We start from the raw sequence: 67496 nt of genomic DNA, 5'->3' as shown, positions 1-67496 counted from the left end.
GAAATTGCTAAGACTCTTGCTGAAAGTTTGGAAAAAAGAGATGTTAAAAAGGGGAAAGTCTGTTCTGGCACTGTCTAGTCATCTTGTTAAAGGCAAAGAAAAGGCTAAGTAATGCAGGACTGGACTTTTTCATCAGTAAATCAGTAAATATGAATTATTTCAAGATTAATATTAACCATTGCAGAGAGGAAGAGGCTGTCTTAAAGCTGTTCGCGGTATTGAGGCTGGTTTTCAGATTTTTTTTTTTTTTTTAACTTTTTTGTTATTCTAAAATATGACATGGTGCATATGTCCAGTCTACCTATAAATCTTCAACCAGCGACATTAAATTTGGAAGCAAAATCATCTTACACATAAGTAGTGTGAGCTGGAAGTCTTAAGTGCAAAGCAGCTGGGCTTTTATTATGCTCATCTTCATCAAATATACTCAGTCAAATTTATACAGTCAATGTTTTGTTTTCAATTGTCTGAAACATTTTTGCTGAGCTTATTTCTACCATGTTTCAAGCCAGACTGGTGTTTGCAGCAGCTCTGCACTCCTTTGTTCAGCATCTATGTCCTATATATGCAGTACTACATCCATTACACAGCTATTTATGATGCAATGTGATAATTTTGTGTCTATGGGGCACGTTTCACCCAAGGACCTCTGAGTATTAAGTCTCCCAATGGTTGAGAATTAGGTACAGAAAGGTATATCTTGTTTATTTACATCTAATTGCTTGTTGTGGTGGTCAGGACACTGAAACTTTGATAACTGCTAGCTTTGTCAGTGCTGGATTTAAACCAGCTCAGAATAATTAGATGATAAAATGAGAAAGCGTGAATGTCCTCTATCCATACTTGAGATTCAAATATAACTTGTAATTGTTGTTTTGTTATGAGGAGAAGGAAGCTTTCCAGAAGCGCCACAGCCTAAGAAATTGGATTAAAAAAATGTCAAATGTCAAAATCACCTAAGGTAATGCAAGGGATTGCATTAGTAATGCTTGCAGATGTGACGTTTAAATTAGCAAATGGAGAATCTTATGTCTTAGAATTCTGATTTTCAGGATTTTCGGACTGGGGTTGTGCTAGAATGTCAGGCCACCTCAGGCTCTGTTTTCATGAACATGTGTTCCAAGGTGTGCATGTATTTACGAAGTTGCCATTTCACATTTACAAAAAGTGAAATTAAGGACAGTATTACCAACCCTAGGAACTCACAAAAAACAAAATACTAGTTTTAAAAAAAAAAAATATTTTTAAGAAGTTAGCAGAAGGTAAGTTTATCTGCTTGAGTTTTCTAGGATCACATTCTTAGCTCTCTTTCACAGATTTTAAAATTAAAACTGAGTATTAAAACTATTCACAGGATTCCAGAATATGAAGATTTAGGGAAGGGGAAAAAAAAAACCAAACAAACCAAAAAAAACCCCAACCACAAACTGTGAAAATCCTTCACAATTGGCAATACTGTCAATACACAAATACGACAGTTACTACTAAATACAACATGAAAAGTCTTCACAGTCAGTGCAGACGAAAGCGTCCATCAGAGTTAATGTCCATCAATGGACTGAGTTTAAATGGGACCACAGCGCATGAATGGCAGAGAGAGCTGAGCTGATCCACTGGAGATCACCTATTTAATGGGATGTTTAAAGAGAGACAGATGATAATAACAAAGATGCTGGGTTTTTTTCTACAAATGTTAAAATTTCCTAGATATATTAATTTCCTCCACTTGTTACCCACACACACATGAGTCAGAGGTAGATCTGAGATATTTTCATTGACACTAATGGTAATTTTCACTTTTTTTGTTTGTTGGCTAACATGAATTTTAATTCAGTGTCAACCTGTTTCCTCTGTTGTCATTAAGGATTTAGGTTAGCAACTCTTAATTTTTAAGTTTCTTGGACCCATATTCCAGCTCTATTCAAATCAGAGGTGGGATCCCTCAACATGATCATACCTGTGCAATTTGGAAAGATGATGTCTACCGGTGTTTTTCAGATGAATGACAGCATTCTTTAGAAATAAACTATTACCTGACTTCCTTCTTTTTCCATATTCATTTCCTGGCCAGACTTGCACAGGTCACAGGAAAACACATTTGTATTATACATGCTGTCGTGATTTGAAACGTGGACCAAACAAATAATACCATGTATACTCCAGCTTTGCTATTAGCTCCAAATGTGAGTTGCCTAACAACTTTCTGTTGCCTCACCATTTGTAAAGTGGTTCTGCTATTTAATTTTCCCTCAGGAGTGCTGTGAAAATTTACACAAGCAGGCAACATTTATAATGAACTTTAAACTTGTGAAGTGCTGCTAAACTTCTAAGTACTATTTACTGTTTACTTGAGCTACAACTTTCTTTGTTCAGAGGTAGTTTTGAGGTAATATAACTTAACAAACATAACAATGACATGAAAAACATAGAAATATGTATTAAACCAATTTTTTAACCATCAGCTGCCAAATTAAAGTCTTCTCTGTTGGTGGACAGTAAAGAACTGATTGTACTTTTTTTTTTTTTTTTTAAAATAAGGGAGTATTCAGAGTGCTGATGCTTTGAATGAATTCCAGCATGAATAATTACACCCTACCATATCTAAATATCAATTAGATGTGGTCTTTTTTTATTCATTTCCTGTTCCACATTGCTGGGTTGTGTTGCTGTGTCCTGTTGAACAGTAGCCACATTCACCCTAAAGTTGGCAACATTTCTGCGGCAGACAAAGTGATATCTTTATGTCTCAAGGATGATTCTCTGAATGCTTCCACAGACACTGGATTTGCTCTGGGGCAGCTTGAGGAGTGTTGCTTTGGCTTACAGCAGCATAAGTGTGTGTAGGGATTATGGTACAATAATAACTATATAAATATCAAATGATTAATAATATTTGATACTGTGGACAGTCAATGGATATAAAGCTGAATCCTGTGAGGCAGAGGTTTAACTACTGGAAAAATATAAAGTTCACTACTTAACACTAAAAAACCCCTGTCGTAGAATTAGTATTTACCCTCTTGGGTTTTTTCCTCAAGTCCCTCAGGATGAATTGTGAATATGGACTTTCCACTTCAATTAATTTACAGAACATTAGGCCCCTGGTATTTATACTGTGTGCAGTGGTGTGGTATCTGAGTTATAGTCAATAGTTATACCAAGTGCTATTCAATTATTCTTTTCATTGGATATTATGCCAAATTTCTTTGAGGGCAAAATATAAGATTCAGTGATCAAAAAAAATCGTTTATTTATGAGAGACATGGTTGAGAGCCCACGAGTAGCGAGGAAATCAAATTCTTTTCATTTGCTTGCAAGCTCACTTCAGCAACTCAGCAGAATACAGTGCAGAAAGAAAAGAGGACGGGAAGAGGACTATTTCAGTTTGACTTTGATGGCATTGTGCGATATCGAGCCCTTTAAACTCCAGGCCAAATAAAAATTCAAGGTGCCTAGCGCCTTGCAATATCATGCCCTTTATTTGCCAGGATGTAGGGCCTGAATCCGTAGTGCTGAAGAAAATAAGGAGGTTTTCAGATGGCTCTAAAGGAAGCTGGATGTGATACTTAAGAGTCTCACTGTCTTGCTTTATCTGGACTTTGGTCCTTAAGAGTCATTTTCGTATATTAATTGCAGATTTGGTTTCCACTGATGGATATCTGCTCAGCATCTTTCACATGGTGTATCTATAGATGGGGCTGATCTTAAGACCTACAGCATCAACAGAAAATTCCTTAGTTATAGTGAGACTGGCCTCGGCTTTCAAAATTAAATTGGGCAATATTTGTGTAAACATTTGGTCCCTCCTTATTGCAGCAACTAACCAAGGTGATCTGCAGTGGAAGATCAGGGCCTTGTTTTATAAAATTGCAACTTGGAAGTAACGCTTTATGTTTCTAAAATCAGATAAAGGGTCCCTGGCCTACCTGCTTGTAGAAATGGAAGGTTTCTTAGCTTAGACATCACCAAACATTCCCGAAAGACGGAATCAGATCCAAGAAGTAATTGAGGTTACAGCTGAAAGCTGAGCTGTTTGCCAGGGAGTAAGACAAGCCTTGATCTTTTTGCTCAGTACTCTTTTAATGGACAAAAGAAACATTGTTTCTTCTGCTGTCAGGTAATTTACAGCCAGGATCCAAAAGAAGGAGTAGTGACTGGGTGACCTTGTCTTGCATAAAACAGAGCTTCAAACAGAGCTAAACTGTTTCTAGTGAGCCTGGCTGGTCTGTTGACAATACTCCTGTAGTGCTTTGGGATACCCAGAGTCCCCAGGCACAGATTTATTCTGCACTCTAATTGGAAATGCCTAGGAAAGGTGACAATACGAGAGATTTATAACTAATTGCAATGATTAAAGTGTTAATTCTGTAGTATCTCGCTAACATATACCATTTCCATGGTTCTATCCAGCCAGCAAGATAAATCTGTGAACAAGGACTTCAGTGCACATCAGTCTTGTTGGCTAAACATCACACATTGAGAGTTTGCCATCACGTGAAGAAAATTACTTATTAGAATAATGGTTTTGAAAGTTGCATACAGGGCTGGCATCCTTCAGATTAATATATTTGTTTCAGATAAATTAAAATAGGGCTTCATATTATGAAATCAGGGCTAGGTGCACTAATGGTGACAATCTGTATATGCAATCCATAGAGGCCCTTAATTTTGGACACCAACAAGAGATGTACGTAGCAGTTGTGGACTAATGTTTGTACACAGCCTGTACATATATAATATTTCTGCTCACCTAATTCACACATGTGCATGTTTGAAAATAAACCCATATATCATTTTCCTTCTTTTAGCAGAATTATAGTGACTTTCATACATATTTTTCAAATGCCACCATAGCCCAATTGCACTGGAAGACAGATCAGTATTCAAACTGTCAACAAAGAAGACTGATGTTGGTCATAAGTCCCTATTATCTGAAAGATTTGATGGGGACTTGAGTTGGGATACAGCTTTGATCAATGGTACTTAACTCTACCATTACCTGATGGCTCATCTATACAGGATAGAATGGAGATCAAATTATGCTGAAAAGCACTTATAAATGTGGGTGCTAATTGTGATGCCACACTGATAAACAAAGCATCAGCTCTGGATGACATGTTATTAGATGTAATTAAGTACAGCACTGAGTCCAGCTGTAACAGTGCAGCTATGATTGTCAGAGCTTTGAACCGTACATATTGTACAGTGCTCGGAAAGAGGTTAGCTGTGTAATACACCTCCTAAGGTTACCTCCCACCCCAGCAAATCCACTTGATTAATGAGCTACTGACATTTTGTTAGATTATAGTGCATCATCACTCTAAAATCTCTAGATTACAGTGCAAGCACCCTCTAAAATTTCACATCCTGATTTCTAGGCTTATCATTTTCTTACAAGTCCTTACTTTTGAGAGCAGGTTGTGCTGTATTACAGCTGGCTGACTCATAAAATCCCATGGCATATGAAGATCTGAGCTTATACTTCTTGAATATTTTTCATACTGTAATGAAATAAAAGTCTTTGAAATAGGCAAGAGGCACATGTGCACGCTCTAGGATGGCCAGAAGTGGGTTATCCCCATGGAGTTGCGGGAGAGCCCAGTCCTTGTACCTGCTCTGCCTTACAGGGAGGAGAATCCCATACTCCAGGTGAGCATCCTAATTCCGACAATGTATCCCCGAGTACCTTAGCTCAGATTATAATGCAGGTTTCATTTCTTCCTGTCTTCTTCTCCAGACTGGACAGCAGTGCCCCTCAAGCGGCTATTACATATTGCTGTCTACAGTACAAGTAGCCAGTATAGCAGAAGGATGTTCACACTCCTTCCTCTACTGTTTAAATAAGCAAAAAAAGTCTGTGAATGTCCAAGTCTTAAACCCGCTTTATTTTGTTTTTAGTTTGAAACCAAGTATCAAATATAACCCTTACGACATGAATGAATGAATGTGAATTCTTTGTCTAACTCTCTACTCAGCAACTCCATTAACTGCTGTCTTTTTTTTTTTTAATCAGATTGTGCTTCTAAGGCTAAAGCATGTCAGATGCCTGGAAGCATTTCTGTTTTCAGTGAGAACTTCTGTTAACATGACACAATCCCTTTAAAATGCAGACATGCACTCAGCAAATTTGATAAGCCCTGAGATGAATTTAGATGCACAAAGATGGTGAAGCAGTCTAATCCTTCCTACAGAAGATAATGTTTAAACAAATTTATTTCATTCAATGAAACACCTGGGCAAGCTTATTTAATATAGTCTTTGCATTTAATTATCTCTGCTGAAGGGGTATTTGCCATATTTCAAAATATGATTCTTTTCTTTCACACTAATTATTTTAAGATCCTCAAAGGAAACCTGGAGAGTAATAAAAAAAAAATGGGCTCTTAATTAACCTGAGCCACCAGAAGTCATCTTTTTGGAATAGGGAAGCTGGGATATCGGACTGAAAATAAATAGTACTTTAAAAATCAGACACTCTACATGAATAATGAAAAATAGCTGTCAAAACCTGAGAAGAATTCTGTATGAATGAATTGTTGCTAGGCATTAATATCAGAAAGGCACACTTACACATTAAACTGTCTTTTGGAGAAAAGACAAAAATAGAAAAAAATAATTCTATGAAGAACTCATATGGTCAAAATTATTGGCAGAAGTCAAGGAAGTGTAATATGATGATTACCCAGAGAACAATACAGCCCAGAGTCAGCATCTCAGTTCTTTTCTTCCCTCCTTTTGCTCTTGTGGGGTTGGCATAAACAAAGCTATTCCTTTTGGGAAGAATTTATTCCCCAATATATTTCTGGCAAGCAATTTTACCAAGAGTGCTCTCACTGCATAAGCCAATTACCCTCGTACTTGTAAGAGGGAATACTGTATACGAAAATAGGAGACCCTGTTCTCCCCACCACCACTGGAACTGCAATACAAACAGGGTTTGGATGTTTTTATTCTAGATAACAAATTTACAGACTATGACAACTTATGCATGAGTAATTAGATCACTGCTTTTTTTTTTGCAGTGTCAGTACTACATGAAAGGATATTTGCAACACGGCTTTACAGAGGATGAATGTAATTGCATGTATGTAACATCTAAAAGTTGCTTTGGTTGCCTAGGCACAAGCAAGAGTGGAATTGTGCCCGTTTTAGGCAATTATTTAGTATTGCACTTCTAGGCTTCTCTCGTTTAATCATTTAACATGTTTCTTTGCTCCTTGAAAGGCTAAATACAGTCTTGCAAAGACCACATTACGTGTGCCTTAATCTTTGCAAGAAACCAGACAGCAACTCTTACTATGAGTAACAGATTTGCCTTGTATTTTACTCCCTCTAGAAACTGTATGTTCCACACTCTGTAGGTGTGAAAAGGGATCAAAGCCAGTTTTCCAACAGAAGTACTTTTGCCTTTTATTCCATCAAGCAATTACACAAATTTTAATTTCCAGTCAAAGTGAATTCAGTTACCAGATCATACTACTGCTTCATCTAGACAACAAATTAAACTGTTTTATGCCACTCACAAAAGTAATTCAAAGTCAAATCTCACTGTTGAAGACAGACTTGCTTTTTCCTTAGTTTTTCAAAAGGCATGAGGTTTATTTCACTTTTCTTTAGATGCTTTTTATAGCTGCTTATACTACCTTTTTATTGCTATTGGTCAATCAAACTCATCTGAAAAAATTCCCTTGGGCTCAGTCTTGGCATTGAAAGTGTGTGCTTTCTCTGGGAAACATCTAAAATGATAGGAAATGCTTGTGAAAGATGGGAAATAATGAGGGAAAAATGTTTTCTGATCATCTGTGTTTGTGTTTCCACAACTGAACTGAAATATATCGCTGTTTATTTGTCATAGAATTGTATTCGAGCTGTAAGTTCCCAGAGACTGCACACTGGATGAGGCAGCAACATGAAACTCGTATTCCTCCAGTTTTCCCATCTGCAAGGTGGCAGTGAGTTCAGTCCTCTCTCAGTTCACCCTTAAATATTGTGTCACAATATTCACATCGTATGATGACTTTAAAGATGAAAGTGAATGGAGACTAGAGATTCTGGAAGGTGGGGAACAGGGCGGGAGGTCAGAGCAGTGCCAACCTGCAAACGGGTGGAAGGGCCAGCAGACGGCCGGCCGGGCCCAGTGCTGGGCTTCTCGCTAAGGCGGGCTCCGTGACCTGCGTGCCGTTTAGCCCCGACGAATGGCTACCTAGAGGCTCGTCCTCTGCCTGCGGCGGGCTCTGGGCCGGGTTGCGGCCTGCAGACCGCCCGGGCCCCGTCTATTTCATCCACTGCGGCCGAGGCCCGCGGGAGCCCCTGGCCGCCTGAGAGGAGGCCGGTGCCGGGCGCCCTGGCCCTGCCCGCACACGGGTAACCCGCTGGCTGTCAGGGACACCCGGGTGGGGCTTCCACCCGCCCTGACACGCCGCGGGGGGCGGCGAGGCGAGGCGAGGCGAGGCGGGGGGAGGCCGGCGCTGCAGTGGGGGTGAGGAGGAGGAGTGGAAGCGAATTGAGAGGGGAAAAGCCAGGGGGGCGTGAAGGAGCGGGGGATGAAAGGGGAGTGAGCGGAGAGGAGGCGGCCGCGGGGAGCGGAGCGGGACGGCGGCGAGCTGCCCGAGCCAGCGGCTGCCAGCGGGCGAGGCGCCCGGGCCATGGCGCGGCGGGACGGCGGCGGGGGGGTGCCCCGCCTGCTGCTCTGGCTGGCGCTGTGGGGGCTGTGGCGCAGCGGCGAGGCGGGGGCCCTGTCCGCCCGCGGGGCGGCCCTGCCCTTCGGCGCGGGCCCGCCGGCGGCCTGCAGCCCGCGCTGCCAGCACGGCGGGCTCTGCCTCGGCAACGGCACCTGCCTCTGCTCCAAGGGCTACGAGGGCGAGCTCTGCCAGCACGGTAACGGCCCGGCCTCGCCCCGCGGGGGCTGCCGGTGGGCGGGAAGGCGGTGGCGGGTTGCGCTGGGGTCCCTCGGCGGGGAGCCACCGTGGGGTGGGCGCCGCCGTGGGGCGGCCGCGGGGCGATGGCGGGCGGGGAGAGGCCGCTCCGCGCCTCGCGTCGCCGTCGGGGAAAGGTGAGAAGCGCCGCGGGCAGGGCCGCGCAGGGCGGCCGGCCCCGGGGCGCCCGGAGAGCCCGGCGGCGGGGCGCCCCGCCGTGCGTCGGTTGCCCGCGGCTCTGGGGACCTCTTCGTAGGTGGTGGTCCCTGGGGAGGCGTCTTGGCCTGAACAGGGCTGGGCACAAGTACCTGTGTGTGAGCTCTGGGAGGCCTTCTGCAAGCAGAAGAGCTCGGGTTTGGATCTGGAGTGAGGCTGGCGGTTAGATGCCGGGGAGGACGTAAGTAAGGTGCGGTGGAAGAAGAGGGATAAAGACACCCAGTTTCTGGTGAGGCGAGGCAATGGTAGCAAATTGGTAGAGCACAACCAAGAGCCAACTCCTTTATGAAGACACACACGTAGGTGAGTAGACCCAGCCGTCAGAAAAGGCCGTATTGTCAGGAGATGGCGTTTTACCACTTGAACATTGGGTAGACATCCACTTACTGGACGGGCTTCTGCATCGGCTTCCTTTTATAATTTTCACTGTGCATGTTTAAATACTTGCCTGGATAAGGAATAATGCTTTTAGAGGCTTGATGGCTTTCTGAGCCTCAGCAATGTTAAACTGGTATTTCTAGGTGTGATTAGTGAGAATAGTACTAACGAAAAGATCAAAAAAGTGTGTAGAAAGCAGTTTATTTTCTGCATCTCTTGTTTACTTAGAATATGTTGTGCTTGTAAAAATACTGGAATTTACTACTTAGGTGTTACCTGACCCACAGAGTCATTTGTACATCCCATTTCCATGGTAGGAGGCGTAAAGCTAGGGTGGACTGAAGTCTGTTCCTGTTCGTTTCCAAGGGGAGACAAAGTATTTTTGAAAATGTCACCCAATATGCAAAAGTAAATGCTGGGGAGAAGAGTTTTCGTTTAAACCCTGTTTAATGTAACATGCCCGATTTCTAATTCCTTTCTTCAAAAGTTTAACTGCAGAGTATTGTGGCAATTACTTGCTAAAAATCACTGAATATCAGGAGTTCTTTTGCTTCACATGTTGTCCTGTGTGAAGAGGTGGTATAATTTGTACAATATTTGTTCTAGTTCTCAATGCCCTTCATTTAAAATGTGATTATTTTTTTTTTTTAAGCTCTGAAATGGGATGCTGAAAATTTCATTCAGCACTGTAATCATTCATGGAGCGTTGTTTTATTTAGAAGCTAAGGCTAGCAGGTGGTGACAAATGATGTATAGCTAATGTGCTGCGTAGTGAGGATGAATAACTATGCTGTATGCACTGTTCCAAACAACTGTTGGATCCTAGACATTTTCGGGCTTAGGGCTTTCACATCTTCTTAGATGTGAAAGATTGTTGGAGATGCAAATCCATTTTTGAACTAGAGAGGGGAACTCTCTGGAATTGTTAAAGGAACCACTGAATGCTTGCTCTGATAAAGCCATCAATGTAGAAAAAAATTTGGATAAATGAAGCTTCATCCCTTGTTCTGTCAAGAAAACGGAACTGAAAACTATGTGAAGTAACACAGAAATAAAATTTTTCTTAAATTGAGAGCTCTTGTGTGGCATTTCCAATGAACTGAAAGCATCTGGTAAAACAGTTATGTAGAGCTGAGTGCTGAATGGCTCTTTCATACATGTCTGTGTCCTTTATTTGCATGCACATACTCATTCTGCAGATACTAGTGTGAAAAATCCTCTATTCTTCAGTTGGGTTGCTTGAGAGTGCTATAAGCAAAATAAATGTGGCATTACTCACTGCTCGCCTTTTCCCTTTTCTTCTGTCTGTTTCAGACTTCTCACCCATCCAGTCAAAGGATAAAGCAATGGGGTGTAGAGAACTCATCTCACACCTGGAGTTAATTCAGATGAGATTCTCTGAAGCACGTGGGTTTCTAAAATCTGTGTGTGAATAAACAAATGTTTTCTCAGACACCAGGGCTGATTCAGGAATGATTTATGAGTAGCAAGGAGGTCTATGCGAATTTATTTTCAATCTGACTGAACTTACCCAGAATTTTGCAAAATGAAGATTTTTATTTGTGCCTTATCCAACCTGTCCAAGCTGTCAGCAATGAAAAAGTTGCAGAATCTGTGATGATCATAGATGCTTTTCTCCCAACAGATAATTACAGTTATGACAAAAGTTACATTTGTTTCAGATGATTTCTGAACAAACACTGTACATTTCAGAAGGATCTCTGAGAGGCCATCTGAGGCAAAAAAACAGGGTGCAGGAAGTGCTGACTTACTTCTGGAGACATTTTAGAGAAGAGGTATAGGAAATGAGCATGTAGTTTATCTGGAGAGGTATGTAGGAATCCAGTAAACAGCAAAGTCTGATATTTCATCTTAAGAATCAGAAGATGCCCCTGAAGTTGCATTTTTTGTTAAATCATTTCTTCTTATCACCTCTTTTCTCACCTGTCATTCCTTGACTTCAATTATCAAAAGCTTCTTTGGCAGTGCAGCTGTGTTCATTTGTTCCTTTTTAATATGGCTCTTTCTTCTGCCTCTTCTGTCTAAGGTTCAAAAGCTTCCTTAGTTTGAGTGTTTAAAAGCTTAAAATGGTGGAGTGCTCTCTGTGCAGGGAACCTATTTCACCTGATCAGCAACGTAGGATGGCAGGGCAAATATATCTTAGGAAATGTGAAGACAAACTAAGTACTCAGAGACTGGGAATTTCTTATGTACTTTAGTAATAATATTGGTAAGCTTCATCACTATTTATCCAAGCTTTGTTTGTTGTCTGTCTTACAGCAACATGTTATCCAAAATGCAAAAATGGTGGGGAGTGCCTCAGACCTGGAAAATGCAGATGTCCACCTGGCTATGGCGGTAGATACTGTCATAAAGGTGAGTAAGACCCAAACAAGTGATAGCGTGGAAAGACAAGGAGTTTGAAAACAGACGAAATTAATTTGGGACTCCTCAAGCCCAGGATCTAATGCACTTTGAAATAATGACCTTAATTCCTTAGACCTCTGACCTTACTGTCAAAAAATGCATGGCCTAGAGGATCTGCATTACAGGAGAATGGGGTGGAGCATATGTACTGAAATGTGCTGTGAGAATTTTGTCCCTTGGAAAATACTTTGTTTATGTATTATGTAAATATGCTGTTTAGCTCTATAACAGACTCTTTCTAAATAATTTAATGAAATGATTTGTATAGATACATATTTCTGCATTAGGTGGTTGAAACTTTCGTGTAGTATCTGCAAGATGGTAATATTGATGGCAAGTCGCTAAAGATATGCGTGGCAATGTATTGTTGATAGGTAATGGGAGATGACAGAGATGAGGAGTAGCAAAGACCAATTTTTATCATTTTGTGAAGCCTATTGAATATATGCATGGATTGGAAAAGGCAATCCAAGAAAACATTGTTATGTTGTTATGAACTGATCAGACTGCTGATGATAACTTGAGTTCTGGGATAAAAGGGGAAGCAAACTTGAAATAGTTTGAGGGGAAAATGATGTAGTAGGCAAGAGATCCCCAGAGAGTGAAGGAAAAGAAAGCATTGTTTTCCTTTCAGAAGAAAAGCCTCAACCTGGCACTTAACAAATTTCTAGAAGTTCTTTTTGAACAGATGCTGGTAAATTAGTTGGGCAGTCATCACTGTGCTGAGAACTTAATAAGCATTCTGTCTGACTGTGGTCACAGCAGCTAGCAACATCTCACAGGCTTCTCTACTTATGCTTGATGTTTATTCTGTGGGCATTTTCTTTATTTCCTTCAAATATGAAATAGCTACAAGAGTTTACTTGGAGTCTAACCTAATGGATACTTGGGGAAGGAATTTGACTAGTTTCTGCAGCTCTCTGGACTCTTGTTGTTCGGTTGTCTGGGTTTAGGTTTTTTTTTGTTTGTTTTATTTTTGAATAAAGCTGCATTTGGTATTTTATGAAGAAAGCATGACCTAAGTGTACCTAACATGGTAATATCTGTCTAAGTTTGCAGAAGCTTAAACTGTAGCTCTGGGATGTTAACTAGACTGAATGGGAATTCAACTGCCAGTGATAATAATTTGGTATCAAAATTATTAACATTATAGAGGAATAAAAAAGATGAAGATCTTTTAATGAAGATCTGTATAACACAGTACTGTTGTGTAATGCATTGGGAAATAACTGTTCATTTTGAGGAGACATAACACTGTTGACAGCAATGAGGTAAACTGGAGCATGGTCAGCTTCATTTTCCAGCAAAAGGATTTTTTTTTTTTTAAAGTTTCTTAAAAGCCAACTGAAAGTGTAGGTTTGTGGGGCCTTGACAGGGTCCCCACAAGACGAGGGAACTTGACGTTCTCAGAAGAGCCTAAATCAGAAGCAAGGTGAGAATTACTACTTAAATAGAAAAAGCAGAGTGAGGATTCAGTTCATGCTAATACTACAGTCTAGACTTGGATTTGTATCTGAGTAAAAGTCCTATTTGTGTTTGTTATCATGTTATCCCTGTAAGGCAAAGGATGTGCTTGTGCTCACCTTTAAGGTGGAGTACTATGGCATATGGAGCCTGGATGTACAAACTTGCAGTGTGCTGCAATGTGCTATTACAGAATCACACAGAATCACAGAGTGGTTGAGGTTGGAGTGGACCTCTGGAGGTCATCTCGTCCAACCTCCCTGCTCAAGCAGGGCCACCTAGAGCCAGTTGCCAAGGACCATGTCCAGATGGCTTTTGAATATCTCCAAGGATGGAGACTCCACAACTTCCCAGGACAGCCTGTGCCAGTGCTTGGTCACCCTCACTGTGAAGCCATGCTGACTATTCCTGATGATTTTCTTGTCCTTAATGTGCCTGGAAATGGTTTCCAGGATCAGTTGTTCCATTACCTCACCAGGGATTGAGGTGAGGCTGACTGGCCGGTAGTGCCCTGGGTCCCCCTTGCCCTTCTTGAAGATTGGAGTGGTATTTGCTTTCCTCCGGTCTTCAGGCACTTCTCCCGGTCACCATGGTCGATCAAATACAATCAATATTAAATACATTAACTTACACTGTGTGACAAAGAAATATGCAAATAAGCTTTGAAGAGCTTTTCTAGCTGTGCTGGAGTTGACTTGCGTGTCCTTGCGTGTTCAGCATTTGTGCCAAAAATCTGTTAGCTGAAATCATGCTCAAAACTTGTGGTAGAACAGAGATTTGGACTTTTTTTCTACCAAGTATCAAGCAGACATCCCAATTGTCCATCGTTATAGTGAAGGATAGTTGTTTCTTTTCAGTACAGTGAAGGTGGTATATACATTTACATTCATGCTTGTGAAAGGATGCATTTGATTGTACAGAACAGTGATAATGCCATATTGATATTTCAAAGATGGTGCATACCACAGTTGATACCAATCATATGTCTGGCATAAATGATGCTTCATGAATGAGGCCTTCAGGGCTTTGATGTATAGAACGATTCTGGAATGAGGAGGCTGACTTAGGTAGTTGGCCTTTGGGAAGGCACCACTCAACTTGAATATGGTCATGGGTTCACTTGTCAAAGTAATATCCCCTTCTCTTCTTCCTCTTGTTATGTGTAGGTCTTGTCAGGTAAGGAAATATGTGAATCCTTGACCACATGTTACTGGCTTACCAGCTGTGATTTGGCAAGATCAATAGGAATATGCATGTTAGTAGTTATGGTAATGTAGCTGATGAACAGTGGTGTAGCTGATGAACAGTTGGTTCACAGCTGGGGAGGGGAGGAGCTGTGCCATAGTGGTAAACATGTTTGTTGGTGGTCTCAGGCTAAATGCTTAACAAGCTTTTAAGTGCATGCTTAATTTTAACTGCATTTTGAGTTGGCATTTGCAGACGTGGTTGTGTCATCCTCACTCATTCCTTATAGAACTGTGCCTTGCTCTGAATAGTTGAAATTTAGATGTGATAAAACAAGTAGTAGATGGTAGACCAGCTGTTTAAAGATAATTATTTGAAGTCCTATGCCGCTTCTGAAATGCACTGTGTATGCTGTTCTTCCGCAGTAAGCTGTGAAGGAGGCTGTCAAAATGGTGGGGAATGCATCTCTGTCAATGGAGTTGTGAAGTGCCTTTGTGCTTCTGGCTGGACAGGATCAAGATGCCAAGAAGGTGGGTATCTACATTCATGAAAATATTTATATTGATTAAAAATATAACTGCAGTAACAAAAACATTTTAAAAGTATTAAGAGGCTAATAACTATGGAAATGGCATTGCATTACTACAGAAATGAAGGACCTACATTATTGGTACATATTCAGATAAAATAGCGTCAAATTATTTTGCGTTAAAGTGTACATCTGTTAATATTTAAACCAAAATTCTTAACACAATACATAAGGGTTTTTTTTTCCATTTCCATGGTCCTGGAAATGCCTTTAGAGTTATACCAGTTGAGTATCTGGCCTGGAAGAAAATGTGTTTTGCCATTTTGATTTGTATCATCCTGAATCTTTCATTCTGTCAGGATTCTTTTATATCAGTTTTATAAATCCTGCTGACTTATCCATTCTTTTCTTCTAGCAATTTGTCCCCAAGGTTGTCGGAATAATGGAGCTTGTGTGGCTCCTGGGATTTGTAGCTGTCCAGCTGGATGGGTCGGTGGAGCATGTCACTTAGGTAAATGACTTCTGAGATTTTTCGTTTATCCTTTTCTCTACTTGTTTGATTTACCAATATAGTGTTCAAATCTTCAGTGCCTAACAAACCTGCTAGGAAAGTATCTTAGAATAGTAAATGAGAGCTGCTTCTGCATATTGAGGATCTTACAAGTATGCACAAGGAATAGATGGCTTTTCAATTTGGTCAGAAAGACAGAACTTTTCCACTTTAAGTAAATTCAGATTCAGATTTTGTTTGTCATCAAATTCATTACTTGGTATGTCTTGTCAGTATTTCTGAAATATTTTCTATAAACCGAGACCCCACTATAAAGAACCAAAAATGGCCATTTTTGCCATAGAAACACTATCACTACTGATGTGGGTTGGAAGCTTCATGCAATTTTCCATGTCCATAAAATTTAAACTTGCTTCTCACTTTGAGGATAAGTTGGCAGAATCAATTCCAGGTGCTCTTAAAAGAGTAAGAGGAAGCTGGCTGTTATCAGGATTAGTACTGACTGACATTCTTGCTGAACCACCACTTGTATTTTCCCAAATTTTGATTCAGAAAAGCAGACGTTGATTATAAAAACTTTAATCTACCCTTCTCTGGCAGGGCCTTGTACGCTCATGACAGCACTGCCTTGATGCTAAAGGCTGAGACTGTAAAAAGGAAAGTTTTTTTTGTTTGCTTTCTGGGAGATGGAGAGAAAGCTCATTTAAACGTTTGCTTTTGAACTGGATATCATGAGTGCAAGGTCTCTGGATTAAGTCCTCTGCATTTGAAATTTTTGTGTGGCTGTGGGTATCCAAATCAGCTAGTGTTAGTTCTTCTGCAATATATATAGTCGAGCAAACATTAACAAATAATATTTTAACATTCCCATTTGACCAGCAAAACGCTTATCCTTTGTATTCATCAGTGTATCAAGGTAGAGGGTGATATTAAAAGGTAAGTAAGGGAGATGCAGAGAACTTACAAAATGCTTAGCTCCATTCTCTGCACCAACAATAATGATAGAAGTGTTCAGGTTCTTAATGTCAAAATAATCACTGTTCCTGAACTGACAAGATCTGCATCCAGTTTGACTTCTGTTGGTACAGAGGCTCATAAGCAAATTACAGCAACTGGCTTGTTACCTGAACTGGTCTGTAGCTAGGGGACACCTAAAGCTGTGCCCGCTCAGTCCTTCTCTGCTCTTCTTTTGGGGGAGTTGGGGAACAGAAGGGCAGTGTGTGAGCAACAGCTAGTATGTGCCAACTGTTTCTTCATGGATGTGGATCCAAGAACTGGCTTGAATAAGTTTCAGCAGGAATTGTTATTGTTCCCTCACTTTCATGGAGGCATCCATCTCAAAAATAGCCTATGCCTTAAAGAACAACAGAAATGATAGTATTTTAAAAGGGGAATGGAGCATGAATAAGACTAGATGTACTGTGGCTGTATTCCAGTGAAGACCACGATACCGTAAATTGAGAGGCATTGCTTTTCAGTTCTTTCATTATGCTTTTATTTATACTGTCCCAGCGCGGTCACCAGGGAACAATTCTGCTAGCACAGTGAGACAAAGAAGAAAAATGATCCTGTGTTGTGCTGAAGACACACTATGTATCTGGTGTCTCATTTCAGCTGTATGTAAACTACCTTGTCAACATGGAGGAAAATGCATAGCTCCAAACGTGTGCAGATGTCGACTGCCGTACTCTGGTCTACAGTGTACAAAGAAAAGGAAGGAATGAAGCAATTTCAGCAAAAATAAACTGCAATTTCTTCATGTAACTCTTCATACAGAGACGAAGTCTGCAGCAGTGAGGGACCTTAAAACAAACATGGTAACTAATTGATTTCAGATAGCTTTTTGTCTTCATTATATAAACGCTTTTCTGTATGAAAGAAAAGTATTACTGATTGTAACAAAGCTGTTAAAAGTATCCAAGTGTGTGTAGTGTATGGCACACATTTTCTTCTGTTCTCATTTTTCTTCGTAAGCAGAAGTATTATGTCTTGGTTGATACAGCTGACCTTGAAATAAAATTTACTCTTCAAATAAAGTACTTTAGAATAGATCTATGCTCTTCTTCTCGTTCCCCCCCGCTTTGACTAGAATTATTGCATTATATTAATGATGTGTTTTTTAGAAAGCACATGAAACAAAACATCCTAAATTCAGCTTATCAGAAGTGGATGTTAGTTCAAGAATAATTTACCTTTAATAAGATTACACGGTTACAAGAGGAAACTTGCAGAGTTTGCCTCTTTCTGGAACATCAGCAAACTGCAAAGCATCCTATTAAAATTCTGGTTATTGCTTTACGTATGCTTCCTGCCCCTCCCCCCAAGCAGATTTGGATCTTGATCAGTTAAGCAGTATTAAAAAAACCCACAAAACACAGTACTTATTCAGACAGTTCCACTGTTACTTTCTCAAAGCTTAATCCATACTGATACGCTAAAAGAGTTCTTATCTTGACTACTTCTACAATCATATTATCTGATCATCTCTCAACTTCCAATTATTTCTTTTCCTTATCCCAGTAAGATAGGGAAATGTGTTTATCTCCCTTCTGGAGATGTAGGCACTGATGATTCATTCCTATTCAAGATTGTGTGGTTACAGGAGCAATATAATGGGAGGCTGCAGACTGGCAGTGAGGAAAAGCCGTGTCTGTCACAAATCACCTGTGTGGAGGATGCTGAGGCCTATCTTCTGGTTGTGTTCCAGTTTGGCCTCATTTAGGTTTTGCAGCCTTTTGAACGGGCTGCAGGTTGGACTGAGACTTCTGCGTTCATTGTCCCATGTCTCATCTGTGCTGTTTCTTGAAGGCTACAGTTGAAGAAGGTTTTGCCAAAACATGCAAGTTAACTTTCTGAATGATGCCCAAATAATTTTTTTTTTTTGAGAGATAGATTCATTTTCGTTGTCTTCTAAGTGAAACTGGAATTTTTGGTGAAAGAATTTTAACTATGCATTACTTTAATCCATTTGCCTATGTATTATTTTAATCCATTTGATGGAATAACATTGTATCTGTGTATAAGCTCCCTTACCAGAACATGTAGCTTTCATAGTCAGAGTGACTTGTTTCCCCAGGGATTACAAGCCACTGAGCATTGACAAGAAGCAAAGGAAATGGGGTCTTCTCAGTTACCAACCTTCTCTAAAAGAGAGAACCTAAGCATACAGAGGGCAAATGAAAGGCAATGGTATAGTTCATGAGACTCCTGTTTTCTGTTACCAGCAATTGCTGTGTTGTGTAGTTGAGAAGCCTTCCTCTGCCCTTGCTTTGGAGGCTGTTGCAGGCTTGGAGGCTGTTCAGATGAAATCTGCTACGGACATGTGTTGTGCAGGTTTTGTTGCCTGGGCAGGGGACAGAGTAAGAGGAGTGTATGTTTTTTGTACTGCTTTTGCTGTGATACATTGGATATTTCAGACATGCTGGTGAAAAATGTGGGTTTTGTGCATGAAACAAGATGATTTCATCAACAGCTCTGGAGTAGGATTTATGATGATGAAATTCTGTGTCTGTGTCACAGTTCACTACAATAATCACACCATAATTTAGAAAATCAGGAGTTAAGTTGAATACCTTAGATGACATACTGGTTGCAGGGAAGTGAATGGAAAAAAATTAATTGCCTCAGACCCAAGATTTCAGAGTAAATGAGCAGAAGAATGTAAATGCAAAGAGGCATAATATCTCAGCATTGTTCATGAAAAGACTGACTTCTACTAATAAAGCCAAAAGTGACAATAACGGTGATGAGAAGCTAAAAGAGATACTAGCATTGTTAGGAGCATGAGACCAGGAGCAGTCAGTGAGGGAGACCTGTAATTGGTGTTTCTGAGCAGGCCAGAACAAATGCTAATTTAAATACTTTCCTGTTTAGAAACGATTGAAGTAAGTAAGCAATAATTTGATGGCACACAGAATGTGATGGCATATTTTTGAAATACTGCTTGAATGTAGCACCATCTACTGGCTACAGGGTTTTTTGTTGGGGTTTTTTGTTTTTGGTTTTAAGAAATGTCATTTAAATCTCTGCAATATTTTAAGTGAGTTTAAAAGTGAATTTTCTAGTGGTTATTTTAATGTAGAGCAGTCTCAGAATGTATTATTAATGACAGTCCAGGTCCCAAAATTATTATTTCCACAGTTCCACATATATTTACTGAAAGAGCTGTCAGTATTCCTTGTCTTTTGTTTGTTTCCCACTTACTGGAGGATTGAACATACTAGTTACAGCATGTAATTTTGGGAGCTAGATGTATCTTCCTGTGAAAAGCTAGTTATGCATGCAGCTCAAAGGTCAAGGAAAATGATACGGAAAAGGTTACTTCCCTTATTTATTAGAGCTAACTGTAACATCTTATACAGATGCTCTGATTTTCACTAAGAACAACTTGAAAAATTGTAGGGGTAGTGCTCTGGTTGCTCTTTTTAGAGCTTCTGTGGAAAGGTGAGAAGTGTTTCTTCTTTTTAATTTACTTACATGTACATTTTACAATTTATATTTTCTCTTTTACTGTAAGTTGTTGTAGCAAGAATGGAGTTACTTGGTTTATCTGTAAAATACCCCTTATTGGCTAAACTGACCTCTGGGTGGAAGTTGAGTAAAATGACTTGACATTGCCATGCGACACCTTTACAAAAGAGAAACTGCATAAACATCTTTAGTCATTAGTAACATTTTCTAACCTCTGTGTTTGGTTTTGTATATGTACCCAGGTGTTATGTTTTATTGAGAATTTAAACTTCGGATTTTCCCATTTGGGCAAGTAATGTTTCTTGTGTATGATGGACAATCTAGTAACAAAATAGTTTCGACTAATCACATAATTACTGGGCAGTTCTGAAGTAGCTGGCTGTCTTTATGCATGTACTAGTAATTTTTCTGCTTCACGTGCTTGCTGGAAAATAACACAACTTAGCACTGAGCATTTTTGACTACTGTAGCAAAACTCTGGATGTGCTTTTGTTCGCAGAGCTTGCATTTAGAAAATGTAAAAGAAATAATTTCTGCTTTTAGAAACACTGAAAATAAGTGGGAAATACTAAAAGTTATGATTAAAAAAACCCCTTTATTTGGCCTAAAATCCTAGAAAGGCATATATATATAGACTCAGTTTCGTGAATTGAGGGTTGCACAAACTCATTAACCAAAGTACCGTTAACAGTGTTCCTGGCAGATGTTATCTTTCTCTTTAGCACACCACCTCTGTAACTGACATGTGGAATGGGGGCTATTACAATATGAGATCATGCAATATTGGTATGATTGGCATTTTAAAAACATTTTCAGAACCTTGTGTATTCAAGAGTCATCTTGAGGCATCAGTTCCAATGGCTAGTCAGGTTTTGTTCATAGAGATCTTTGTGAGATGACGTGAGAAAGGAAACAGTTCAAGTGGAGTAGGTTTTAAATAATACAACAGTTCCCAGCAGATCAAGCTATTGGCCACTTCGATGCTTGATTAAAAGAAACTATGGAAACACTGAAACTTAAAATGCAAGTGGGAAATTGAAAACATTTTTTAAATACGCCAGTCAGGCACTTGGAAATCCATCAGGTATCATTCTGGAATGACACTAAGCTCTCAAATTGCCAGCTTACTTTGCAAAATTACTTAAGAGGACTATCAAAAGATGAGGAGAAACCTAGGCACAGAACTGCTAAAGGCTATGATTTGGCAATCAGCATCCCACAGTGGCAGTAAATGGCAAAATAAGCTCCATTTTCTTCCCACTCAGAATTAGTGTATGTAAATTGAATATTGCTCAGGAGAACAGGAAGTCATGATGTTTATGTTTGGTTTAAAAAAAAACAAAATAGTAAACTTCAATGGCTTAGCCGAAGGGACGTTTGTATCTATTACCAGAGCTCAGTTGGTTGCGGCAGGAACTGAAATGTCTTTTACAGCTCTAGGGGAAGAAAATGGTGGTCCTCTGTAAGAAACTTCAGAAAAACTGGAATTTTATTTGTTCAAAAACTATGTGGCTGCTGGTAGGTGCTAACAGTTCATTGGAGCAATAGGTAATGGAAAAAATTCCTCTATGAAGTTTCCACAAATACTTTCTGATTTGATGTATACATATAGCACGATGTACAGCAAATTCCTCCTCGTATTAGTTCTTATTTCAAGATTCAGCATGGCTAAAAGCATTGTCAAATTTCTCTAAGAGACTCAGGGACAAAATTTCCTCATGTTACTGAATGCCATCTCAAACCAGGGACATAAAAGAGTCTTACAGACACAAAAATCATTCAGCAGTACTGGGTACTCAGCTGCCTGTGTGTGAGTAATGGAGAAGTGAGAGAAAAAAAAAAGAGTCGGTATCTGGCTCCTGGCTACAAAGGCTTGCCATAGATAAACCAGAATTATTCTGCATCTGGTTGACTGCTCACAAGACACGCAGCCTTGCCTCCATTGTTAATAGCCAAGTCTTGTCTTAGGTTCCCCTTCCTTCCTCACTACTAGCTAGTCACTATAACAGACTGATGCAAATACAAGACAAAGAAGAAGAAAATAGTTTTGCTTTTCCATCTGTATGCAGCCAAATAATATGTATGTAAACAATGTTTAAAAACAGAAGGTACCATTCACAAGTGATGAAGTGCGGCCTTCTTTCCTAGAGACACTTAGCAGCTATTACAATCTTGTTCCCACAAAGGAAATCTCATAGTCCAGTTGACTACATCAAACTGCAGAATTTTGGGTTTGCATCATTCATCAAATCTGTGAGCCCAGTGAAGAATCAGAGGCTGTGGGGTTTGTGCATGAGGTAGCAAAAAATTATAGAAATATATATATGTTTTAATGACTACAAGATTGTTGTATTGAAGCTCACCAAAATTCATGACTGTAATACGAATCTTTTAATGCTTCTGGATATTCCTTTCATTTAAATAAACTCTGTAATTGCCTTCAACTCTCTTGCTATTTTCAAGTCTTATACATCCATGCAGCATTGCAAGTTAATTAATACACTCCTTTTCTTCAACCATGATGCCTTTGTACCTTGGAGAGAAAAAAAAATAAATAAAGGTAGAAAGAAACTTTAATGACAAGCCCATTTTTATAATAAATTTTAAGAAACAATTTTAAGGAATCTCTGCTTTCCTGATATGCAGAAACACAACATTAAGTTAAATTTGTGCATAAAGCTTGTTTATTTCTTTAAGAAAATGTGCCATTTTGGTCAGTGTATGATACAGCACTGACTGATCAGCAATGTATTTTCTAGATTAAAAATATAATAATGCTTTGCAGGATATATTTATTTAAATCAAAATTATTTCTTTTTTTTAGGTCACGTTTTGGAAATCCATATTGCAAACATTATAGTCGTATTGTCATAGGATGTGTAGTTTTATATTTTCAAAATGTGTATGTGCATTTATTAATTGTTTCAATTTCTTAAACATATTTGCCCCAGCTCTAGCAAGTTATCTGCTATCTGACCACAAATGGTATTGGCATTGTATATTGGACTTGGTAAAGTAGAAAAAAAGATCTGAACTGCCTCCACCAAATTAATTCTGCTGGCACCAGAAAAGTGTCTAAATATGTTGAAATTAAAAGAAGAGAAACATCACAGATGATGCGAGAAAAGCAGACATCATGAAAAAGTTAGTTGTAATGAAATGTTTAATTAAATTACTTCAGTGAGTGAAGTGGCAGCACTCAAGCAAAGGAATACAACAGAAGATTACTTGACAAAACGGAGAAATGGTCATCATTCACTATAATGCAAAGAAGTAAAGCTATTCCCAAAGTTACACTTGGGGATAAGGAACGTTTGTATAAAACAGGGATGAACAGAGTGCCATGAGTCAGTTAGTTGAAAAAGATCAGGGCTTGACTTGATACAAGCTAAGAAAGTCTGCAGTGGGACACTCTTCCCCAAAATGGGGCCAGATGCTGGAAAAGAGAATAGTGGTTGTTATGAAGAGGATAGTTAGCAATTCCTGCTGCAGCCACTTAGGGGATGACAAGAGATAATCAGCTTAATTTGAAACAAAGGGAATTTACTTCAGGTGTTGAGAACAATTCTCTAAGTATTAGAGCCTATAAATGACCGGAATAGCTCTTAGGAATGTTATGAATTTTCCCTTACTGGAGACTGAAAGGAAGAAATGAGACAAACGCATTTGGTGTATTTCATGCTGCTCCACTGGACAAGGGCAGACTAGATAATGACTCCCAAATCGCTGTATCTGTGATGGTGTCTTGACTCTACATGTACCTGAATTTTCTTCCCACAGAGGACTCCAGTATAACCAGGACGACAAGAGCATACGTTAGGCAATATACACTTGCCTCCAAACAGACACTTCTGGTTGCACACAGCTAAAACAAGAGAGGTACATATGTGGCTTTATTCATGAAAACAACTTGGTGAAGGAAAAGCGACTACTGTCTCTATATACTTATTCTGCCTGCTTATAGGAGCTGAGAACTTGGTAGGTATTTTCACAGGGAAACACCCCTCACTGTAAGGAGACTTCACAGTCATGTGGAGCCAACGATGCTTTTATGCCTATTCCATCTCCCTCATGCAAAGATGCAGATTTAATACGGGAACATGCTGAGGGCATGAATGAAACTGAGATAGGGACACGAGTAAGGTGGTTTTTAACGCATCCTACTATTTCAAGCTATTACAATGGCCTCTCAGGGCTGTTGCAGCAGCGTACAGTGTTAGAGCAAGCTGCTGCATGGTCCCAGACTAACGTCATAGTCTGGAGGGCTTCAGAACGGGCAGAGGAATCTCTGCTCTTTATCCTGTCTTTGACACAGATTTGGGTTAAGATACAACCAAGGTATAGGACTTTAGGCACTATGTATTGCTGAAGCATTTTTAACTGGGATGAAGCAAGAGGTTTCGGGTCACATCATTCTTACGTGTTTGACACTGGATTCCTTCCCACTGCGGAGGACAATGACATGTACTCGGTCCAATACATTCCCCACCGTTCTTACATTCCTGAAGACAGATGGCTGCACAGACATCATCACAAAGTTTGGTTATATCCCAAGTGATTACTTTTACTTATTATTTACATTTCAGGATGCCCATGAGAGGTTGAGAGCTTTCCCTACACAAGAGTCACATCATCTCCACTGAAAATCCATCTAAGATCAACAGGATATTAAAGAAAGACAGGCAGCTAGAAACAAAAAGCCCTACAGCCAAAGCATGCATTGAGATGTTCTGATGCATCTGATTGCTACAGAAGCCTGAAATACTAAATTAAATCAGCACCACTAAATAGCTTTGGTTTTTCCAAATTTACCTTTCTAAACCCCACACGTTAGTGAGAGATCCTTTGTCTATCACGCAATTTAACACACGGTGAATCAACTCATGATACATTTGATACAAACTTATTTTCTGTGACCCATTTTTCTGCACATTCATCCCGGCTTATTAAGCCATAATCTAAACCACTATTATTTCTCATTGGTTAACTGACTAGTTGATAATCAAATCTCTCTTCCACAGTGTCCAAGAATACCTCACCCCTATCAATATGGGTAATATTTTTTTCAATAAAACTTTCCAATAATTACAGAAAGTAATACAGGGAAAATTGTTTTTCCTCCATGGCATTAGAGAGCTCATTGGCCATATCAATATCTGAGCCTCGGGTGGGTACTATGACAGACACTAACACTTTATCTATTGGATTTCTACCATCCATCCTCATGCTGATTTTCATGCAGACTGTGCTTTTATCCACGCTGACACATTTTATTTATGCATCATCAATGTCTTCATTAAGATACAATAGGACCTACAGCTGTGCTACCATCACAGTCCTATTTCTACCTTTCCTAACGAGCTTGTGCCCATTGCACCTTCTATTCCAATCATTTCCCACTATGTTTCCACAGTTTTCCAATCTTTCACTGTACTACTTTTTCTATTATATCTGCTTTTATGTCCTACAGCACAAATTGAAATTCTTTCACTTCAGTGACTCTTTGCAGATGTTTCTTATTTAGACAAGAATAAAGAAAGAAACAAATATTATTTCCTATACAAGAATTTAAAAGATATTTTGGTCTCATGATTTACCCTAAGAACTGCATGGTATTAGTTCTCCATCCTAAATTTTGCTGCCAAGTTACAGACCATTATTTTTGAAATGGGTGTATATTCTTGAGTTCTTTGGCATTAACTTCACATTACTTGTGTGGACAGAGCTGTCCTTTAGTCATATATTGCTTCTAAGGCATGGTTCTCCTGTTAACTACAAGATACTTACGAGTGTTACATCTTTTTCCTCTCCATCCTGAAGGACAAGAGCAAACGTTTGGCCCTACGCACCTTCCTCCATTCATGCACCTTGGCTCACAGACACCTTAAAAGCAAAACATCTGCTGTTTAATACATTTAACTGATTACAGAATAATTTATTGGTTACTTTCGGATCCTGGAAGGATTTTAACTCTGGCTTACTTTTTTCACATCTTCTGCCTGTGTACCCATCAGGACAAGTACAGACATTATTTCTCATGCAATGACCACCATTCTTACAAGGCGGGCTGCAGACAGCTAAAAGATACAAACAGGAGGAAAAGGCTGTAGTTTGCATTTTGTTTGACTTAGCGATATACTTCTAGGAAACAAGAGTGCAACACTAAAATTCTGATAGCTTATATAGACATTCGGCACTATCAGGCCTGTCTCGTAAAAATCATATTAATGTGGAGGTGCCTATGTCAATAGTAAAGACAAAATCAGAGAAAAAGGGGTCAAGGTTGGCAACGGTATGTGTACACCAGTAACCAGACTACATAATGTACAATGGAACTGGCTGAACACTGCTCAAAGTTGAGTAGAAGACAAGGCAAATTTTGAGTCTCCCTTCTCCTTGGACATTCAGAGAATCAGCCATAAAATCTAAAAAATAAAATCTCTGTTTTGCACCAGGTACATGACTTGATTGTGAATTTTGTGTCTTAAGATAACAATGTTTTCTCACAGATTTCCTCGTAGGGGCAGCTAAGAGGGGAGGGGGGAAAAAAGAGAAAAAAAAAAAAAGTTTACCATTCTGACACTGGGCACCAAAGAATCCATGTGGACAGAGGCAAACATCTGGCTTAGTACAGGAACCACCATTCAGACACACCGGGTCACACATTGCTGCAGGAACAGGGTCAGGAAGAGTGGGAAGCATTACATCCAGATAAAGTCTATAAAATATGTGCTTCTGCTACAAGGACGGGAATTAAACACCTAAGATAACTGCAGGTAACACCATTCACATAAAACCTTCACCCAAAATTTTAGGATCGGTATTAGACTTTCTAGGGGTGCTGCTGGCAGCAGAATTAACATGCAGAGACAAGAGGAGGTGCGGGGGCTCCGCGGCAGTAAGCAGCCGCCCGTCGCTGCTGTCTGAGCCATGCGGTTCCAAATTTCAAACTATGGGAGGTCCCACGGACGCTCTCCCAGGAACATGGAAGCTGCAGGAGTTTTACCTGTACTGCACGTAGGTCCGTACCACCCAGGTTTACACTGGCAGATGTCTGGAGTAAGACATTCACCACCATTTTCACAGTGTCTGTTGCAAACCACTACCATCCAAGAAGTTGGGCAAAACCAAAGGAGAAGATGAGGGGGAGAAAACGGGTTCGAGGGGGCAGAGAGAGAGAAAGAGATATGTTACAAATTATGCTTGATTCCTTTTTCAGTTCTTGTCCAAATATTAACACTGGAAATAACATACAATTCCACTAGTTGAAGAGGAATTGCTGAATAGATTAATCCAGTCTCAAAGCCATAAAAAGCTAGCACCAGACTATAAAGGTAAATAAAATGTCCTTCCATGTAATTATCCATGGTCTGGTTATATTCAGTGTTAAAAATCTATAAAATTTCAAAAAAAAAAATCTAAAAAAATAAGGGAAATTCAATACTAAGAGACAAATGGACCATGTTAGATGACGGATTTGATGGACTCCAAGAAAGTTCACTCAAGTGTCCTCCATCACTTCAGCAAGTGCAGCTGCATGCATAGAGTGACACGAGACTAACAAGCAAAGACATTAAAATATCATGGCTGTGGAAAACCATGAATCACTTCTTCAGGACAACATCTCATTCTCTTTAGTGTTGCTTAACAAAGAGCAGCATTTTTTTTTGTGCCACAATTGAAACTAGAACAAGAAAAACTGAGAATGAAGAGTCCTGGGACTTGAGGAGGAGACGAACAAAGGACTTTCTCAATTCGGGATCAATAATGCAGTGGCACATTCACGTGAATGATATATAAACATCATGTCTAAATTTGGACTCTGTAAGTGATAAAAATTACCAGTATGAAATCTACCCAAAATTTGGAGGTGCCAAATTGCAGCATGTAGAATTTGTAACAGACAATTTATGTGAGACTAACTAATCCAAATTTTTCAGCCAGGTAAAAAAAAAAAAAGACCCCATAATATGACTCTGAATTCAGTTTTCCTGTATCCCAGTTTTTCTGACCCGCCATTCACTGATACCGACTTCTGAATGTACCCCAGCATCTAACCAATTTAAGATGATAGAAGTTAAAAAGCTGTAAGGACATATTAAACATCTGTGTTTGTTCTGAAGGTAGTAGCACACGCGCAACGTGCTCAATGTTTCCACGTTTGTGAATCATAAATAATGAACTATTTTCAATTTTTATAGTACATTATGTTTTCAAAGTTATGTGCAAATACTATCTAACTAATATTCGAAAAGCTCAAGTATGGGAGCCTTCAAAAAGGCACAGGTATTATGTCATTTGCTAGCATTAAACAGAGTGCATCAAAAATTTAAACCATTATTTGCTTTCTTGCTTCTGAAGAACAGGAGAAATGTTCTGTATTCTTCTCTCATGCTTTTGTGCTTACTTGTATCACATCTTGGTCCCACAAAACCATATGGGCAGGTGCAGAGATTTCTGGCCAAGCACGTGCCTCCATTTTGACAGGGTGGTTTACAATGTGCTGCAGATACAGAATTATGTTGTTCAAGAAATCACCTCTAAAAAGATGCATGGATTGGTTATGCTTTAGAAAAAGGGAAATGTTAATAATTAACAGTGAGCAAAGAACTGGAAATAAAATAAAGAGGACGTATGCAATGCCTTTTGACAAAAATAAGTAACAAGAATAACTTAATTTTAACAGAGTACACAGAGTCCCAACAGTGGTGGTCACCCTGAAAAGAAGAGACAATTTCCAGACAGGACTTCCCACTCAAGAGTGTTTAGCTTAGAGGCATCTGCACTCACTGGTCAACTCCTTTACTTACTGTGAAAGCTAAATTTAGGAATATCCAATCACAAGCAACATTTACAGTGTATATCAAAAAAAGTAAGGTATATACCAACATGTTACTCAAAGAGTTCTGTTAAAGTAAAAGTAAAATGAACACACCTCTTTGCTGTTAGAATGAACAGTCGTGGAAGTTATTTACGGCATCCTGTTGGTATTTATAGATTCAAAAGCGAAAAATATTCTATTTACCTTCCTCACAAGTGAAGCCACTGTATCCTGGTAGACATTCACAGACATTGGGCTTAATGCACTTCCCATGGTTTTTGCAATCAGGTCTGCATAGAGCTGTGCAAAAAATCAACAGCAATCTTCAAATCATTAATTTGTGGATATGAGTTACCACAGGCTAAATCAAAATGCCATACTCACCAGCCTGACAGTTATAACCAGCATAACCAGGCTTGCATTTGCAAATATTGGGTGCCACACACTCCATATTTTTGCCACACGTTTGTCTACATCTTGCTGAAAGGCAACAAAGAAAACAAAGAAAGGAATACGGAAAATGAAAATGGCATTTCAGCACAACTGTGCCTAACATAATGAACAGATCACATAGAATCCATTAGGTCTCTGCCCCTAAGTGGGGAGCCTGAGACACATCAGAACAATATTTTTAAGTGCCTGTAGCTATGCCAATATTAATATTGAAAATGAGAAAATTCAATACTCTATGCATTTCACTGATCACACAGTAACAATGTACTTTCAAGTTATAAAGATATCAAAAGATTCTTTTCTGCAAAGCATTTAGTGCAGTTATTTGTAATACCTCTGCAAGTGAAGCCATCTCCATAATAACCGTAAGGACAACGACCGCACTTGATGCTTCCATCCTGACTTGGCTCACAAGGTACGCCAGGAAAACAGGGTAAATCGGTACAGGTTACTGCTTTAGGAATCACTATTTCACTCAATTCTTCAGGAAGCATTTTTGGTGGGACAGTGACTTCAACACGGACAAAAGGTAAAGGACTCGCTTTATGCTTGGCTAATAGGTGCTGAACTCTGTGAGCATTTCCACCTTTGAATACTTTGCTTGGCACGGAAAGCCCCTTGCTTATATTTGTTCTGCTGGTAGGAGGAGTCTTCCTGCTGGTCTCAAAATAGGCCTCAACTCGTGCCCTTGTTTTCTTCTCAGGCGATACAGCATGGCTCCTTGAAGATGCAGTCATTACGGCATGTTCTGAAGAACTCTCTTCCACGTTGGCAAGGTGACCACTGATGGTGCTGAGAGCATGAGCAATGTTTCCAGTAACGGCAGGTTGTACAGAAGCACTTCTCTGAGAATTAAATGACTTCCAAGCGGTGATTGTTTTTACTGTGGAGACTGATGGAGTGCTGCTACTGAGCATTTCTGTAGAAATAAAGCTCTTGGGGACATCTGTAGAACTGGGAATATAGCTTGAGATGCTTAAAACCTTCTCAGAGGATGATTGTTGAAAACCTACAGCATGTTAAAAGAAAGGGAAGGGAAAAAGTATGGGAATGTTATGAGACTTTTTTTCCTGCTGAGGGTGGGGAATGTCTTCTGAACAGAAAAACGTACAGCCCATTCATTCTGTGCTTCAGGAAGTCTCTCCCTGTGCTACATCAAAATATATGTATGCAGTAGAACTTAACTCCTAACTGGCAGAATTGCAGAAGATCAAGGTATTCTGGCTACGTCCTTTCCCACCCTCACCATGGCCTTTTCTTGGCTGGAAGATAAGGAGAAAGCACCTGAGGCAGGCAGCAGAGATTTTCCCATACTGGGTCAATAAAGCAAATTACCATCTGCATATGCTGCTTCCAACTAGATAACTGAAACAGAGTTTAAAGAAAAGATACTGCTTATGGTTCACCAGCGTGTCTAAGTGCTAGTAAAAAGCCTAGAGTCTAGAAGCAGAGATTTAATCACAAGTATGTACATGCTTATACTTACTGATGCACCACGGACAGTATTTTAGGTGAATAATGCACTACCTTGTAGCAAAAGTATTACCATGTTTTACCGTCCAAACTTTTTAATCAACTTCTTTAAAGTTTCTGCATGGGTTTCATTAGTGGGATGTTTCACGTGTTTTATAAACAACAGAGACTGACTCAGCCTCCTCGCTGAAAGGAGTGCAAAGTGAATGAAAAGTTCTTCATATCCTGCCCAGGAAAAGCAGGTGGTCTGGTGGGTTGTGGAAAGGAGCATGGCTCTGTAATCCCAGAACAGCAGAATGCTGTATATGGATATGGAGCAGAGGAGGAGTGAAACTGGAGCAGATTATCCAACCTAACTTAAGCTCTGTCCCTAACCCCATTTAGAACGGTACTAGAAAATGGTCTATAAAAGGTTAAAACTTCACTGAATCTTATTACAGAGCGCTGTCTCCCACTGCTAAAAAACAAACCATTTTGCAGATGATGAAGAATTATCCAGCACTGGCAGCAGAGTGAGAGTTTTCCTCCTCCCCCCCTAACAATTCAGAGATAAAGGTAAAAGACACACAAGAATTTCCTGCAAAGAAAGCCCCAGCAGGCACAGAGCTGGAAATGCCAGCAACAGCGTTTACAGAGTTTTGGACTTAAGACATTCACTTGCCATATCCTTCACCTTTCCTTTGAGTTAAAGTAGGAAAATGGCATTCAACATAATGCCATAAACTTTTGCTTATCTCATATAACAGATGTCCCTATCCCCATGTTACCTATTTTATGTCAGTGGTTAGTCACAAAAACAAAAGGCAACAGTAAGAATGTCATACATCACACTGTCAATAAAATGACTTGACTGACCTAAGGGATTTGTTGATATTGACATTTCAGTCTCATTTTTCAGATGAGAATACAACCCCAGTAATGAATTAAATTGAGTCAAACTGAAAAATTAAAGTGAATAACATAAAACTGACTAGAACCTTTATTTGCCAGCTATATTCTTATCAGTATGTGAATCAGAAATTCCATTTTCTTCATGAAAAAATCACCTTTATTCCCTCCAATTTCTTCTGTGGAATCCTTTCTTTCAACGTTAGTGTCTTCAAAGCTTTCTAAAAACAAAAGATGTGAAGGCACATTAGTAGTTACTTTTGTTTCAACTGCAAATAAATTACAAACAGTATTATAGTACATAAAAATAACTCAAAATTCAGAAAGCAGATAAAGAGTAAAAATGTTTCTTAGAAGTTTTCAATAGAGTATTTTAAAAATACAAGTTATTCAGTAATTGCATTGTAAATAAATGTTATTTGGCAAGTGCCTTGATTTGGGTAAATAGTTCTGTTACGCAATCTAATAGAAAAATATTTTGTCAATAATTGCTCATATTATGAAAATAATGCAGAAAAAAAATACATTTCATTGTATTATATTTTGATATAAAAGAATTGGAGTAATTTGTATCTATTTTTTCCAGCCACCTGAAAAAGTGTTTTACAACTATGTGTCTCAGCGCAGTCTGATGTTGTCATGAGCTGAGATTCTGCCCCAGCTATCAATAGTCAGAGAGACAGTCCTGTTTTGCTGACTACTGAAAAGGGTTCTAAGTTACTGTTAGAACCATGAAGCACAACCAAAGATATTTTATCTGAATGACAATAAGATAATAGCGTTCTTCTGAAAAACAAGTAATTTTACCGTAACATGACGTCCCATCTCCTTGCAGATTATTTGGGCATGGACCACAATAGTAAGAACCAAAAGTATTGAAGCAAAATACTCCAGGGAAGCAAGGACTGGATACACATTCATCTACATCATCTTGACAATTTTTACCTGCATTGAAATACAGATTTTTTTTTTTTTATCATATTGTGTCACTAGACTTTAACAGTGTGTTTATAAAAGATAAAAGTAGAATGTATGCAGGTGCTGAAATACAAAAAGGGCATCTATCAAATGCAACAAAGTATTTCAGTACATCTAATAAGTACAGCTGACTAGGTTCGCTATTCACATTTTTTCATCTTATATCAAGTATCTTGCTTGTTGTGGAATATGGAGAAGATGGGCTGTGGGGACTACATCTTTATCTGCAGGCATAAGAGGAATCACACTGCAACCAAACTCATCACTCCTGTGTTTCACCATGTTGCTGAGTTTACCTCTGTTGAGGAAAACAATGGAAATCTGCTCTCGTAATATAAACAACCATTGTATTCACACAAGAAAAATCTTGAAGCATCACAAGACCGTAACATTTCTTCATACTCTAACACTAAACAATTTACAGTCAAAAATTTAAAAAAAAAAGTGTAGACATAAAATTAGAAACTCCTATTTATCACTAAACGTGATAAATGTGTGTAAATAAAGTAGCAATTTACCTTGAAGTTCAGGTGGACATTCACAGTAATAGCTGTTTATTCCATCCACACATCTGCCAATACCACACTGGTTAAGTTTACAGTCATCAGTATTCACTTGACAGAGATCACCTTCAAATCCAGCCACACACACACAAAGATATCTTCCACTTCCAGGTGGGAAATTAATGTTTGTCACACATGAGCCATTATTTAGGCAATCACATGATTTTACACTGACCTACAAGACATGCCCAATAAGACAGTTTTCTTTTTTTAATGAACTAGCAATGAGTTTTGTAATTAGATATCTTAAACATCTTACTAGTAGGTGTCATTTTACTGTAATATTCATTACCTCTATTTCTACCTTAGTCTTTGCATTGCAGTCATCCGTCAAAGAAAATGTTAATTTATGGAGATTCATTGACACAGCTTTCCACAAAAGGAGACCTGATGGGGAAAGACTGGCATCTTCTGGACCAGAATCCAATGTGAAATGAATAGCAGAGCCCTCTGGATCTGAAGCCAAAAACTGATATACAAAATCTTCTCCATAAAAAGTCTGTAGCATGCCCTGAAAAGCTTCAAGCACTGGAGGCTGGTTGTCTATAACAAAGGAGATATTTCCCTCTTTTAAGCAAAAGTTGTAATATACTTATAAAAATTAAAAAAAAAAAAATTCTATTAAGGAAATCACATGTAATTATTTCTCTTAAATTCAGTGTCATTTGAATGGCACAGGAAAAACACTAGATATTTTCATTATAACTGTAACAACATAACCAAGAAATTACTTATACTACGCAAGAGCTTGTAAAGATGCAGTGCATCTATACATAGAAAAAACTCAGAATTTATCAAATTTAACCACTGTATTTTAACTATGCAGAGATAGTTTGCAGATGAAAGTACAGGAAGCCATAAAACTCAGAGGTGATTGGTGTTTCCTTTAACAAATGAGTAGACACTGTTAAGCAATACGTGGGAACGGGCTGCAGTGACTGTCTTGGCAAAACTGAGCATGAGGTGATGGAATAAGTTACTCACTCATTGTTCCTAGGAAGGATTTCAACCACACAACAACTTACTCACTGGTAAGTCTTAGTCTGTTTAGATGCCTGCACTGTTGAGCTCTATTTGGCAGGAATAACTAGATTTCTAGAGACACCACGTGAAAACAAACAAACAAAACCCCCGCAGCAGGACAAGTTCTCTGAAAGACAGAAGCAGAAGCCCTGGGGAGAGTGTAGGTTTTGAAGTTGGGACATAGGAAGGTGATTAAGATTGCTAAGTTTTGGGCTACAGTGAAGCGACCGCTCCAGGCAGGAACCCACCCACTGTGGCAGAAACCATGAAGGGAGAATAAGCTGTAATCAGTGTCTCAGCAGTTAGATTCTGACACCCTGTTCCTAATGTCATCCACTCCGGAGAAAAGGTTGTGCTCCTTGGTTTTGGGAATTGCCTCTGGTTTACATTCTCCCATTTCTGACTGTGGCAATATTGAATTCCAGTCCGTGGCTATAACATGGAAATCCCTCGACTCCCTGACTGCTGGATGAGTTTCATTTAATTCATTTCATTCAGGTTTCATTCTGTGCAGTAGGTATAGCTACCTTGGCTTTCAGTACCAGTTTGAACTAGGAAAAGATTCAGCAAGACAGGCACCAGAAGTCCCACTCATACAGGACCCTTCCCAATCCAGGCAGAATCTTACCAGCACATTCACCCACGAAAACACTGATGGAACACTTGTATTTGAGATGTTATGGATTTGGGTTGATGGGGCAGGCTGGATGGCTACTAGTAAAGCCCCAAGAGACGTCCCATTTGGTGAAGGGACCAATATGATTTGTATATCCAAAGACTAAAATCTGAGTATCAGAGTCATTTGTTGGAAAACATATTTTATTCCTAAATGTTGAAGACAAACATTTGTGGATGCAGCTGTGCCAAATATCAAAAGACTTCAAAGTGTCAATTAGGCTGAGAGGTGTTAATTTTCATTAAGTTATTTGTAACAGTTACTGGGGGGGGTGGGGGGTGGGCAGGGCAAGAAAAAAAAAAAAGCCCGACTTTTACATGCATGGTCTGGAAAACAAAATATCATTTTCAGAAATTAGGAGAAAACCAAGATCAAATTACAAGCTAAAGTAGTGGGTACTAAGCTTTAGATGAAACACTTAACTAGTTAAACTTAAAACTTCACTATTTCCATAAATTTAAAAACTTAGTAGATTTTCAACTTCTTGCTATTAAAAAAAAAAACATTTAGAACTTACTTTCAACAACTGACCAAGTTAACTTTGATATGTCAGGTCTGCAGAGTAAGCAAGGGCTGGTTGGATTTGTGTCACCTTCACCGTAACAGTGTCCATCTATGTTGCATGTTTTCTCCTTTTAGAGAAATGACAATGCGATTCATTAATTTTTGGTTATCAAACAGTAAATCTGGTTGAATTTATAAAGTGTCAAGTAAAATCTAACCTATTCTGCACTTCCACTAAACAACTAAAGTTGTTTTTAAGTCTAAACAACTGACAGCATGTTTGGTTTTATTTGGTAATTATATGAAGTGCTTTTGGTTTGATTTCTTTTAATTCAGAATTGCCTCATCCCAGCTTCTCTTTCTGTGCTTATCATTTCTATACATGGAAAATCCCTGTTAGAAACAAGAACAGGGTACATTCTGCCAAATTTTCTAGATTTTTTCTGCCTGAAAAGATGTGTATTTTCATAATAAACATAGAGAGTAATGAAATACATACCTTTAACGTACATAACCCAGATTCTTGTGGTTCACACATCTGACAGGCTCCATCATATAATATCATTGTTTTAGAGTTGCTATAAATGAATCCATCATTAGAAATCTGCAAGATGTACAGTAAAAATGGATTAACCCATACAGGTATCAACGTATCCACCAGCGTGGACTGCCAGCGTGAGCCATTGATAGACACCTACATTTACTGTTTAAACTCTCAATAGTCATCAGAAATCTAATCAATCCTGCCAATAAGTCTGGGCAGATATTTGACCAACCACATGTAGGTGTCTACTTTAGGGTAAATTGAATAATGTGTAGGCTCTATTGACCTTATTGACTCAATCTGTATGAGAGCTCAGATATCTACCTCACACAGGGATTCATTCGTACATGTAGACTGGGCTCAACTCAATTTTTCCATAAATGTGTCTAATGTCATTTGAAATGCTCTGGGGTAACTACCTGACCTTTAACTTCTACTCTTGAAGAACACGTGTCTCTCTAGGTCCTAGGCTGTATCTACCAGTCCCCTTGTAGGAGAACACTCTCAAATGGCACTCAACACTTAAGCTTAGGTGATGAAACTGAGACCCCAAGTTAAGCAAGCTGAGTTCCACCTTTAGTACCATTAAAAAAGGGATAATATCTATGTAATATATTTTCATCTTAATAGGAATATCTGTAAAGTGAATATTTGAAATTTCTGGGAGTACCTTTATTTGCCACCTGGCAATGGGTTTATCATCAACCAGATCCATGACATCAGACTGCTGGCCATCATTTGGTAACTGGCAGTCGACAGCCCTGGCATTTTGGAAGGCAGCTGGCATAGTTAGAGGTTCTCCGGGAATCCATTGTCTATCACTATACTAAATGTTAAGACAGAAAATCTGTTTTTCAGTGAAATACATTATGAAAATATTTTTATCAGAGAAAAAAAACCATGTATTGCACAGTGCTTGAACAAGTCTAATGTCTCTGGATTAGAATGCAGTGGGAAATATTAAATGCCACTATTTGCACAGATAGATTTCTACCTAATCCTGCTACTGCGGAAGAAAAGGCAGAGAAGTCTCCTGCTGCACAGCCCTGTGGCACTGCATCGCCAAGGACAAACAGTTCTTCCAGCTAGAGAGTAATGGGAGGGTTAACCAGCGGGTGATCCCCTAACAGCACTGATCCGATGTGTAAGTGCCTCTATCCCCCTCCACCTCTGCTCCCATGGGAGGACAAGCTTTAGTCGAAAGAACAGATGAGGTTTTTGGCAGGGCTCAGGAATCATTCTGGGTGCTGGGGGAACACTGCCAGTTAGCCATTAAGCCCTTGCACAAGCCAATAGATTACACCATTAACCCTGTAGACTTTTCTTCTAAACTGCAGTGAGGACAAGTCATCCAGGGATCTATCCTGAGAGTTCAAGGTAACAGAATAAGGATAATAATACTATTTGACTGAAGTATTGATGTAGAAAATAAAGTTAGATGGAAGTAAGAATCCAGACAGACTAAGAATCAAGAGAACAGCAAGACCAAAATCATTTTGAGCTTGACTAGGTTTTCCTGAGCTGGCAGATTGTTTCAGTTACTGGAGCCAATCGAGACATTTATTCAATCCCAATCCCGACATGGGGGGTCATCTGCTGAGGCGGCCTTGCTTTTTTTTTTTTTTTTTTTTTTTTTTTTTTACAAACAATTTTTTACGAAAATAAAAACTTTTGCTGAAAAGACATATGAGTTATTTTTGTTCCAACCAAGCATTTTGTTTTTCTTTCATCCTATACTCAGTTAAGGAATTCATAGCAAGGGTGAGTAAAAGTGTAACAGCTAAATATTTCTATATATGTCATTTTGGGTGCATTTAGTACCATAACCTTTGAAATGTGATGCAGTCTATTTCTCCAGAAACCTTTTGTTATTAGCTGGAGACAAGTTCAGGTAATTTTTTCAGAAACATATTAACCTTTCAAAAACCAATTAAAAAACCTTCAGATCTACTAGCATTAAGGCTCATTAGGTTCACAGAAAAACTTACTTCTGCAGTTCAACATAAATAAGAAGGAACTAAAACTGTATTTTTGTTTTGGGGGGTTAAACACACTCTCATCCTTTACAAAAATCTTAGTAAATTCTGGATCTGTGTAACTATAGGCTCCTTGGCCATGTCCTACGTAAACCTCTATGAAGAGATGTGCAGTAGTCCTGCATCTGTGTGGTACTTCAATACAGAACTCTCTGAATCACCTCTTTCAGCATCATGCACGAGACTTACATCCTTCCTAACATGGTAGGACAACCCATGGACAATGGATTTGATTTAACCTTTCTAAAGTGAAAATACAAAAAATAAGAAATTCAGTGTGTATTAGCTCTAAATTCTGCCCAAATGCCTCTTATATGAAATTTTGATCGTTTAAGTTTAATCTCAAAATATGCGGCGTTCTATACTGTTGCAAGTCCATTGACATTTGCATAAAGTCACTATTACTCCAGCCTGAAAATTAAACAAACAAAACTAAGCAAAACAAAAAAAACCAAACATCTTTTCTTTTGTATTTACAAGGAAAAAATTCTCAGCTTCCTCCTCAACTGTGGATAACAGCAGTAGTGTTCATTTTCTCACCTGCCTCTTATCAGTGAGAAGATCATCAATAAAAGTGATTAAATATAGAAAATTTTTGTATTGGGAGCCAAATATACCATTACAAAGAGTGTAATATTAGAATATCTTGCCATGAGTTAAAACTGAGACATTTCAAACTGTGATAAGTGAACTCCCAATAATTGTTTCACTGTGAGCTTGGTCTAAAAGTCTTTTAACCTAATGGAGTGTAAACTTACTCTCAACTTTATCATTTCAAGCCAAATTGCAGATAAGTGGATACATGTTGTGTTTAAGAAAAATCTATAGCCAGCATTGCTTAATCTGTCAAAATAATTTTAGCATCTGCTGGAACTAGCTAAGAAAAACTTTTGTCTCAAGAACAAATTTTCCCATTGGATGGTTCCCCTTTCATCATCTCCCCCGCCACGGCCATCATATCAATTTTAGTTTGAAGCTTTTTTTATTCTCGTGTCTAACATGACATAAAAACTTGTAATTGCCGATTGTTTATTCCAGGCTAACCCTTGTAAACTCGTTGTAAATTTGCCTTGAGCAAATTCTAGGTCTGAGTAACAACAGTCTCTCTATACAGATTCCTCTTAGCTTACAGTCCAACATTTTAAATCTCCTGTTCGAACCTGGAGTATAGAGCTGACATTAAATCTATCATTAAATAGCTGTGGTATTCTACCCCAGGGAAATGGACAACACATCAAAAATGCCTTTCTCTTTTCGTAAGAGATTTATTATGTTTATAAAAGGGCTATTTCAAGCATTAGATTTGAGACAGAAATCTAGTAATGTCTTTAACCTTGCTGTCCCTTTTCAAAGAAGTGGTACTTCAATTCCTCTTCATAAGCACTTAAAAAACCGAACAACAATGTACTGCTTGTTACTAATAGGCCTGCCCTTGCCCTTTTCTGATGGATAGCTGCCGTATGCTGTTATCTCCCTCTTGGCTGCTGAACATTCCCATTACATTTTGTATTTCTCTTATCATTGGAGGAAATGGCAATCTTGCAAAGACTTGAGTGTCTGCTGCAAAGTGCTGAGTGCCTTTGCTTTTAGCTTCCACTAAAGCATTGGGTTGTACCCACATTAATGCAAACATAATATGTTAGACATTCTTCCCTCGTTCTCCGAGAAGTTTAAAATGTAATTGTTGCTACTCGGGGAGACCTACCTGTAATTTGATAATTTCACATTTCAGATTCAACGACTCCCTGAAGCCATATCCAAAAGCTCTCACGGATGTGCAGTCATACTGTCGAATATCGCACAGCCCAGCATTCTCCAGCTCTGTTATTTCTGGAGCCTGGTCTTCGAAGTAGAGATTAGAGAATGAATGTCAGTATATTAACTCATTCATATGCATTTACATTAAGCAATACGTTTATTTCTCTATCCAACCAAGAAAACTATGTAAACAATGAAATCTGGACCCAGCTGAAGAAAGGCATAAAGAGAGACATTTTTTATTGTTAAAATGAATCTTAACTTTAAAGCTAGGCTTTTGTCTTATCTTGGAACTTGAATATTATGAAGCCGAGAAAATAATTGTTGATAACAAACACTTGTGAATATGTGTTTTGCTTTCCCATCTATGGTTCTTTACACCACCCTTGCAGAATAAAATCTAAACGAAGCTCAGGCCCTAGTAATAGGAACTGTAAAGGTTACAGTTATGCAATAATTTATAATGGGAATTTTTTGTTTAGAGACTAAACAAAAACATCTCAGGTGGAAGTTATTTCAGGAAATAAACTGACAAAGATCAGAACACTCAAAAATAGGCTTTATGAAGCAAAACCAGTTTATTTGGCTTCGAGAGGAATAAAACGTTTCTTTTTATTATTCTCTTACCTCTTTCTCTATTTGCTTTTAAATAGGTCACTAAAACAAAAACACCATTGCAAAACAAAATATTAACAGGTTTTGTTTTGAAAGCGTTTTGACCTTTGCAGTACTTTTCATATTTTTACAGTGTACCTGCTTAACTGAATTTTTAGTGACTGTCTTATTTACCAAAAAAAAAAAAAAACCACCACCAAAAACCAAACAAACCCTGCCCAGCTCTATTTGCTCTTCTTTTTTCTTCACCATCAATTCTGCTCCCACCACATCTAATAGTTAGCTTACAGAGACATAACCAAAGAGAAAAATATCCCACTTACAGTTAATAAACATAGACTACAAAAAATCAGGGGATGGATGGATGCGGCAGATCTTCCCTGAAGAAGACAGTGTGTGGAAACATTGCTAATCTCTTGGGGCAATACTCTGGATTGCAAACTCACTGAGTGGTAGTTTTTTTAAATCTGACATACCAGAAACTAAGCCCATGTTTTGCCCTTCGGAAACAAGAAGGAGGAGTAGAAAACAATTATGGCTGTATTAAACTGGAAATAGATTGCTGGATAATGAACAGGGCCACCGTAGGGAACCCTTGTCAGCGTACAAAAGCAGGAGAGAAAGGCAGCAAAATAAATGTATGTTGCACAAACATTGAGAACATTATTTAAGTAAATCTCATTTCCGCCCCCCCCGCCACTTACCAGACAATATACTGCAGTCATACGAGCTGTAGCCTTGAAAACATGCACAGCCCCATTCTGTACATTCCCCATTACCACTGCAGAGACTGGGACACTTTAATGCAATAAGTAGGCTCTCTTCAAGTTCCTGCTGGTTGTAATTTATTTCTTCTAAAACTCTTTTCTCACATTCATTCTCTAGAAGAGCTAAGGAAGCTTCTGCCCAACTGAGGTCATCTTTCAGCAGCAAATCTTTAACACACATATTGATCGCGTCCTCTATTCGCCGGCCAAGAAGGCCACCGCAAGATCTTCCTATACTGGAATTAGCTATTGCCTGCTGGCATAGTAACAAAACGCTAGACTGGGTGAGGCCAGAAGGTGTGGGCCAAGAAGGAAGAAACTTTTGGTCTGTGTCAGTGGCATGGTCCTCCGGGAAAAAATAACTATATCCCTCTAAATCTGTTTGGCTAAGACTTTGGAATAGAAATACCGGGTGGTATTCATAATAAGTTTGGCGCTTCCCCCTACTTGTAACAGATAGACTTTTGTGAAGATGACTACTGTAACGGTGAGAATTTCTTCTAATGTCTGAGCTTGAAGTTCCTTCTCTTTCTACACCAGTATTTCCCACTGAGGTTGCAGAGACACGTGTGTTTACTAGTGATGTTTTGTGAAGATTGGTTTGATTATCCTCCCTCTGCAGAAGTGTAGATGAATTCATTTCATGTGCAGACGAACGTTTCTTTAAGCCTCTGACAAGATCAACAGGACCAAGATACTCAGCAGTGACATCCAGTCCTGGTATCAAAGAAAGAAATCTACCATTTTCACTTTCTTTACAAGACAGAGGAAGTTCTGACTGAGAAACTGTCTCTAGTTTATTCACTGATCGATGTAATCCAGCATCTTCAAGGGCGCAGTCACAGAAGACTGTTTTTCTAGAAGATGTTAAAGAAGCAGGTGTCTTGTCAAACAAGCTATCTCCTGGTGAAATTCTAGAGAAGAAAGAAAAAGCTGAAACTGTATCTGAACTTTGCTTTTTGTTGTTTCATACTTCTACAGCACAGATCACGGAATCTGCAGCATACAGCTATATTTAAAGACCAGTTAAATCACAAAACCATGAGAGTAACTTATAATAGAAGAATTGAGAAGAGTGGATATTTTCTGTATACCTTGACACTTTGTTCAAAACCTACTCAAACTAATCTTACATCACACTACTTAAATACCAATTTGGCACTTCAGTTTCAATTTTCTCTGAAAGTAATTATGGAATGTAGTGATGGCATTCTAACATTAACTTAAAAACTTAGGAAGATTTTTTTATTATTATTATTTTGACAAGGTTTTAAGAGTGTGAAGGAAAGGTTGAACCAAAAATGATGACATTTGATTGAAACAGAAGTATTTTGTTACCTCCATTCCTTAATAAAAGAAAAAGGAACATTAGCATGGTTTGGGATTTCCACCCCACTTGCAGTGTGATAGTCATTCTCTGCACTTCCGTCAAAGGTGCCACAGAGTCCCATTGTATGTCTGTAATCTGAACTGGGTGCCCTAAGTGTTATGCTCATTCCCCATTCACTCACATCAGCACGAACGAAAGCTCCAGAAGAAAACAAAACCTAGAAAGAGATTGAAGATACGATCATGAGAAACATGATTTTTATTTTACCTAATAAAACCAGGTATGTTCGTTGGCAAGGAACAATTGGAAAAGGCGATCCCATTAAATTCTTGCTCTAGCTATTCTGGATCAGACAAATTTCGTTACTTCCTCTTCTCGTGAAGCCCTGTAAATAAAAACCCTATACATCTCAACCTTAGCAGGCAGCTAGATGGTGCACTATAGGTCCATAAACTTCATACATCATTCGCAGGTATATTGTGGAAGGTCAGTGACTGCAAAACCACAGAGAATCAAAAATCAGCTGCGCTGCTCACTCTTCACATGCTAGCATATGGGAAGGGATGATTCTGGTAATATGCATAGACTCTTTGGCAGCACCTTTCTCAACTTCCTTTTTGTCAGCTACATGATTCCCTGTCTTCCCTTAGCTTAATATAGAATAACTTTCTACCTGCAAAGCTGATCCTAAATGTTCTCGATAGCTCAGAATAGTCTCAAATATTTACTATTTTTTAGGCAACTTTACAATCTCTTCAAAGAAATACTAGGAGTCTCAAGAACAAAATCCACTGCAAGTTTAAATGTTGTTTCTATTATTAACTTGCTGTACAAATCTGAGCAAGTCACTTAATTTTTCTGGTTCCTCAGTATCCTTTTAATTTCTCTATTGCCTAATGTCGTCTTAATATTTCATATCTGAGGTCTTCAGATGAAGTGCTTCAGATAAAAGTTAAATATTTAAAATAGTCTTCTACCAATAGCCAAACCCAAGTTGAAAAGGCGTATCTATTTTTATGGCTTGTCTTCCACATCAACAGAATGATTAAATAGCAGTTGAGGGCTTCATTTTTACATTCTGCTTCATTTGAAGTTCAGTGGAGTCCTACAGCAATTCTATCTAAAAAAGAAAAGCTACAGGAAATTATAAAAGCAAATGTGAATGTTTTATCTGAGGGCCACATTCTCTAGAGAAACCATCTACACTTCTAATCCTGTGGATGTCATTTGGCATACTTAATTATCTGCATGCACAGCCTTCCTATATGACACTGGCATGAGCGAAACAGAGGACACACAGATCTCATTTTGGAACATTGGGGTTGCTAAATAAGTGCATATAGAATCTGAAAACTGCACCTTCCACACAAGGGTTGGATACTGTGATTGATAACATGGTTCCAGAAAGGTATGCATGTTGACACATCGTTGGTTTTGAGGACAAAATCCTTCACTTACAAGCGAAACGCTGGCCAAAGGACTACGATTGTAAAATAAACATTATGCTATTGCTTAATGGCAGAAAAGAAAACATGTTTTACTTCTGAAGTTGGTTTGAATTGGTAAAAATAATTGCTGAGATAACCATTATGTCCGCAAGCAGTTATTTAATACTTACTGTTACTTTTCTTCCTAGGTAGGATTCAGTGATTCTGACATTGCTTCCTGTTGTGTCTCTGTTTATTACAGATAAGTGTGGCTGTGACTCATGCAGCTGACCACTGCACATGTCAAATGCAATTATATCACTTCCTTCTTTGGCAACAAAGCCACAGTTACAGGATGCTGGGTAGTGAAGGCTTCCGCAGTCCCACTGGCGAACATGAACTTCAAAATCTCGAGACGTACTCTTATAGAGAACAAATGTTCCCGTTTTAAAATTGTCATAGAGTCTGGAATCAAAAGATAGTGTGTGATATCAGTTTGGTTATAAAATAACTGTATCACCACATGTCAGCAACTTTATCTTAAAACAGATTTCTAATATTTGGTGAACTTTGATACTGCAACTCATTTTCCTGCATCAGAAAAAACAAACAGTACAGCCCACAAACCAACGCACAACTTTGTTCTGAATAAACACCATCATCTCTTCCTCTGGGCAGCTCTAAATCAAAAAAGTTAAACCTGTTTTACAGCAGAAAAATAAGGAATAAAAGAAGGAGCATGAGTGGAGTAGACAATGGTTGTGAATGGAAACATAACCATGAAGCCACTGCCATTCTTTGATTTTTTTTTTTTTAACAGTGTTTACGACAGGGAAGTGGGGGGTCCTTCTCAACTTTTGTGCTTCTACAGCAGTACACCTATGCAGCAAGAGCAATAAGATGCATAGCAGTGTGCATGTGGGGGGCAGCTCCTGAAAACTGCATAAGTACCCTTCACAAAATGATTTAGAAAGTCACATACTTTTAAAAAGGTCTGCTTTATTAAGATGGAGATGAGGAGTGCTTACTCCCAAAGATCTGAAAATTATTTAAGATGAAAACCATAAATAGCAACTTTTTTTTTCCTTAGGGTTAGCCATCTGTTCCCTGAAGCAAGGTTAAAATAGCCAATTTAATAATTCAGCAGTGAGAAGGGGAAAAAAAAGAAGAAAGAAAAAAACCCAAACTTTTGCTGCAAGTTTAACAGCCTCTTGGCTATAAATGGCATTTGACAGTTAATTGCAGAATGCTTATTTGCTTTGTGTATAATGGGCCAGCAGACAAACTGCAGATGGCTGCCCTACTGGGACTGCACAGGATTACCCACGATTCAGTAAGGACAGTTCCCTTTCTATTCGTTTCCTCAATTTGTAAAATCAGAATTAAAGTAGCAACAGACTTTATCCTTAAAAAGAAAGTTCTTTCCCCACACCATCATGCTTCCAGCCAGATCATATCACAGTAAATCATTTCTTCATAAGAAAGCTTGATCACAATGCATCAACGGTTAAAATGCCCAGTGAAGCCATCCCTATAATTTCCACTGAAGGAGGAACTGCAAGATCAGGATAACGCCAGTGACTTTATTATTATTATTATTACTACTAGTCACAGTGCTACCAGAGAAGCAATTACAACTTCTCTTTTCCCTTCCGTTATCAAGATCACAAGAAAAGTGGGGTTGTGGGCTGGGCTGAACATCCTTATTCGGAGGCAACACATCCTCTTCTTCTCACCCTGCCTCTTGAAGAAATGTGCTTCTGCTGAGCAGAGAATATAAAAATCCCAGGTGTGGAACCTGTGTTTGTTTTGACACCTTCCATGAATTTGAAACACTTGGAAAGACAGAAGCATAAAAAAAACATGCCAGCTGTGGCCACGGAAGCTGTCTTCACTTTAGAAAGAAGGTCAGTGATGTGCAAGTGGCAGCCGTGAATAAGCCTCTTTCAGTGCCGTTAATGAACTCGGCACAATGTTACACAGCAAATAGCTTCTAGCCACTTGATCCTTACAAGGATTCAGATACTGATACCCAGAAATAGGGAAACTATGCTGTAGCTCGGAAACACCCTTGCATTAAAACAGTTTTGCCTAATCAAACATTTTATCTTTGTTCATATTTAATAACATTTCTATCTTTCATAGTCAACAGACTGTACAGCAACCACTCCTCTCTTGGCATACTCCTCTAAAAAGGAAAATAATCCATTTGCTTTACTCTTTTGCCACAACACCAAAACTTACATTTAGAAATACAAATTGTGCTCACAGCCCAGAAGGCCAACTGTGTCCTGGGCTGCATCAAAAGAAGCGTGGCCAGCAGGTCAGGGGAGGTGATTCTGCCCCTCTACTCTGCTCTGGTGAGACCCCACCTGCAGTACTGCATCCAGCTCTGGAGTCCTCAGCACAAGAAAGACATGGACCTGTTGGAGCAGGTCCAAAGGAGGGCCATGAAAATGATCAGGGGGTTGGAACACCTCTCCTATGAAGAAAGGCTGAGAGAGTTGGGGTTGTTCAGCCTGGAGAAGAGAAGGCTTCGGGGAGACCTTATTGCAGCCTTTCAGTACTTAAAGGGGGCTTATAACAAAGATGGGGACAAACTTTTTAGCAGGGCCTGTTACAATAGGACAAGGGGTAGCAGTTTTAAACTCAAAGAGGGTAGATTCAGACTAGATATAAGGAAGAAATTTTTCACAATTTCACAAGGGTGGTGAAACACTGGAACAGGTTGCCCAGAGAGGTGGTAGATGCCCCATCCCTGGAAACGTTCAAAGTCAGGCTGGACGGGGCTCTGAGCAACCTGATCTAGTTGAAGATGTCCCTGCCCATGGCAGGGGAGTTGGACTAGACAACATTTAAAGGTCCCTTCCAACCCAAACTATTCTATGATTCTATGAAATATTACAAACATCATCATGACTGGCAAGCTTTTACTAACTAAAGCACATTTATCCTTATTGTCCAAGAAAGAATGTAAAATACAGAGTGCAGTTGTGGAAAACTACAGCTAACTTGTATCACCAGCACAGATTTTAAATAAATAAATAAATAAAAGAACCCCCCCAAAACACCCACAAAAAATCCCAACACTTAAAATTAAGAGCAGCAATCCAGTGATTACCTTCCATCAAACGTAATTATATGAGGGTCAGTAAATGAGTAGCAGTAGGCAGTGGGTAGATCCTTTACTGTAATCTTCAAAACAAAGAAGCACATGGTAAGTCATGTCAGATTAGGAAATAAACAGACTCAGGCACATTATTTGTCTTGTGATACTAGTTTACATTCTAATAAATATATTATACTTCTAATCAATCTGAGTAGTTATATCAATATTAAAATGTAAAAAAATTAATTCAAATGAAAACACAACACTTCAATGAAAATAAAACAATGGAAAATTGACCACTTAGAAATCTTGGTGCGAGTCAGCAAGTCACAACTGAAATAGAAGCTTCATTAACAACAGCCACATTTCTGGCCAGTTTACAGAGCTTAACATGAAGATTTTCCACCTGTGTGCTTTCTGGAAGATAGCCATTCCACAGGAAATTCTCACTGGATATAGGTTCGACTGCAATTCTGGTTATTCTGTCTCCATCCTGCATAAAGTCTGCCACAGCAGTGAAATAAATTACAGCTTGACTACAGATTCCGTTATTGCAGGGTTTCTGGAGGAGATCCACATGACAAGAAGAAAGAGCCAAGTTTAAACCTAACTGCTCTTTACCTGTTTTAATGAAAACACATCATTAGTGAGTTTTGCTCTAAGTCAGTCACATTTTGTATACGACTGTGAATATAGATACTAACTTATTTACAAACATTTTCATAAATTAAAACAATTATGCTTTTTTTTTAGGTTTGGTTATGCAAAGTCCCCTCTCTACATCTTCATACACACACACAAGAAAATGGTTTTGAATTTCCAATTTGATAGACAAATGGAAATCATGATAGGCTTGCTAATATGACCTAAAAAGGTTGTCTACATAGGCAAGGCTCCTCCTGGGGTTCACAGGACTTGTGCTTGAGAAAGTACTACAGAAAACGGTAATAATAGTAAAAAATGAGGCCTTCATGATGGCATGTAAGATACTTGCAACACAACAGGTCAACAAAATGAACTGAATTATAAACTTTGCAAGTATTACGGTATTCTGTCTATTCAAGTCAAAGAATATGGCTCCAATATCCATAGCTGCCAAAAAACACCTGCTAACTTCAGCAAGTAATGGACACATTCTTCCATACTTTCAGCAGCAGTATATACAGCCTGGGAATATTTTGTTTTAACATTTTAGAAAGTATTTTACAATGTAACAGCTTCTCCAAAGGAGGAGACCAGCAGGAATATTTAGAAAAACACATTAAACATACAAAATGCAACAAAAATCAGGATAATACTTACCCTCATCAACAGTATTTAATGTTAGTGAGATTTTGCAGTCACTTTCAAGCTGGCTAAACTCAGGACAAGGAATAGGAATGCTACTTTCTATTGCCAGTCTGTATTCCTTCCCGTCTTCTGATATATCATATGTTTCTGGATGTATCTAGCACAGAAGAAATTGTACTTAAAATGCAAGCTTTGTGAGTAAACTATGGCACTGCTTACTAACCAGCTAGGAGTACAGTCTAAAAAACTGAAGAGATGGAATGGCACGGTGTGTATCCTGCTCCACTTGAACAGGCTTATTTAGATGGTCTGAAGAGCAGTGGCACACTGGGGAGAAGATAAGGACACAGCAGCAAGAGTCTTGAAGAGGTGGGAATAAGGGGCAAGGATAAGGAAAAGGCAAGAATAAAGGCTAGCTAGAAAGGTAAGGAATTAGCAAACTACATTAACACCACAAAAACGTATTCTCTGGGTAACTTCTGGAAGCTAAAATACAAACAGTTTGGTGTATCGTCTGGGTGAAAGGGAGGGAGAAGCTACCTACAGGCAACAATGTCTCAAAAGAATTTGGAAGCACCATATTCTCCCAGGATTCCTCTCCGTAAACTTAGAACACAGCTCACTATAGGTGCATAATCAAAAATGCAACTAGAGATCAGTAACAGAGGCCAACTGAGCGTTGTACATTGGGTGAAATCCTGAACGCAGCCTCACAGGAAAACAAAAATAATGCATCCACACTTTTTGCAGTGTGCACTACAGACTTGCACTTACATGAGATAAACCTAGGCCCTGATCCTGCAGAAACAGAAGCTCATGCTTAGCTTTATGAAGGGCAAATCCTTAACAGGACTATTCCCAACATGTAATGACATGCAGTATGTCTTTCTGGGATCGGGGTCCCATTCCTGGCCAGCAAATGGGTCCCTATAGCTAGGAATCCACAGTAGGAATCAAAATGAGTTTGGAGCTTGGCCTCTGACCAAGTGGCACGGCACAGCTCATGTCCCCATTTCCCTCTCTAAGTCCAGACCAGGCTGGCCTCACCCTTCCCTTACCCCCATGGCCAGCTGGGAAGAGGCCCTGGCCAAGGCTATCCCATGAGCCACGTGCTGGGAGAGCCTGTTGGCATAGGCCAAAATCATGCCAGGAAAGGCAGCAGCAGTTAAACGTGATGGACAACAGCGTGCCAGGGCTCAGGTCTCCCAGTTTACAAATACAGCATCGGAGTCGACTCCAGCTGCTGGAAATCAAGGCTTTCACTACATGTGTGAGTTGCCAGTTCAGCCTTCCTGCACCTTGAGGGCGTGGCGACCCTTCTGCTTTTTGACAAATTTAAGTTCACTACAGCCAACAACATGCTCTATTAATTGACAGTTAATACATTTTGAGAGCCTTCTAGAGGCACTGACTGCCATACTCAGAAAGATTCCTTACTACGATAAAGTAAAACATTATTTTCTTTCAAAATTACCTTAATGCCAGCAAAAAATTCCTTGCTCTCAACAGAAGAGCTTTGTATATCCGGCTTCTCCATTAAAAAAGCAGAACTGCTACAGTAGACCTGTAGGGCAAAACCAGCATAATAGAATACATTTTTGGTATGATGTGGTCACGTGAAGACAAAACCCAGCCATCATGGGTCAGTTTGATGGATTCACCGTGCCCAGTCTTCTGACTGCACCAGAAGTTACCAATTGCCAGCGGTGCTGCTTAAGAAAAACATAGAAACAGATCGAGCATCCTACGACCTTGTCCTGGCATACTCCACCGGTGGTGCAGAGACTTCTTGAACTAAAGGCTGCGTACAAACCAGCACATTTAACAAGCACCTAAGTCTCCACCGATGTAACAAACCCCTTCTGGAGCATTTCTGCACCCCATGACATCTTGTGGAAATGCAGTCTATACTTAATTACATGTTATTTACTTCTTTTTGTCCGTTTCACATTTTTTGCCTTTTAATTTTGTTGAGCGCCCATTAATCTTAGATTATGCAAAACAACCATCCCCTCCTCCTTCTTACTATACTTTTTTCCTGGTGTTATGGGCCTGGATAATCTGTTTCAAGCTGAAGAATTCACTGTGATTTCCCTCCACTGAACCAGTTCCACGCTACCACCACCGTGGTTTTGCACTTTTTCTTTGTTTATTTTGCTGTATCCCTTTTGAGATGTGTTGACCACACATGCAATATTTCAGATCCTGAGAAAACCAAGGATTCATAGCAGCAGCAGGTAGTTTATGACTGTGCCTTTCCTTTTGACTGTCACTGAGCTAACACTGTCAGGCTATTACTATTCACAAAGGCCCCAAAGGATTTTTGAGGATTAGCAATTGCTATTGTTGTCCATAAGCCACCCAAGCAGCCTGGCTTTGGCTTGAACACACATGCACACCAACCATGTGTTTTTTTGGGTTTTTTTTGTTTTGTTTTGTTTTGTTTTTTTATTTTGACAAGGGAAAATTAACCTGTATTTTGATATATACAGGTAGAAAGCTTATTGATTTTCCAATGCTTAAGCTTCTCAAAGTTACCATGAGAGTCTAGGTCTTGATTCTGCAGAATGTAATGCAGGTACTCCCACTGCTTTTGATGGCAAAGATTAAACCATTTAAATCCGATCCTAGAGACAAAACTGTCAAGCAGCAGCTCATTATTGATTCAGAGAAAACAAATCTATCTAATGAATCAACAACACAGCTTCTCACAACCTCTGACTCTTACAGTCTCTCACTTAGATGCAGTTGTATCCAAAAATCCTCTTAATTTACAGTATCAAACAAAATCACAGTAGAGGGTGAAGAAGATGCAACTTCAATAAACATTTATCCTGGAGGCACACTATACTGTACTGAGACAGACAGTCTCAAACCCTTAACGGCAGTGACAATTACTGGTATATTCTGTGGTATTTCCACATTCATATGGGCACTGTTGGTGTAAACAACAACTAGAGACAGTATGCTTCTGCCAAGAAAAATTATACAGCAAGGTGCTTGAACTCTCTCTCTAACATCTGCTAGTGTCTACTGAGCCATATTTACAAAGATAGAAGGAGGTTATAATTATGTTTTAACATACTCTGTCTCCAAGTCTGATGTTTATCCCATCTAGTTCTAGAAGTGAGAACGTATGAACTGCTGTTTCATGTTTCAGTTCTTCTTTGATACCTTCAGGAGAAAGTCTTGACCAAGTTACAAGGAATCCAACTGAGCTGTTTGCAAAAGGAACGCCAAAGGTACACCTTAGGTAAATGCCGCCTTTGATCAACTCTGCTACAACTTCAGGAATGGCTGGTAGTGGTGGTGACACAGATGGAGATGATGAAGGAGCCAGGGTACCTAGTCAAACAGAAGTGTGGTTTGTGGTTTTTATTCCAATATCGGATTAAATGACATTGACATATATTTTGCAAATCAATACACTAATAATATTTACCTTTTTTCCTATGTGGAAATATTACATAATTGCTTAGAGAATCAGAGAAATTGTGTATGTTCCTTTTATTAATTATTAAAAGGAGAAAAAACTCTTTATCAGCCTTTGATTATATTCTAGCCAACAGGAAGGTGCTGAAGAGGAGAAAAAAAACCCCAAGAACAATGAATAAAATACAATTATTTTACCAGACAGAAGAGAGTAACATGCAAAGGAATTTGCCTGACAGAAGAATATTTTCTCTACTTATGAAGAAGGAGAAAAAAGAAAAAAAAAAAAGGACTATGTAAAAAGAAACAGAATAAGCAACAGTATGATCTGTAGATTCATCTTATATTTGACTCCCAAAGAATCAAAGTAATCTGTAAATCAGCACTATTAAAACTACTTTTTAACATTTTGGTACTTATTCTGAACATTATGCTGAGAAAGGTCTTTTGTAATCCAAGGTCTGAAATTGCCTCCAAACTGTTCATTTTGCCACAGACCAAGCAATACTGTTAAAAACATGAACATGTTTTTATTCAAGACAGAATATGACTAAATGTTGACATTATTGGATCATAGATACCCAGAAAATCAAAACAAAATACTCACTGCTACAGACGCCTTGAATTTCCATTCCCTCAGGATCACAGGTCTGTGGCTTTGCATCTGAAACTACTATAAATTGTTCTTAAATTGTATATTCACACACATACAGAGTATGTACACCAATGCTCTTAAATTATTGCCCTATGTTAAAAATACACCAAATATCACAAGACACGAATTGAAGTGTAAATTAGCAGAACAGAAGCAATCTTGTAATCCAATCCATATAAAATTATGTTAGCAGTCGGTACAAAGCCTTGTGTTGGAAATCACAAGTAGAGTGAGGAGGAAGAGTACAGAACATTCTACCACCTCTACATCTTTTACTGCAGATGTACCCAGCCAATACTTATAGATGTTGTTAATGAATAAAAAGGAATTAAACTATTCTCTTGAATACATATTTTGCCTCCCCAAATCCACATCTGAATGCTTATTCATTAACTGTAACCCTGGACACCCAAATTCAGTGCCGACCTGCTTTGAAAAAAATCATCTTTCCTACAGGGGCCTAAGAAAAAGTGCTTGTGCACTGCTATTGTTTGGTACTTGGAATGTTATAAAAAAAAAGGGGGGGGAACTTTGATTAAACATGAAAATACCAGTGCATTGGTAACAGGAGTAGAAAGAGGTCAGTCACTCCACTCAAACTAAGTCAGAAGGGCAGCAGCAACACTGAAAACCCCATTCACCAAAAAGAATGAAGAGCAGATTTTGATGTTCCACGCTTCAGTGATACAACTTGAATTCCTTAGCATGTAGAGGATAGACTGTTTGAAAATTTGCATCAAGTGTTTACAGCTATCAAGTGTTAAAGAGAAAACACAGTACACATGGTAACCTAGATACAAAAAGCAGTACAAGAGTGCAATGTACTTCGCATGAAAACACCATCTTAAAAGAGGGCTTTTAAACTCAAAATGTGTTTCAGATTTACAGTATTCAGCAGAGCCAAAGCAGAGTTATGTTTCTTGCCTGCTTTGTTTTGAGGCAGTAAAAATTTGCTAGCTTGCTGCCTGTGGTTTTTATATCCTCTTTCCTCTTCATGAGCCATCATCCAAAGTAAATGCAAAGTCCTATAGGGCAGGAGTTCTTCATTGCTTCAGTCACTTGCATGCTGAAATGTCCCATTTGTGGCATTTTTTTCTGTCAATAAACCCTTGGAGAATGCCTTAACAATTGGACCTAAAGGTATAATGATGGGCCAGTAAAGCACCAGAAAACCCACTGATAGTTTTGCTGTTAAGCTTTTGAAAGCAGTCAGTAATAAAGAATGTGACTTAGAGCAATACAGTATATGATGCATAAAAATATCACTATATTTTCACAATGGTGTGTTATACGAGCTAATAAGAATTTCCTACTACACTAATTTGTCACTATTTCACAGTATTTATAATTGTAAGGATTTAACCATGCCTTCCCTAAGTTATCTAAAACATCTGGCATGAATAATGAAATACTGAAGTTTTGAGCTGTGAACACCAACACACTTTTGCAGCACAAGGGTCCAAGACAACGCAAGACATTACAAAAGGACTCCAGTTCTTTCTCACAGTACTAATAAAGTGTGTATCAGTAGAGCATTTCTGTGTTGAATTTTCTTCTAGCAACAACGTGCTAGAAATAAAATTATTCCTAACAAGAAAAATATTCCTAATGACGCTAAAAAATAATTGATATAATTACAGTTTGATCAAGTTCTTAAACAGAATTTACTCTGACACATAATTCTATGCATATTCAGTAATGAGTATTTGCAGAGCATGAGCGCCATTGAAGGTACTCTGAATTTTGACTTTTAGATGTGTCTTATATCCCCACCTCATTATATGGAAAATTTCAATTCTTAAGTTTCTGGGCTTTGAACAATACTTGAGTGCTAAATATAAGTTTAAAAAGGGTGGTGTGAACCCACCTTACCATACCAAATCATTTTTCTTTCGTATCAATATTAAAAGTAAGGATTGCAAGAAATTTTAGCATGTATAACTATTTCCAGACATTTCCACTCAGACAAATATCAAAGAACACACTTACTTACAAACACACCCACTTAGTGGAGTTACAGCATGCATTTTCTCACCTTCTGCACAATACCCCATGCATCCTTGGGTGGGCTGCAGTAAGTAAACAAAGAAATCTCCGCAGTTCCTCACGCTGACAGGGATTCGGAAAAGACAGCAGTCTTTTGAAGTGCTGAAGAAAAACTGCCATGTAGCACAAGCTGTTAACTGTTTGATCTCACCGGGTCGAGGCATGGACTCTGACTCCCTCAGAGACAACCAGACAGGGGCTTGAGTACCACAGTGATTCATCTTCAGCACCAGAGAAAAACATCAGAAAATGGTTAATGCTATATCAAACTGTTGCTGTGCTTTAATAAGAGGTACATATGTATTCAATTAATTTCCTGCATGAGCTTTTAACAAAGTTTAGACAGTATAATTGACGGCTTGCTTTCTTTCCTCCTCAAGGTTGAATATAAATACACACAAAAGAGACTTAAGTCCTTCTTTGAGTCTAATGAATTTGTGTTTCTAAAGACAGGCTATAATTTAGTGCCTGAAGAACTTAACCGGGAGCCACACCTGAGTGTTTTGCCCCAAAAAGCTAACAGTTGTGTTACGGCTTAGTGAATTACCCTACACCCGTTAACCTACAGTAAGCGGCTGTGTGCATGCTATCAGAGCGCAGCAAATACAGGGTAGAACATACATACACTGAATACCAACTAAAGGTGCTAAAGCTGACACGTTTTATCTGCCTTTTGCCATGGACTGAAGGCTCAGCTAACCTCCTGGATTTCTTCTAAGAGATGTGGCCAGCTGATGCAAGGTTACTGACTTGCAGCCCTAGCCGAAAACGCAAGACACCTGACAAGCCCTGTCTGTCTTTCAATTCCCTGCCCTTAGAAAAAGATATGGTTGTAGCACCCCCCGTAACAACCACAGTGACTTTGTAGCAACCCTAAATCCTTTGGTGTTTACAAAGCAGTGGGCTTCACAAGGTCTATGGTTCAGATGCTGATTCAACAGGTGATTTAAGAGGGCTGTCGTTCCCTCTCTCACAAACAAAAGCCTTGTTCAGTGCTTTTCCTCATGGAGTAAGAAGTGTGCTGTGGAATAGTCTCCTTCACCTCTCACCACTGTGGCTATGCCAGGCCTTCAGGTTAAGGGAGCTGCCATGCAGGTCATAACTTAACAATAGTATCAACCATGGTAACCGAAACGTAAGTCTGACTTAGCAGACACCAGAGTTTACCAGTGGAATACAGAAAAATGAATCCTGAGAAAAGGAGACAAAGAAGGAATCCGGTTCATGGGTTACCAGAATGAGTTAAAGATCACCTCCTGTCTTTCATGTGCTGCAGAAAGCAAAATGAAGAGAAACACCGGGAAGAACACAGTGTGTTAAAGCCAGCATTTTGAAAATATTTACATGAAAACTCTAAATCTGAAATTGTGAGATTTTGAGAACATCTTCTCCTTCATACATCGCCTCAAGTATTCCTTTCTTTGACCTGATAGTGAAACAAGATCTCAGATCATCTTCCCTTTAGACCCCTTTGTCTGAAGACTACTGCAGACTCATTGAGCAATTACTCATCTCAAAAGTACACTTTTCTTTCTTAGTCTAGAATATCTGAGCCCATCATCAATCCATCAGACAGACAGACAGAATTAATGAGAAGTACACAGAAATGGGATGGATTGTTTAACAGAGTCTGAATCTTTGACAAGGATTAAATATAGCTATAATAAAAATTCTCCTAAAGGGAAAGAAAGGAGGAAACTTCCCAAACAAGACATCCATTTTAGTTTGGTTTTAATGTTTTGACTTTGAGATTTCAAAATAAGTGTCTTGGTTTCGTCAACAGATGCAAAGAAGCAGATGTCAATGCATAAATTTCATTTGCTGAATAAGTTTTGAATCAATCTCTTTCCAACTGTAATTATCTGGATTCCTCTCTATTAGGATGGTAGCCTATTTTTACCAAATATTTACTAAGCACTGAGAAGTTTGGTCAGATTACTAAAACTTTCCTAGATGATCTGAGCAGGTATCTTGCTAGTCTAACCTCTGTTCTGAAAAACACATTGTTTTTTCCCCTGGTTTATCATGCTGGTTCTTTGCATAAAAGTATCAATTTTGAGAAAATACAACTATAATTTGTTTGTATTAAATTTAACTAAAAGAAAGTCCTTCAGGAATCATACTTTTTGCTACTTTTTTGCAGTGTAAAAGCCTGGATAACAGTAGCCTCTGCAACACAGCCCTCTGAGTCCTTGAGTCAGCTGCACATCAAAGGTACTTCAGTGGCTTTATATTGCCATAAAGATTTAATAAAAAATAAAGTAAATAAATAAATAAATAAAAATAAGAGGGGCTGCTATAAACTCAATTTAATTTTATTAGTATGTTTTAACTGTTTTGTATTCCTTTAAAAGTGTTACATTGCTGGGCTTTTCTTTTCTTTTTTTTTTTTTTAAAAGACTGTGACCAGGCAATTTCAATTCATCAGAAAAATCACGGGTAAAATATTCTAATGACATTTTTATTTTTTTTAAACCAGGAAATGTTTTAAAATAGGAAACTGCAAAGATACATCTTCTTAGAATATAACAATTACAGAGATGTTGGTACGCTCCAAAATAAAGCATTATAAGTCTAAAGTATTAAATTTTCCAAGTAATTCTTGAGTCTTAGGGGACTTGCAGATGACAAGGCAACTAATCTACAGTTAGCTCTGTTAGTCCAAGTCATTTTAGGAGTAATCTCTTCTCTCCAACATGATCACTTTAAAAGCTGCACAATTACTGGATTCATGTGGCTGCAAGTCTTTATACCGCTTTGACATGGCCTTCCTAGCAGACGGACCATCACAGAGGTGCAGCTTTACAACATGATATCCCTGCTACGCTGCCACTGAGAAAATCTCCTTTAGCAGTGACTACAAATGACAGTTTTTGAGCGCTCTAAAAGGGAGGTAATTTACCGTCCTCTGCTATTGCCCTTTCAGTGTAAAATTTTCCATGCTTAAGACTTAATTGTCCAGTTAACATATTTTAATATATTCAAGTATTTAGAGAGAAGAGGTACTCTGTATTCCTCCACATCAGTCTCCATAACCGTATTCTTTTTTTATACCTATCGTACTGAAAAATTCTTAAGAAAAAATATGTATTTCTCATAATCAAGTAACAATACCTCCACACACTTGGTCGGCATCTCGGCAGACTTATCAAAAATCGTAAAGCGATACCATCCTGGTGTTAGGGAATGGTCACATATTAAATCCTGAATAGCTGATTGCTGGAGGTGGGATGAATCAAAATCAACGCTTCGGTAAGGGCTCTGCAGGATCTGATGTCCACCAGGAGAGCATTCAAGAACTGTGGAGCAAGAGTATTTCGCGTATCAAGACGGAATGCCTAACAAGTATGTTAGAAAAGATGTTAAGTATTTTCAACAGGAAAATATGGATATATCGCAATATGTGAAGCTGTTTTTACTGAAAAACATACTGAAATCTTAGTAACAACAACAAATAGGTATGTTAGCGCTCTAAAATTTAATAGGATTCATCAGGTGGTAACTTTCCCTTCTTTAAGTGGACAATAAATGCAAATTAATAACCACATTAGGCATTTACCCTGGATGTAAAAACAGTGGAAAGGAGTATGTTTATACTTTCTCTCTGGATTTTGACTTTCTAGTTCCACTGACGTTTATGAAACCTAACAACCTGAATAAAAATGTGGTGTCAGATATATGAGAGGATCGAAATCTACCTCAAGAGGAGTAAGGATTATCCAAAGGTCTTTTGTAAATAGGGTTACTGTTACAGGGTTCCTGTGCATGAAATGAAGAATTCCCTCAAATGGATGAGCGGTAGTTGCATACGGTTTGCACGTATACATGCAGATCATAGCAAAAGTATGTACGAAAATGGGTAGATACTTAGTTACACATTTTAAGTCAATTTGCATGACTGACATGCTAAAGTTTAATAAAGTAAATACAACTGACAAACATATTTTTGGACATCTAAGTGACCTCGTGGCCCCCCAAAAAATCTCAAAATTAACGATAGTTAAAATGAAGGATCAGAATCTGAAGAAGTCTTTACGACAGTTTTTTTAAAATGCAGACTCACTCAGAAATAAAGCAGAATGCCAGAATTTCTGAGTCTGATCTGGCAGCTGAGTCAACTCCTGTCAAAGACAGTGACAATAAAAGTTCTGGCTAATGGCATATTTGCATGCAATGTACTGAATGGCCATTCTTGCTCAGAAGTGAAAGTAGGGCAAAATAAAGTAAGAGAATGTTTGTAAATAAATAACATTTAAAATATACGTATCTATTTACCTTGCTTTTAAAAATGGATACCAGCTGATGCTGATTGTGAATGGAATTTCAGGTTATATTGAATGACACGTTAATCTTAATTCTTGCCTCCACTATGCTACTAATGAATTAAAAAATGCAGCTGTAAGCAAAGCTCTATGATCTTACATTTTGAATATTAATACTCTGATCTTCAGTTTTTGCTCCCAGGTTTTTCTGTATTTGTTCAGTGTTTTGCATGGTGTAATTGTGTTACTGATTACAAACATATTTTGGCTCAAATCATGCAATAATGCACTATCTTCCACATTTTTCATGTCCTTGTCCAGATAATCACAATTATAAAACAGTTTCAAAATCAGGCAATTCCCCTCCTTTAAATGGAGAAGACGCCCCAGTGAAAGAACAGACTTCATCTCTTTCAAGCACAGTATGAGAACCCTATAGTCCTTCAAAGACTGAAGATTTAATCCGATATGGCTTTAGGCTACCCAGGCAGGTAACAATAGCTTTATCTTCTATCCTCTAAGGGTAGATGGAAGTCAATGAGATTGACTGTGCCACCACTGTGCTTCTGAGTTGCTTGTAGTAGCCTGTAGGCTATTCGTGTCCATACAAGTTGACCTTATTGAGAATTTATCCTTCATTGGAATTTGAAAAAAAGCCCTTGAAGAATCACGGGTCAGTCATGTGTGTTATTGAAATGTTTTCCAAGCAAGCTACAGCACAAGCAGTTTACGAACCATGGTGAAAGTTTCTTCCTGTCTTCTATTTTTTATTGGAATTCTCCCTTTCATACGGCACCCTCATTAGTTTTCTTTCCTGTAACTGAATCACTCCTGAAACAATTAATATCTGTTACCTTTCCCATTAATAAATCAAGCTAGACATGAGACAAGTCTTTATTTTCTTTTCCTCCACAGTTTAATTAGATCATCGTTTGATAGATCTTTAAAACAGCTGACTGTACTCACTTGTAATAGGGTCATAAATCCTACTAAAGATCAAATTATAAGTTTCTTACTATTATGCACATCACTTTAAAATGTCACCCAGCTCTTCGTGTATTCTTTCTTCCTCTTTAGAAGTACGCTAATATTTCCATAGTTACTGCTTGGAAATCTCACGTTGCCTAACACTGGTTGATTTTTTTTTCTTTCTTTTCTTTTCTTTACCCATTCTGCAAAACAACTGAAAATAACTGCCATCATCAATAATACAAATTAAAATATTTTCTTACACATCTGAGTGTAACTGATGTGCTGTCTAACTCTAGCAACAGCAGAAACAAATAAAACTATCATATTTATGGACACATACACAAGAAATGAATGTTGTATTCTCTGTGAAAAAATTACCCCTGTAGACCAGATCTGCTCAAATCACAGGCATTTAAGAGGGGAGTTGGCTAAATCTTCCACTGAAACCATGATTTCCTTATTCAGGTTGTATAAAAAAAGTAATTTTGATATAAACATTCTTTCAAAATTCATTCTCAGAATGACGAATACCGATTTTGCTGTAATGCTCCAGAAAAGCTTTGCCTGTGTCTAACACCCAGCAATTTTCAGCCCAAAGAGTCAAGTCTGACAAAATAATAAGGAATTGAAAACAGGGTCTGATAACTTGAAAGTGCTAAGGAAGCTTACCTACAGGGCAAGCTTACCTACCAGCTCTGCCTAGTATGGGAGGAACATTAAAGTATGGGAAGACGTATATGCTGCTGTTGACCTGACTTCATCCACAATCACAAAATATTCTGACATCTTCTGACACAAAACGGAAAACTCATGTTAGTTTTAACAGAACTTATCATTTAAGCATGACTATTCTTGATGGAAATCTTTCCATATATATGGGAATATTCTTTTTAATTATTTCTTTTTGGACATTTAAATGTATTAGTGATTTAATAACTTTAAGTATTTGCTTTAGAATAATGAAATTCTAATTATAAAATACACAAATGAATACTTGAGAATTAAGACCATGAAATTCAGCCCCCTTTGTAGATTGTGCACCATTGGTTTAACTCAACCTAGCAGAGACACATGCGATGATAGGCTTATAAGGAGAGATTTATTTCTAGGAAGTCAAACTCTCCCATTTTGTTTGGAGGTCCAGGTACGACATACTGTCTGCTGAAAAAGCAATTCATCTTGGGAAAATATGCAGCTGTTTCTCTAGAATTTGACTTTACTTATCATATTCTGTGCTTCTTTCCACAAACACCCTATATGCTGTATAAGGCTCTCTACTGTTCTTTAACTGAGGTCTCTGCATGCCAGGAAGAATTTGATTCCATATTTGCTTTTTCCTGACCATCTGTCCTGGTTTCGGCTGGGATAGAGTTAACTTTCTTCCTAGTAGTTGGCACAGTGCTGTGTTTTGGATTTAGTATGAGAATAATGTTGATAACAGACTGATGTTTTAGTTGTTGCTAAGTAGTGCTTACACAGTCAAGGACTTTTCAGCTTCCCATGCTCTGCCAGGTGCACAAGAAGCTGGGAGGGAGCACAGCCAGGACAGCTGGCCCAACTGGCGAATCGGGTATTCCATAGCATATGACATCATGCTCAGCATATAAAGCTGGGGGAAGAAGAAGGAAGGGGAGCACGTTGGGAGTGATGGCGTTTGTCTTCCCAAGTAACTGTTACTGCTTTCCTGGAGATGGCTGAACACCTGCCTGCCGATGGGAAGCAGTGAATGAATTCCTTGTTTTGCTTTGCTTGAGTGCATGGCTTTTGCTTTCCCTATTAAACTGTCTTTGTCTCAACCCACGAGTTTTCTCACTTTTACCCTTCTGATTCTCTCCGCCATCCCACCGGGGGGGGGGAGGGTGAGCGAGCGGCTGGGTGGGGCTTAGATGCCAGCTGGGGTTAAACCTGTCTTCAGGATTAATACAGTAAGCTTTGTCTGGATCCATCCCAGACCTACTTGGTCCTGCCAGATACAGAGAAATGTGACCCTAAGGCAGAAAAGAACTCAACTTTTGCAACATCTTAAACACAAGGATAGCGTTGTGCCAGCGGATGAGCCTTTTGGGAGAGATACAGACGAAATCTCTGCCAATACATTGGGGTTTGTACCATGACTGCCACAAACGGGTACTCTGTTTGTGGTACTCTGAACACCACCGTTAACCAAAAGTCAGAGAGGTTCTTGAAATCAACACAGAAGCTCATTTTTCACAAAGAGGTATTTAAGTGGCTCCTGATGACTGCCTCTGAGGCACACCGGTGGAAAACGAGTTCCACAAAGGAAGGACTTTTCAATTCCTTGCTCACGTCTGTTCCAATGCATGTGCAGAGAGGGGCTGATGATTTTCCATCTCTCCATAATGTTTCCAGCATGATGGAGCAGTCAGGGACTGAGGACTGCTGGGTGCAAACCAGAGTAGAGAGAGGAAAAGGAGCCACTCGCGGACTATGGGCAGGCAAGAGCAGAGTGGCAGGACTGGCAACTCAGTTCCTCAGGTACAGCTTACCAGTTTGTATCTCCTGCTGTCCAAAGGCCAGGATCTGGCAAATGACTACAGATAAACAAATAGTGCCATTAGTAAGTGCCCACTCTGATCTTGAACGTGCTTTTTCTTGCATCTACTGGCTGCAAAGGATGCAGCGTATCAACATCCCAAGGCAGAAACTAGAACTAGGACTGCATTTGACAAAAGTGCTCAGATGTATTTGTGGATTTAAACTCTTCCAAAATATGAAAATAGAAAGAAATTCACTTTTTGGAAGAAGTTATCCCAAAATAATTATTTAGGGGAACACTTTTAAAGCAAAATATAAAAATGACTGTAACTGTTTACGTAAAAGATACCATTTGCTTGGATGAGACATATAAAAGCACGATTACAAACGTTGTAGCAATGACAGTATCGCAATGCAATGAACAGGTATATGAATACTCCTATACACAGAACAACGAAGAAAATAGAATCAACGCGCACACATTAATACATCTTTAAAAATAACCTTATTTGAATGGGTGTTAAAACACTTTTCAACCACTCATGTCCACACCCTAAGGTGCCTTTGTAAAGGCAATAAATAGTTGCATAACCTTCAAAAAAATGTAAAATATATGCTCATGAATATTTTCTAGTAGTTCTCAATATAATATGCTATTGTATCTACTTTTACGTGGCTTCCTCTCAGAAATTTCAAACAATACAGATATGGGTTTTGCCCAGGTTTTGCAAAGCATTTCAGAGAGGTCCCAGGCAAGGGCGTGCCAATGTGCTCCAGCACACAGGGAAATGAGAGCACGGAAGACAGAATGGGAGAATTAACATTCCTGGTCTTCGATTTTCACTTGGTAGGTTTTCCCTGCAGGTGCGCTGTGACAATGACAATTTCTATTTTGTCAGGTCATAAAGTTAAGCCTCTTCCAGTGAAACCCGCTACCTGTACCTATCGGGCTGGCAAACAGGCGCTGGGCTGGCACAGGGGCAGGACCCGACCCCCGGGACCGGGCCAGGAGACTGCCGCCCGCCCGGGCGCTCCTTCACAACCCGGCGGGGCTGCGGGCAAGCGCTGCCCTCCCCGCGCTACGGCCCCGGAGCAGCCGCCCGCCTCTGCGCCCTGCCCTTCACCGGCTGGCGGCCGCGCCCCCTCCCGTAGCCGCTCGCCCCCTCTCGGTGCCCGGCCTGGCGCCGCTTACCTCGCCGGTGGGGCCTCGCCGCCGCCAGGCACCCCAGCACGGCGGCGCAGAGCCAGAGGCGGCGGGCTGCGGGAGCGGTCCCCGCCATGGCCCCGACCCGCCGCTCCGCTCCGCTCCCCGCCGCGCCCCGCTCGCCCTGCGGCCGGGAGGCTCCGCCGCCGCCGCGCTGCCGGGCCGGGCCGGGCCGTGCCTCCGCGCCCTCCTGGCAGCTCCGTGCGCCCACCCCGCGCCTCAGTGCAGCCCCTCCCTCGGGGGTCCTCGGCGGGGCCCGGCCCTCAGCCCGCCTCCCTGCCGGCCCCCGGCCCGGCCCCGCCGGCCGTCGCGGTGGGGCTGCCCGCTCCCGGCGCGTGGGCGGCGGAGGCGGCTGCGGCCGGTGCCCGGGCACGGCGAGGGGGGCTGGGGCGCTGGGCGGCAGCCCCCGTACCCCGTGCGTGCCCCTGTGCGCCTGGGCATCCCCTGGCCGGGCTTTCCATGGGGGATGTTATCAGCAAGCAAGCAAAGGAAACACTCGGTGGTTCTTGTCGGGGGCTTTTCGAAGATGCTTCTTTGAATCCTAGACGGACCCAAAGTTGGTCGGCGTCATGCAAGAGCAATGTCCTACTGTCCTCTGAGCCATGATTGTATTTATTGTCTGATGTGCAGTAAAATGCTGAAAAAGAGCCAGTTTCAAGTTGTTTGCCATGAATGCTTTGGTCATTTCCTTAGATCACCAAGAGTGGTTTATACTTTAGTAGTAGTTACAACCTGCTGTGTTTGATACCATTAATGCAGAATGAGTTTAGCAAATGTTTAACAGTTTCAAGCACCCGTGTTTCAAGGTTTGCTGGGAGATGCTCCTCTTTGGAAATGTCTAGCAAGGGACAAAGAAGAGGACAAATCTAAGCATTTAAGATTTGGTAATGCTGGTATTTTTCTTTGTAGGCCTGAGGTTGTGCAGGCACTGAACTACTTTGCACACACAAAGGCATATAGCGGTCTACAGAAATGTTTCATGTTCTCTGTAGGATATGTAGACCTAAATCAAACAAATAAATGTTGCTGATACTAAAACAGAGCTTACTAACATCCACTGAACATCTGCAGGGGTAAAATGTTCAGTGAGGACTGCTTCCAGGAGGTACTGACCTGGGTGGCTCCTTGCAGAGCAGGTTTCCCTACAGAAGGAGGTATCAGGGCTTGAAGTCGAGGCAGAGATGCAGCGTCCTTGTGTGAGTAACCTTGGTCTTCTTCCGTGTGCACACCCTGAGCCTCTCCACTGGAAGAAGCAGTTCAGCTCCATGACAGCAATGAGTTTTTAAAAGGAATCGCTGGCACAGCCTGGGCATTGACTTCAGAGTCTTGGATTTCTGTCAGTTCTCTGAGGCAGATACTTTTCTCCTAAGCATTCAGGGAAGTTTTAGCAATGAATTTTCTTAATTGTTTAGTCAACTATCTGGGTTATTTGTTACCAGATATGATAAACTTTTATCCTGAAAAGCTGCATACGTCTGAAATTAGTTTGGGTTTTGGTTCCCCCCCCCAAACTGTGTGTTTATAAAGAAGACAAAAGGAAAGAAAGAGGTATTTTAAAATACATGAGAAGCTTTGACAAAATTTAAACATTGAGCTACTTCTTTGAGCCCTGTTAATCATGATGGAGTGGTATTTACAGGAGGATTAACACCTTTCATCATGGATCATGCAGGAGACCAAAAGAGGTGGCAATAACAGCTGCTGGAGTAAAGATACCTTTCATCTTTTCTGCACTAGTTTTCCTCTACCAGCTCCCTCTGCTACTCTCAGCCTTATAGCCTCTTACAGCGACAGCAGAGCAAGAGCATATTGTGGTTAAAAGAGCTGACAACTTGCCAAAAGTAGTACTCGGCACTCACGGTGACAGAGGTGTGTCAGTGACAGTGAAAATGAAAGTAATTCTAGAGCAGCCTCATGCTTATAATAGGAGTATAAGTCTTTCCAGTAGGTTGCAATTTCAGAAAGTTTTAGACAGTAATTTACATAGTTTTAATTAAGTAAATCATAGGCTATGTAAAATCGGTTTACACTACTGAAAGCACCTCTTTCACTTACGGTGGAATATGAAGTCAAACTACAATTTTGTATGTGCATATTATTAAGTAGCAGGATGTCTGGGAGGAAAAACCAAGACTGTCGAATGGAGGAAGAATTTAAGATACTATAAATGATAATGTAGTCCAAGTCATTACTGTTGTAAACAGTTTAAAGTTCGACTAAAAACATGACATGGGGAGCAATGGTATCAATGCTAGGGAGCATTTAGACATTGCAGCACTGAGCAGCATTTCCCAGAGTGGATTTTTTGAATAACAATGAAGAAAGAGAGATGTAAGGTTGGTTTTGACAATTATTCCAACGCTAACTGCCAGTTTAGTAATCTCAGCCTGTTCAGTAAAGCTTTTGAATATTTATTTAATTTGAGGTGGATTCTTAAGTTTCGTCTACAAATGAACTAAATTATTTTTTTGAACAAAGCCTGAGTAGAAGTGCTTTTGCTGACTCAGGACTGACTTACTAGGGAGGGAAGAGCATAGTGATAAATGGAAGAAAACAGACGTGTTGGATGACAAGGAGCAGGGACTGAAATAGTCTCATTGAAGACTTTTAAAAATTCAGATAAAAAAGAAGGTGGCTCTGCTGATGCTAAGTCCTTGGTGCTGCAACTAGATTTTTCTGGTTTAATGGTTATCTGCAGAAGTTCGTGACTGTGCAGCTCCGGTGTGTGTGTATGCGTAACAGGAATCCTGGAAAAAAGGTGAAAGAGAAAAAAGGGAACTTTCTCATAAACGCAGCCAACATAGTAACTTTTTACCTCATCTGTCACTTCTTTTGCCAGCGTGCTAGTGTGATCTCTGTAACAGTGCACCTTAGATCATGTACTTAATATATATGAAAGATGCGTCTTACACAGTATTTAACAAGATGATGTTATCTCAAATTGCATTTGGGGGAACAGTCCAGAGTGGGCAGCAGGCAAGTGGAAAGCAGGCTGATTGAAGATAAAGGAGTAATAGCCTTAAGTATTTTAGGTAACTAAGTCAGGAAGAACAATCAATCAGCAGTGTTTGCCAAAATGTGTACATTCACAAATATGTGTGCCTAGCTGTTCAGGTGTGAACTGGAAATGAGAAATCACCTTTGAGTTTTAAATGTATTTGGCTCCAGACAAAGCCACAAATGTTTTTTATAGTTGTATGCAAGCCCTAAACTCAAAGGTAAATAAGGGGATCACCTAGAACAAAGGTGTGGAATAACAAATAATTAGTGCGAATGCCGGTGCACAAGAGAGGGGAAGCAGAGGCTGAGAGCTGAGGGCAGCAGCTGGCTGGGTGGATGCTGTCCCGAACAAAGAGTCTCCAACTCTGCCACTTAGAGGTTCTTAGCGATATTTTGTAAACAATTAGAGAAGAATCTGATTAAGTTGAAGCTAAAATTGCCCACTATATCTGATTTATTATAAGCCTTTTCTTTCAAACTGTGTAGCTAAGAGTACGAATGGAAGGCTTCCTTAAATGAACCCTCTGTGCTGTACCATTAAGCCTGTCTGTATTGTAGGTAAATTTGAATACGCCTTTAAACCTATGTTGCTGTATTTGTTATCTGTTCAGAGATAGAACATGGATGATAACTCCAAATAAAGCTGTGAGCAGAACTTGGAAGCTGGGAGAAATTTCCCTGCAAAGCTTCAGAGGGTCATTGTAGTAATGCCAAGTGCTGAATGTTTGGAAAGGGTTGCCTTCAGCAGATAACACCCTCCTGTAAGGAGCAGATGGCTGAGAGATAGCCCACAGCTCTGGGCAGATCCAAAAGCATCAGAGAGGGATGATTTCTCTTGCACTTTAATGTTTTTAGTTCTTTCTGTTTGTAAAAATAATTTCTTTTCAATTGTGCAGGTTCATGTATGTGAATGGTAAATGAACTTGTCCTTTCTGAAACAACAAATTGTTAACATTCTTTGTCTAATCCAATCAATTCAATCCTTAAAGTCAAGTTCCAATCTTCCCTTCAAACTGTGGGTTGTGTGACTTTTAGCTTAGCTAACGTTCATTTGATTTAAAAACGTTTTAACAGCTCTG

At 39.4% G+C, this 67496-nt stretch overlaps 2 protein-coding genes across 5 annotated transcripts; one reads left to right on the top strand and one right to left on the bottom strand.

Annotated features, from left to right (window-relative positions):
* The first annotated feature begins 8511 nt into the window (after positions 1-8511).
* On the top strand, positions 8512-22539 carry LOC142079446 (uncharacterized). 2 transcript variants are annotated; one of them, XR_012672669.1, is made up of 6 exons: positions 8646-8877; positions 11790-11885; positions 15011-15115; positions 15530-15625; positions 17240-17442; positions 20338-22539. XR_012672669.1 is itself a non-coding variant. In XM_075143667.1 (5 exons), exons 1-5 carry the CDS (start codon positions 8646-8648, stop codon positions 17347-17349), a joined length of 639 nt encoding a protein of 212 aa, XP_074999768.1. In that variant the 5' UTR covers positions 8512-8645; the 3' UTR covers positions 17350-22539. The 2 variants fall into 2 exon arrangements, 1 of the variants encoding a protein (XP_074999768.1); XM_075143667.1 differs by having other exon boundaries at positions 8512-8877; positions 17240-22539.
* On the bottom strand, positions 22459-63493 carry VWDE (von Willebrand factor D and EGF domains). 3 transcript variants are annotated; one of them, XM_075143663.1, is made up of 31 exons: positions 63406-63493; positions 57598-57782; positions 54473-54704; positions 52390-52455; positions 51436-51695; positions 49825-49914; positions 48363-48507; positions 47467-47681; positions 47073-47146; positions 44143-44416; positions 42533-42741; positions 41132-42108; positions 39760-39896; positions 36689-36844; positions 35974-36078; positions 35488-35602; positions 33564-33814; positions 33227-33446; positions 32538-32675; positions 31889-31951; positions 29704-30378; positions 29301-29396; positions 29121-29216; positions 28503-28598; positions 27102-27197; positions 26668-26763; positions 26077-26172; positions 25883-25978; positions 24516-24611; positions 23857-23960; positions 22459-22628 (listed from the first exon to the last, which is right to left on the bottom strand). In XM_075143663.1, the coding sequence occupies exons 1-31, from the start codon at positions 63491-63493 to the stop codon at positions 22608-22610; spliced, it is 5568 nt and encodes a 1855-aa protein (XP_074999764.1). In that variant the 3' UTR covers positions 22459-22607. The 3 variants fall into 3 exon arrangements, with proteins under 3 accessions (XP_074999764.1, XP_074999765.1, XP_074999767.1); XM_075143664.1 differs by lacking the exons at positions 57598-57782; positions 63406-63493 and having other exon boundaries at positions 52390-53571; positions 54473-54545; XM_075143666.1 differs by lacking the exons at positions 22459-22628; positions 23857-23960; positions 24516-24611; ... (4 more) ...; positions 28503-28598; positions 63406-63493 and adding an exon at positions 28623-28661 and having other exon boundaries at positions 57598-57702.
* Positions 63494-67496: the final 4003 nt, after the last annotated feature.

Source organism: Calonectris borealis, chromosome 2 (assembly GCF_964195595.1).
Source record: "Calonectris borealis chromosome 2, bCalBor7.hap1.2, whole genome shotgun sequence".
NCBI lineage: Eukaryota > Metazoa > Chordata > Aves > Procellariiformes > Procellariidae > Calonectris > Calonectris borealis.
Note: the sequence above shows the minus strand (reverse complement) of the source record. Positions and strands in the feature narration are given on the sequence as shown.

What these genes read in the sequence shown, in the direction of transcription:
- LOC142079446 (XM_075143667.1), top strand. Translation starts at nt 8,646, where the DNA reads ATGGCGCGGCGGGACGGCGGCGGGGGGGTGCCCCGCCTGCTGCTCTGG. An exon ending in CGGTAGATACTGTCATAAAG is followed by an intron (nt 11,886 to 15,010) that starts GTGAGTAAGACC and finishes GTTCTTCCGCAG; the next exon opens with TAAGCTGTGAAGGAGGCTGT. An exon ending in AGGATCAAGATGCCAAGAAG is followed by an intron (nt 15,116 to 15,529) that starts GTGGGTATCTAC and finishes CTTTTCTTCTAG; the next exon opens with CAATTTGTCCCCAAGGTTGT.
- VWDE (XM_075143663.1), bottom strand. Translation starts at nt 63,493, where the DNA reads ATGGCGGGGACCGCTCCCGCAGCCCGCCGCCTCTGGCTCTGCGCCGCC. An exon ending in AACTTGGTCAGTTGTTGAAA is followed by an intron (nt 33,815 to 35,487) that starts GTAAGTTCTAAA and finishes CCTTTGTTATAG; the next exon opens with ACAACCAGCCTCCAGTGCTT. An exon ending in AGGCAGAAGATGTGAAAAAA is followed by an intron (nt 25,979 to 26,076) that starts GTAAGCCAGAGT and finishes TTTGCTTTTAAG; the next exon opens with GTGTCTGTGAGCCAAGGTGC.